Source organism: Malus sylvestris, chromosome 3, assembly GCF_916048215.2.
Source record: "Malus sylvestris chromosome 3, drMalSylv7.2, whole genome shotgun sequence".
Lineage (NCBI taxonomy): Eukaryota > Viridiplantae > Streptophyta > Magnoliopsida > Rosales > Rosaceae > Malus > Malus sylvestris.
Window position 1 is genome coordinate 23558246 of NC_062262.1, and position 60948 is coordinate 23619193.

Here is a 60948-nt window from a genome sequence, read left to right on the forward strand (position 1 = left end):
CCAAATTTGTTGGGAGCAGTGTTCTAAAAATCGGTCTAAGCACTAGACAGTAGCCGACTGTTGCGTGAATTGGAAAATTATATGTTGCAAACGAGGCGCGCAAGGAAGAACATGGACCGAGATTGTCCCACCATCTTCTGTTTCATTTTAAGGTACTGTTTGGTATGTGGGATGACGGAATGCAGTGGGACGGAACGCCCTCGTCCCACGTTTGGTGTGCCAAAGATAATGAGACGCGCTAATGAGTTTTGGCTGAATTTTCGTTTCACCTCTCCCTTAGGACGACTCGTTTGAACCCTGGGGAACACAAAATTATAAAATTATAAAGTTTCATGGACATGGATTATGGATAATAAGCGGAAGACAATTGTGCTATGAGAAGACTTTGGTATCAATGCAAATTTAAAAACTTATACTATATCTACAGGTAAAATAAAATCGAAATCGGGGGCCTTTCCGAATTGAGGGCCCTGTGCGGTGGCACCACTTGCACACCCTCAGGGCCGGCTCTGGTTATATGCTGACTTTATCATAATCAAACTGAATTAGACTCCACAAAGCCTTGTGAAACAGAAAAAACAATTGACAACAACTAAGAATGTTCATAAAAAAAAAGTCTCGTCCCGTCCCATCTATAAACATTGTACCAACCAACAGACGGAACATGGATAAATTAGTCATTTAATTTTTTGGTTCTGTTACGTAATGCGCTTACCAAACGCAGAACAGACCAACCGTCTCGTTCTACCTTGCGCGTACAAAACATAACCAAGAACCTTCGTTCCGTTTCGTCCTGTCTCGTTCCGTTCCATCTCGTCCCGTCCCGTCTGTGTACCAAACGATACCAAGGTACAGTTTCTTACGTGGGATAGGACAGAACACAGTGAGACGAAATGCGCTCGTCCCACATTTGGTGCGCCAAAGACAATGGGATACGTTGTCCCACGGAACGACCTCATCTCCTGGAACGACTCGTTCCATCTAGTGGAACACGCAATTATAAAATTTTAAGACAAAAATGCCCTTATCTTTTTTAATATTTACACCATCTAAATCATAAAACAAACCGATCTTCTTTCCATCTTCTCTGCCGCTGCCTTCTTTCTCCCAATTCTATCGCAACCTTCCTCCTCATCTTCTCCCATAGCCTCTGTTTTCTCTTCCCCACGGAGTGGAACTCAAAGCTCTGAATCTCCAGGTTCCAGGTTTGATCTTGCTCTCTGTAGATCTTTGATTTTGCTTTTTTGTTTGGGTTTTACTTTTTTGCTTTCTTGATTTTTCCACGGAAGATTTCAAATTTCTGGGAAAATAGGATGATTATGAGAAAATAAGTTAGTTTTCTTGGTTTCACTAGTTTAACTTGTGCTTGGGAATTGTATTTGAAAAGTGGTGTGTTTGTGGTTTGCTTTCCTGAACCTGGCTCAAAATGTGGTTTGTCTAATCTGGCCATATATAAGTAAGTTGCAATCTTTCTGAAAAATCTTGAATTTCTTGTAATGTGGATTGATTTGAGCTGAAAAAATGAATTGGGCGATAATATTGTCATGTGGTTTTCTTTGAGTAGTGTTGAAGCTTTGGTCTAGCAGTAATGCTGGAGGCGCACCTATGCCGGGATTACTAATACGATTGGACCCGCTATGGGGATCGAAGCGTTGAAGTATATCAGTTATCCGGCTCAGGTTTGCTCTCCAATTTAGGGTTTGCAATCGTAGCCAGTAGACTAAATGAGCAGCAATAGAGAGCATATCGTAATGGTCATAGGAAGAAGTGATGGTTTTGTGTCCTAGGTCTAGTTTATTTGATTTGAGTTTCTTAAGGATCTAATTGGCGAGGAAGCAAACGATTGTCATATATGTTATGGGGTTGTTCATTTCCTCTGGATAAAAATCATTTTGGATAAGTCGTTAGTTGAGTTGAGTGTCAGTTGGATGGTTATATGGTAACTAATTCTCAGCATTGCTGGATCGGGTGTAGAGTGCAAGGACCTTCGGAAACTTGTTTTAGTATGTTAATTCTAGGTTCTATATTTTTGAAAGATTTTGCAGAATTGTATTTTAGTATGATTTCTTGACATTTTCGTATCCATATTCCATGTTAATTGTGACACCCTGGGCATTTGTGTGCTTCTTTGCATATTTGGAAATTCATGGTACAAATCTTTTGGTAATAAATCTCTATCCACCTTTTCATGGAGCGTTGTTTTTTAATATAATTATGGGGGACTAAGGAGGGCTTTGAAGAATTTTTGTTTCTAGTTTTAATTTCTGCCGGTGCTCTTAGACCAACTCCAATGGGGGGCTAAAAGTCAAATTACCCCGCCCCCAAACAATATCCAATCCATGCTAAAATTTTGGGCTAAATGCCAAATGTTATTTTTGGGCCAAATACCCCCCAGGTCTCACCCCCCCCCCCCCCCGGCGCGACTGGACTTGCTGGCCTTTGGGCCAATCTCGGCCCATTCATGCTCCAACGCGCCCCACGCGGAGCGCCTGTTTTGTTCCCGACAGGGGTGGGCCCCGCTGTCAGCGGTTTGTCGGCCACCCACTGAATTCCAACGGCTACATTTTGAATCGAATGACTAGTTTTCAAGGACCGTTGGTTGATCCAACGGTCCAGATTCAAATTTGATTTTTTTTAAATATGTTATTTTAAAATACATTGAATCCAACGGTTGAGATCGAATATAATTAAATCTAACGGTAAAAAAAAAAAATCTAACGGCCCAAATTTAAATCCAACAGCTAAAATAATTGACATCGAAATTTGGGTAAATAAATGTTGACCGATAAATCAAAGTTTCAGCGCTCATGTATTACATAAATTTTACACGTAGCGTGTGTCTAAACAAAAAATCGAGAATCATCGGAAAAGTCATCAAACAGGACACGTGTCAACACCTGGCAGAAACGACTTATTTCATCTGGAATATTATATTCAAAATTAGGCCTTGGAAAATTCTATAAATAGAAGCCAATTTCATTCATTTGGGAACCGAATTCATATTACACCTTGAAGCTCTGAAGCTCTGAAACTCCGAAGCTCTCAAGCATCCAGGTTCCCGAAGAATCAAGAAAGTGTTCTTCGTTCTTCGTTCATCGTTCTTCCAAGATCAAACCCCGACGGCCCTTGGATTAACAATCACCAATTCAAGATCAAGCCCCGATGGCCCTTGAAGAAAGTGTTCTTCGTTCTTCGTTCATCGTTCTTCCAAGATCAAGCCCCGACGGCCCTTGGATCAACAATCACCAACTCAAGATCAAGCCCCGACGACCCTCGAAGAAAGTGTTCTTCGTTCTTCATTCATCGTTCTTCCAAGATCAAGCCCCAATGGCCCTTTGGATCAACAGTCATCCACCAATTCAAGATCAAGCCCTGACGACCCTTGAAGAAAGCACCATCGTTCATCATCCGTTCATCCAAGATCAAGCCCCAACGACCATTTGGATCAACAACGTCGACAAATCCACACATCCAATCGTTCTTCAAGATCAAGCCCAAAAGCCCTTAAAGATCTGTTCATCACCGTTCTTCAAGATCAAGCCCAAAAGCCCTTGAAGATCCGTTCATCACCGTTATTCAAGATCAAGCCTTAACGGCCCTTGAAGAAACACTCATCCTTAAGATTAAGCCCCAACGGCTCCTTGAAGATCCGCTCAAATCCACCTTCAAAGATCAAGCCCACGGCCCCTTGAAGAAACTTCCAACAGTTCATTCAAGATAAAGCCTCGACGGCCCTTGGATCAACGAAACATCCACAAATCAATACCTTACGGAGATCGAATCAGATGATCAAAATAGAGAGAGATTGTAACCCAAAATCATCAAATACAAATATTATTTTGTGCACGTTGTTCTTGTCTCTTTCCTTTCAGGAAATTTTCGTGTTCACAAATTGGCACGCCCAGTGGGACAATCTCTACCTCTCATCTCTTTCTCCGTTCAAGAAATTCAAGCACACTTCCAAAATCAATGGCATCAAGCAAAGGACAAGCCGTTCTCACAAAGGGAAGAAGCCTGAGCATTTCCACCATGAACGGAGCATCCATTGGCGCCACAACCGCTCCTCAACATGCCACTTCAAAGTTGGTGCCGCTAAAGGAGCAAGGGGAGCATTAAAGACGCGAGTCCTTCATCAACCTGACCTCGCTGGGGGCACCGAAGCATGATGCTGAGGCACACAAGATAATGTCCCAAAGCAGCCAACGACGTTCTTCGTCAGCATCCTGGATGTCTAAAGGAAAGTCACGTCTATTGGTTGCACAAGTCATGACTATCGGCGTTACCTCCATCGAAGAACAACTGGCTCAAATGAATGAAGCGATTACAAGGCTAACACAGATTGGGGAAGAAAAAGACTTGCAAATTGCTGCACTCGTCAGCCGACTGGAGCCACAGGACAGCAAGAACCCTAACCCAGAAGATGAGCCTACGGTGGAGAGAATCGATGCGAAGCCGGAGCCAGACCAAGCAGCGGCACTCATGGGATCTCTTTCTATCCAGCAGCTGCAAGAGATGATCACCAACACCATCAAGGCACAGTACAAAGGGAGCTCAAATACCTCCGGGTTGTACTCGAAGCCGTATTCAAAGAAGATCGACTCCTTAAGGATGCCAAGGGGTTATCAACCACCAAAGATCATGCAGTTTGATGGAAAAGGAAACCCGAAACAACATGTTGCCCACTTTGTTGAAACTTGCAACAACGCAGGAACCGAAAGGGACTACCTTGCCAAGCAGCTTGTGCGCTCGCTGAAAGGAAACGCCTTTGAGTGGTACATGGACCTAGAGCCTAAGTCCATCAACAGCTGGGAGCAATTGGAGCGGGAATTCCTCAACCGCTTCTACAGCACCCGCCGCACTGTGAGCATGCTAGAGCTAACAAGCATAAAGCAGTGGAAGGACGAGCCAGTTATTGACTACATCAATAGATGGCGCACTCTAAGCCTCGACTGTAAAGACAGGCTCTCGGAAACGTCTTCAATCGAGATGTGCATCCAAGGCATGCAATGGGGTTTGCAATACATCCTTCAAGGCATTAAACCACGGACATTCGAGGAATTGGCCACTCGCGCCCATGACATGGAGTTGAGCATCGCTCATCATGGGAAGAAAGAACTGATCACTGACTACAAGAACGACAAAGTTCTTAGGCCAAAGTTGGAGAAGACTACGTGGAAACCCACCAAGGAAGCAATGACGGTCAACACAGCTCCCGTCAAAATCCCTACACGAGGCAAGGCGATTCAAACCGAAGCTTTTCGTGATCAAGAGACGCGTAGACGCACTTTGAAGGAGCTTGAAGAGAAAACTTATCTATTCCCCGACTCTGATGTGGTTGCCATGTTAGAAGACTTGCTGGAAAAGAAGGTGATCGGCTTGCCTGAGTGCAGACGGCCAGAAGAGATGAATCGCACCGACAGTCCAAGGTACTGTAAATTCTACCGCTTTATCAGTCATCCGACAGAAAAGTGCCTCGTGCTGAAAAATCTCATCGTGAAACTGGCTCAAAAAGGAATCATCGAGCTAGATCTTGACGATGTGGTGAAGTCAAACTATACCACTATCACTTCTGGCTGTTCCGACTCAAGGTTTTTACCTCAACCGCTGGGGGCATCCTCCAAGACAAGCAAATTTGAAGGATGGACTCAAGTCACTCCTAAGAAATTGCACAAGAAGCGTATGTCTCCTCCACAAGTCCGCCAATCGGAAAGGGTGCAAAGCAGCTCTAGTCAACCTTCAAAGCAACGTGAACGGGTTGAAGATGATGAAATTTCGACACATAGATCGTCCATCCCCATCACGATGCGCGATTTCTTTCCTGAAGACTTCTTCAATCACTCGGTCAAGACTTCTTGCTATGAAAATTGCAAGGAAAGCCTCTCCAGGATCGTTTGACAAATTCACAAAGCTCCTTGTCCACAAGAGCCTAAACTGCAGGACACCCAAGCTCCTGGTTTGCACGAGCATAAGAGGCAACATCAACGCTCCTGGTCTGCACGAGCATAAAAGGCAACATCAACGCTCCTGGTCTGCACGAGCATAAAAGGCGACACCAATGCTCCTTGTTCGCACGAGCCTAAACTGAACCAATGCTCCTTGTCCGCAAGAGTCTAAACTGCATGGCACAAAGCTCCTGGTCTGCACGAGCATAAAAGGCAACATCAACGCTCCTTGCCTGCATGAGCTGAAACTGCAAACGGCACAAAAAAAGAAAATACCAAAAAAAATATGTATGTATTTGAACTACGTTACGACTTGATCTCTTCTTTAGAGGGGTACGTAGGCAGCTCGAATGTTCAAATTTTTCGAGTTCAGTCACATCAAAATAAAAAGAATAAATGTTTTATTAAAGAAGGTCAATTTTATTACGAATTTATTTTGTTAAGAAAATTTGCAATTTTCTTTGTACAAAATTAAATTACAGTTTCTTCGAAAAAAAAAAATGAATACATATGTTATTATGTATTTAGAAAAAAAAAGGAAAAAACAAAATTAAATCAGAAGATGGAAGCTTTTCTCCATACTCGGCCTACTGGGCCTTTCTCTGCTTGGCCTGCGATGCCAGGATCCATGCCAGCAAAACCCTAATCACCATAACCACGTGGCGGTGGAAAAGCAAAACAACATCAAACACAAGAAATACAAGCAGCCGAGCTCTCCAGGTGGGAGGCGGAGGTGCTCAAGCACGCAACAGCCAAGTCTTTAGCCGAATCCGGAAAATGGCATGTAATTATGGCCTGTAGGGATTTCCTCAAGACTGAAAGAGCTGCCAAGGTAGCTGGCATGCCCAAGGAAAACTACACCATTATGCATCTAGACCTCGCTTCCCTCGACAGCGTGCGCCAATTCGTTGATAACTTCAGGCGTTCTGATAGGCCTCTTGATGTGCTCGTGTGTAATGCTGCTGTTTATCAGCCAACCGCTAAAGAACCTTCATTCACTGCTGAGGGATTCGAACTCAGTGTTGGGACCAACCATCTTGGACACTTCCTTTTTTCGCGGTTGCTGCTGGAAGATTTGAACAAATCCGACTACCCATCAAAGAGACTCATTATTGTTGGCTCAATTACAGGGAACACGAACACCTTAGTTGGAAATGTACCTCCAAAAGCCAACCTTGAGGACTTGAGGGGACTTGCAGGAGGCTTAAACGGTCTAAACAGCTCAGCCATGATCGACGGTGGAGACTTTGACGGTGTCAAGGCCTACAAGGACAGCAAAGTCTGCAACATGCTCACAATGTAAGAGTTCCACATGCGCTACCATGAGGAAACCGGGATAACATTTGCTTCCCTTTACCCAGGCTGCATTGCCACAACCGGTTTGTTCAGGGAGCACATTCCCTTGTTCAGGCTTCTGTTCCCTCCATTCCAAAAGTACATCACCAAGGGCTATGTCTCAGAAGATGAAGCCGGAAAGAGACTTGCTCAGGTTGTGAGCGACCCAAGCTTGACAAAGTCGGGAGTCTACTGGAGCTGGAACAAGAATTCGGCTTCCTTCGAGAACCAACTATCCCAAGAAGCTAGTGATGTGGAGAAGGCTCGGAAGGTGTGGGAAGTCAGTGAGAAGCTTGTGGGTTTGGCCTAAGTATAGAAGCTTGATGTTCCCGTTGACCAGCATTTTGCCTCGGAGGAGGAGGATGTCACCCAAATCCAGGTCCGGCGAGCTCACGGACCTCAAGCTAGAATCCAGGTCCGTCTCTCAGCTAACTCTCATTTCTCTCTCGGTCCGTACACCCATCAAGCCCACTCGTCTCCATAGCTCCACCGTCAACTATTACATTTCCCTCAAAGCCGCTGTCGCCAATATTCAAGTCCCCTTATACTCAAAATCTCCTTGAACCTCATACATTGCGATCTCAAATCCAAGATTTAAGCCGCCAGTGATGTCAAAAACTGGGTCCAAAAGTCTTCCACTTCGTCCTCGTCTTCCAAGACTCACTTGAAGCTAGGCACGGCGAGCGTGATTCTGCCACTGGTGTTGATGCTCTCTCTCAATTCCTCATCGGAAAACCTGCAGGATCTCTCGCCAGAATCAAGTCGGTTCGGCCGGGTCGCTCCGTTTTTTGACTTTGCGGCCACGGTAGACTTTGGCGAAATTAAGATTACAGAGAAGTTGAAGTTGGCGACGACGTGGCAGCAGCAGCTAGTGATCCCTTCCTCCACGACGACACGCAGTGCAACAGTTGTGCTCAGTGGCGGTGCTATGTGGCGGTGCTCCGAAGCTCGGCTTCATCCCTGCAAATTCCCCATCCCATCATCAAAATTTATACAAAAAATATATATTAAAAAATGGGATGGTGGAGCAAAGTGGTGCCTGACCACGTGAAAGAAAGAAAGGAAAGAAATATATAAAATATAAAAAAAATAAAATAAAATGAATGGTGGATCAGCACCACAGAAAAAAAGAAGTACAATAATAATGTAAAATGGATGGTGCTTCAGGCACCATGTGCAAAGAAAAAAAAAATATATATATAAAAATAAATAATATAATAATATACATATATAAATGGATGGTGTATCGCACCATGTGCCAGCAAAAAGAAAAAAACAATTGAGTGATAGTGGTAGTGCCAGCAAAAAGAAGAAAAAAATAATAATAATAAATAAATAAATTTAAAATAAAAAAAAAAAAGAGAAGGGAGTGGTAGTGGTAGTGCCAGTCAAAAGAACAAAAAAAAAGTATATATATAATAAATAAAAAAGTGGAGAATGGAATGGTGGTGTCGGCATGGGCATCATGAAAAAAAAATATATATATATATATATATATAATGGATTGTAGGTCTTCACCATTGAAAAAATAAAATAAAATAAAATAAAATCTTTATGCTTTTGGCACTAAATATATATATATATATATATATTTAAAAAAAATTAAAAAAAAAATTAAAAATAAAAAATGTTTTATCTCTGGTGCGTCTGGCACCATGATTAAAGAAAAAAAAAATTTGATGTTTGGTGTGAGCACCACAGAAAAAAAAAAAAAAAGCATTGAGAGAAATAGAAGTCCATTTTATTTATTTTTCTGGAAATTTTACATAAATTTGCATTATACATACTTTAAAAAAAAATCAAATCAAATCAAATTTACAAGAGGGGATCTTCAAGGACGATCAGGTGGCGCCTCACCACTCGGCAGAGCTCCAGAAATGAGAGGCGCCGGAGGTTGACTGTTTGAAGCCACACCACTCGGCGGAACCCCAGGAGGAGAAGGCACCGAAGGTTGATCATTTGAGGCTTCATTACGCGGTACAGCCCCAGAAGACGAAGGCAAATGCTGCTGGAACAAACCCACAAACCTCTGATGATCAAGTAAAATCTGATCATCAGATTCCTGCATCTGGTCAATCTTCCTCTTCATGTTTGTCGCATAGCTATGTGCGAGCTTATGCAATTGTTTATTCTCCTGCTTGAGCCATCTAATCTCCTGTTTGAGACTCGTCACTTCAGCCGCCAATGATTCAACTTGACGGGTTCGAGCAAATAGGCGTTTGGCCATATTAGACACAGAACCTGCACACTGCACACTGAGAGCCAGAGAATCCTTAACAGCCAACTCATCAGACCGTTTGGAAAGTAGTCTATTATCTTTGGGAGTGACAAGGTTTCGGGCCACCACCGCAGCGGTCAGAAATCGGAGAGGCATTTTGCTTTTCCAGACGCGTCAGCACCCGTCACACGCAAACTCAGCTTTGCGGAAATCACGGGTAATTTGTCGAAGCGCCGATCCCAGATATCGAAGAGGCGCTAGTCTTTTTCAGCCTCGTCAACACCTGTCATATGCACACTCAACTTTGCGCAAATCACGGGCAATTTGTCGAAGATTTTCGGTGAAGGAGAAAGCACGTGAAGTTTACTGTTCAATCATCCAACGGTTGCCGACAAGAGTGAAAGAATAGTACCGGTTATTAATCCATATAAATGTCCACCTTCACCCTTCATAGCAAAGCAGACATATAGAACATTTCTTCATCTCCGAGAATGCCTTCCCAACGAAGCCTCTCGAGTTACTCAGTGTTCCTTATTCCTTGGGGTACCTCTGCAAGCAAATGATTCCAAAGCAAAAGTATCTCATATCACCAAGGTAGAAAGCAAGAGTATCTCATATCATGCTTTTTCCCTGTCATTTCCTTTGTCCTTGTTCTTACCTACAAAGACAAGGATAAAGAAAACAATATGCCGAAACCTCCACTCAAACTCGGGTAAGGAACCGACTGCTTGGAACCATTCCTTGATTGCTTACTTAACACTGCTCTCGAGTACTTGTCTCCCACTGCTGCTGTACTTCCAAAGAAGCTACCACATCTGCTTGAAGAACAGATAAGGCAAGTGAAAATGATACCTTGCAGCATGTGGAGACAACGTGCAGAAGAAACAAGCAGAGAAGAATGCAGTCTTCACAGTTAGCTCAGCAGAAGGAGTTCGAGCTGAGGAACTCAAGAAGCTGCCACATCTGACTGCCTGAAGAAACAAGCAGAGAAGAATGCAGCCTGCACAGTCAGCTCAGCAGAAGGAGTCTGAGCTGAAGAACTCGAGAAGATGCTACATTCTGCCAGAAGAATAGATAAGACAAGGGAAAATGATACATTGAAGCATGTGGAGACAAGCACAACAAAGCACATGCCGATTCATCTGCTACTTCTTCAAAATCAAAAGTATCTCATATCATCAGGTTTGCAATCACTCTGGGTGGAGGACTCGTTTTGACCCTCAAATTCTTGGGTCGACTTGCTAGGCGTTGTGGGCTGCACGTGCCGATTCATCACCCTTGAATCAAATCCTTAAAGATCAAGTCACCAACTGGAAGAAGAGCCCATTAATCTTGAAGATCATACCGTTGACCAAACTGCTCAGGTGTGAATTAGAAAGATTGAACAAAGCAACAAGTTGTCACATTCACCTCGTGCCTGCTTGCCATGTGTTCGAGTCAACCTTCAAGAATCAAGCCTCGACGGCCTTTGAAGAAGCTTCCGGCCAAATTCAAGATCAAGCCTCGATGGCCCTTGAAGAAATCACAAGTCCGATTCAAGATCAAGTGTCTACCACTCTTGAATCAAAACCTAGTTCAAGAATAAGCTGTGGAAAATCAACAATTGGAGGAATCTAGAAAATCCTCCAACCCAGTTCAAAATCAAAGATGTGGAAAGTCAACAAAGCGCAAAAAAACAAATACGTGCCATTTCACCACCCTTGAATCAAATCCTTAAAGATCAAGTCACCAACTGGAAGAAGAGCCCATCAATCTTGAAGATCATACCGTTGACCAAACTGCTCAGGTGTGAATTAGAAAGATTGAACAAAGCAACAAGTCGTCACCTTCACCTCGTGTCTGCTTGCCATGTGTTCGAGTCAACCTTCAAGAATCAAGCCTCAACGGCCCTTGAAGAAGTTTCCGGCCAAATTCAAGATCAAGCCTCGATGGCCCTTGAAGAAATCACAAGTCTGATTCAAGATCAATTGTCTACCACTCTTGAATCAAAACCTAGTTCAAGAATAAGCTGTGGAAAATCAACAATTGGAGGAATCCAGAAAATCCTCCAACCTAGTTCAAGATCAAAGCTGTGGAAAGTCAACAAAGCGTAAAAAACAAATATGTGCCGATTCATCCACTACCCAAGCCAAAGATCATCTACCACATGAAGCTCCTTGTGGTCCAATTTCAACCTTCAAGATCAAGCCTCGACGGCCCTTGAAGAAATTCCAAACAAATTCAAGATCAAGCCTTGATGGCCCTTGAAGAAACTTCCAGCCCAATTCAAGTTCAAGCCTCGACGGCCCTTGGATCGACATCTACAATAAGGGACTTCAAAACACATCTCCTACACATGACAAGCATATGTATACGACGCGCCTTGAAGTGGGGGCATTTGTAGACATCGAAATTTCGGTAAATAAATGTTGACTGATAAATCAAAGTTTCAGCGCTCATGTATTACATAAATTTTACACGTAGCGTGAACAAAAAATCGAGAATCATCGGAAAAGTCATCAAACAGGACACGTGTCAACACCTGACAGAAACGACTTATTTCATCTGGAATATTATATTCAAAATTAGGCCTTGGAAAATTCTATAAATAGAAGCCAATTTCATTCATTTGGGAACCGAATTCATATTACACCTTGAAGCTCTGAAGCTCTGAAACTCCGAAGCTCTCAAGCATCCAGGTTCCCGAAGAATCAAGAAAGTGTTCTTCATTCTTCGTTCATCGTTCTTCCAAGATCAAGCCCCGACGGCCCTTGGATTAACAATCACCAATTCAAGATCAAGCCCCGACGGCCCTTGAAGAAAGTGTTCTTCGTTCTTCGTTCATCGTTCTTCCAAGATCAAGCACCGACGGCCCTTGGATCAACAATCACCAACTCAAGATCAAGCCCCGACGGTCCTTGAAGAAAGTGTTCTTCGTTCTTCGTTCATCGTTCTTCCAAGATCAAGCCCCAACGGCCCTTTGGATCAACAGTCATCCACCAATTCAAGATCAAGCCCCGACGGCCCTTGAAGAAAGCACCATCGTTCATCATCCGTTCATCCAAGATCAAGCCCCAACGGCCCTTTGGATCAACAACGTCGACAAATCCACACATCCAACCGTTCTTCAAGATCAAGCCCAAAAGCCCTTGAAGATCCGTTCATCACCGTTCTTCAAGATCAAGCCCAAAAGCCCTTGAAGATCCGTTCATCACCGTTATTCAAGATCAAGCCTTAACGGCCCTTGAAGAAACACTCATCCTCAAGATTAAGCCCCAACGATTCCTTGAAGATCCGCTCAAATCCACCTTCAAAGATCAAGCCCACGGCCCCTTGAAGAAACTTCCAACAGTTCATCCAAGATCAAGCCTCGACGGCCCTTGGATCAACGAAACATCCACAAATCAATACCTTACGGAGATCGAATCAGATGATCAAAATAGAGAGAGATTGTAACCCAAAATCATCAAATACAAATATTATTTTGTGCACGTTGTTCTTGTCTCTTTCCTTTCAGGAAATTTTCGTGTTCACAAAATTATTTAACTCAAAATTCATCCAAAAACTCTATAAATACTTATGTATTTGTTCAAACATCCACACAAAACTCAATTTTCTCTTACAATTCTTCCAATTTATCTTTCTACCATTTCTTTCCATTTCCAAATTGTTCAACATGGCAAGAGAGCATATTAGAGGTCGTAATTAGACCTATGAGGAAAATGTTGCTTTATGCTTGGCATGGGTTTCTGTTAGCGAAGATGGTGCAGTTGACACAAATCAAAATAAGAAGGTTTTGTGGGAGAAAATCATTGCAAAGTTTCAAGAAAACTGCAATGGCGCCGGGGGGGGGGGGGGGATGGTGGTGGTGTTTATGGTCAATTGAACGGTTGGTGAATTGAAAGTTAGCCCATGATTGAAAAATTGATAAAAGTTGAAGGCTTGCTTTGTGGAAAATTTTGTGATTTTTCAATATTTATCATAATTTAAATTTTTTTAGATTAAAATGTTCATAAAATTAATTTACGATAGTCTACATATTTATTTATTTTTTAAATTTAATTTAAGAAAAAAAATAACCTAACCATTGGAGATGGTCTTAAGAGGTATATTTAACATTTGGAATAAGATGTTTTAGATAATACGTTAATTAGGTTTGATCCTCTCATTATGAATATTAAAATGTTATTTTTTTTCAAAAAGTACTTCATGTATCTTTTTTTTGTTGGAATTAAGTCTTTAAAATAAATTATTAAGCCTTTAAAATGCAAAAAAAACATATTACAGTCTATTGCTCTTTTTATTTACATGTAAGTGAGAGGTTTTATGATCAAATATTGGAAACAATAATTTTACAACCAAATTATTTCTCTTCCCCTTAGCATATAAAAATCGTTGTATAAATTAAAAAAAAATTACACCCTCTCTCAGCGGGTTCGTATTTTTGCCCCACTCAATGGTTCAGATCTGGGCTTTGGCCCATCATCTATTCTAATCTGAATGCCACGTGGCCCATATGTATTTTGCATACGATTTATTGTTGTTACACCCTAATACACGTGATCATAACCTAGTCCCGTCCAACCTACCGCTCAAACCTATTTTCCTTGTTCTTCTCTCTGCTTCCCACTCCGCGCTGCCGCGCACTCCATCGACTCACCTCAAAAGGCTTCTCCTTATTTCCGCCGTATTCTTCCTGTAGGTAAGCTCGATGGCTTATTTTCTTTTAATCTTCGTGTTAATTGATTCTTGTTGGGTTTTGTTTGCTTTTGCTTCTGTTTCTTGGTTTACTATATAGGATTAATTCATTAACTTGGTTTTTGAAATTATTCTTCTGCCTACGTTTCTGTCATCTGTGAGTAATGGCTTGCTGTTTGAATTTCTGATTTCTGTTTGAGCATTTGAATTGCTTTTATTTGTGTTTCTGATTTGTTCTGCAACTGGGTTTGTTTCCATTTGCATTTTGGGGCAGTCCCTGACGGTTTTCGGGGTTAGTTATGGTTGTTGTAAAGTTTCACTTCACTGCCGATGTTATTGCTAAATAGTACTTAAGCCATTGGTTCAATCTCTTTCGGTTTTTTGCTTCATATACATTGTTGGTCAGACAACTTGGGCTTCTTGGGTTTTAGTGGATGTTCGTCTAACAAGGTATCAGAGCCTTTGGATTTCAGTGCTCAACACTTATTGTATAGATTTTCCTAGAACTTGGACTTAGAATTTAGTTATGTTTTCTTTGCTCTATCGCCATTACAACTAACTCATAGTTTTGTGGTCTGACGTTTCTTTTCTGAGAATAAAAGTTCAACTTGTTAAAACATTAGACAGCGGAAAATTGGCAACCTTTGTTTCGAAACTCCCCTATTTCCCCTTTCTTGAATTAACACAAGTATTTTTTTTTTTATTGAATACCTCTGTATTTAGAAACTTATCAAATATTTTTTGCAAATGGTTTCGTCGCAGCTTCAGATGGTTATGTTGCCTTATGAAACTAAGTTCGTATGGACTTTACTATGGCATTTTGTGGTTTGTTTTGTGTTTAGATGGTGGTTCTAGAGCTGTTCATGTTTTTGTGCCTTTTGAATTGTTTTACTTATGTAACTCAACTGTTTGTATAATTTTTGTCGAAGAATATATCAAGCATACAATTCATGAGTAATTATGTTTCTGCCAAATAAATATGAAGATGATTGCCTGAAATATTCTGTGATCGTTTTGGGAAGCCATGCTCCAGTGGTTGTGTGCCTCTTGAAAAGTGTTTAAATATTAATGAATGGTGCTGTGTTTAGGAATTATCTACAGTACAGAACCTTAGAAGACTTAACACGGACAAAGATGAGACCTTTAGACGAGACTGAGACCACGACAGTGTTTGAAAAGCTGTTCAAGTTTACAGGCAACAACCTCAAGAACATTGTCGAGAATCCTTCTCATGAAGGCCCAGACCCGGGTCCAGGTCGTTACTGCTTTCGCCTCCACAAGAACAAAGTTTACTATGTTAGCGAATCACTAGTAAAGCGTGCTACAAATATAGCTCGGACCCAGTTAGTCTCTCTTGGCACCTGTATTGGTAGGTTCACTCATGGTGGTAAGTTCCATTTAACCGTTCAGTGTCTGAGCTTATTGGCATCAAATGCTAAACACAAGGTCTGGCTCAAACCTACCTCCGAGATGTCGTTCTTGTATGGAAACCATGTTTTGAAAGGTGGTTTGGGGAGGATTACAGAGAATATTGTGCCGGGTGATGGGGTGGTTGTATTTTCAATGTCAGATGTGCCTTTGGGTTTTGGGATTGCTGCCAAGTCTACTCAAGATTGTAGGAAGTTGGACCCCAATGGAATTGTGGTGCTTCACCAGACTGATATTGGAGAGTACTTGAGGATGGAGGATGAGCTTTGAATAATTAGACGGGTTTTGAGTGGTTATGACAGATGTGTTGGTGTCTAATCGAAGATTTGTGCGGGTCATGTAAGTTGATCTATCAGCTTTTGATCAATTCGAGTTGAAGTCTTGTCGGATGTGGATGATTGTTGAACATTACTTTCATTAGTGTAAGACCAAATTTCACTACACCAAATTGTTGTTTGTGAATGCACATAGACCAGCTAACTGTTAACCTCACTATAACCTACTGATATAGCCGAATTATTTATTGCAAGTCCATGGTAGCCAAAGGAGTCTCTTACAACTTCATCTAGCTCGACATCAATTGGAGATGGACTTACATTGGCACGGGTACGCTGCATTGTTGCATCATTGGCACGGGAGGCCATTGCGATGATGTACTCGTTCAGCATCATTGGCACGGGAGGCCATTGCGATGGTGTACTCGTTCCATGAAAGTTGTGGTGTTTGCATCAAACAACGGTTGGGATTTGAGTCCATTTTAACTGATAATAGCTTGTCTCATCCGGCCCATCAAACGGGCAGTGTCCAGAACTAAACCATATTTACGAAGTATTTTGAAGAAAAAATTTATGGCATTACTTATCAGGAACGGAAACACTTATTTATGACGTTTCATTCGTTTACTAACACAAAAGGAAAATAAAAGGTGAGAAATCTTATATTTGAATTTTGTGAATGACGAGTTCGATGCGAATTTATTTCTCCCATCCATTAGTATAGATATATCGTTGTATCAGAATAATTAAAATAAATAAGTGAGCCTCATACTGAAAATATGTGTTCCACTTCCACTTCAACAAGGTATCCTTTTCACTTTTTAATTTAGATCCCACAAGCACTTAGATGGAAACTACTCATGACTCGAGAGCCTCAAATGCTGGTGAGATCTAAGGTGGAAGCGTCATCGATTTGTCGGAATGACAAGGAATCAAGACAGACAAACACCAAGAGGATAAAGATCTCACCGTGACGCAAGAGATGGCAGGGGTTCAACCTTGAAAGGCTGCCGAATGGAGGAGATATGCCTAGGCCCCCTCCACCAGTGATGCTCTGTTCTCAGGAAATGATGTTGCTGAATCAGTTGGCAAGCGAAGAAAAGAGTAAACTTATCAACACTTGTAAGACAAAAATACTCAGCAGTCTAACGTAATTCTTTCATAATTCAAGCTACATCGTCGCAGAGAACATGATTCATAAGAACAATGTTCATATTATGAATCGTGTGCCATCATTTTCGCATAAATATTGCTGTGATCCTAGTGAGCTATCGTGTGAAGATCCATATTGGAGGGGTCTTTAATGTGTGCCATAGTTTTGAAAGAAACATCATTCTTTCGCTGCTCGTAGTAAGCCATTGTGCGTGGCTCCATGTTGGTGGTGTCTATACTCATAGTTCGGTCATCATGCTCTCTTTGCTTCCTTTCATTCGCTTCCTCCATCACCTTTACCTTTCTTTCTGCAATTTTCGCCTTTCTGTTATCTGTTTCGGCCAATTGTTTGGTAAGCTTCTCCATCACGTCACATAGACGAGAATCCAAAGTTCCTACTACCTTGCTTCTTTTGCATGCTTCTTTTTCAGCTCTTCTTCTGGATCGTTTCCTTTTAAGAAATTCAACTGTATAATATGGACCTTTGTCAGTGTCATGTGAGACAAGAGTGTCAGACTCCGATTGGGAAGAGAATGAGGAAACATTGTTCGGGTTTGTAGCCATAGGATGAGGATCAGACCTTTTCGGTGAGGAATTGGTGTTCAAGTTTGCGGCAATAGTAGGAGGATCGGACCTCTTGGCTGAGGAATCAACATCTGGGTCTGTATCCATGGTTCGGGTACCAGACCTCGTCGGTGAGGAAGTGATGTTCAGGTTTGCAGCCACAATAGGAGGATCAGACCCCTTCGGTGAGAAATCCACATTTAAATCTGTAACCATAGCATCAATATCTGACCTCTTTGACGGTGGCAAACTCTTCCATTTGATGTTATGTTGCAAAATTTCCCAGCAATGGTTGAATGCAAAACGTTTCTTTTCAAGCTTCAAGAACAATATATTTGCTTGAAGAACCTAGACGTGATTTTAGGAAGTTGGCTATTTAGGGAAAATTATTACTAAGAAAAGGCGAAGGAAAGTACAGATTCTCACCTTGTTAGATTCCGTCAATCCACTTTGTTTCTCTTCTATTTTGGTAAGACATTCATGAAACTGATTGCAACTTCCAAGAATTATTTTCCACCTAGACTGGACGGAACATCGTGATCGCTCATTTTGATCACCGGTTATCTCAACATATTTTTGGTATATTCAATCCCAGGAAATACATTTTGGTTGCGAAACAACATTGAGCAGATCCTGAGAGACACTTAACCGAGCATTGCAAACAGCCACATCTTGATCCAATGTGAACGATTTTCCCCTTGTCATTGGTTGTCGAGTGTCTTCCAGTTTCAACAAGACTGGATTAATCAAAAATAAAACATAACAGCAAAATGAGCATAAATTGGCAGGCTGATTTCGACAAAACAGTAAAACACAACAGAAAATCACAAGACGGTCAGTAGCCTCCAAATTTACAAAACTTTACAAGAACAAAACACAAACGAAAAACTAGTGCATGATCTTGTTTACAAGTTTCAGAAAATGTGCATTCTCTTCCAACCACTTAACAACTTTTTGAGTTTTGAAACGCTTTAAAATTTGGTAGCCTTATGAGAAGGATACTGCATATCTCATTGAATAATCATGCAATTGTCACGCATATCTACCCTAAGTTCCAATTAAGCTTACAAATCACAAGAAGTTAAGCGTAACGCCTTGCTAACACATGCGCATTTCAGTCCCTCAACTTCCTCTTCATATGATTGAATATCATTTGCAGTCTTGCAGACTCATTCACAGTTTTACGCACTCTAATCATTTCCCATCTAAACGATTTGATCTGCAATATGGCGGATCAAACTTAAGACAGAGCACACTAGAAAACGTCTAAAAAACCTTCTTCCTCTATTATACACACTTCTTCACTAGACCCTGCAATGATGACGTTACTAGCATTACTAGTTATATCTTCTGTTTTTCGCCTTTTCTCCCGGACTACAAGTTAACTAATTCAAGCTATATCCCGGCTAGTCGACAGAAAACAAAAATTTCTCAAGTAAAATTTGTAGTCCATCAGTCCAAGTTTCCATCTTTAGCACACTTTAGAGGCTTCATCCTCCCACCCCTTGACAATCCACACACCCCCACCCCAAAACCCTCCACAAACAAATTACCAGCTCCATTTACTAGAACACTGTATAGTAACCATGCTTACATGCATAGTCGTTAGGTATGCTTCTAAATTCTAATCACCCCCATTGCAGATGGAGGAAGTGAAATCGATGTGGTTCCACTTGGACAAATATCAGAGTTTCCACAGGATTATGATCCAAAATTGAACTCTCACACATTGTAATCAAAAGTGGAAGAGAGTAAAACTTACTAGTAGCCAGAAACTGCAAGTAAACCTCCCTAGTTCAAGAGCCTTATACTAACTCCACCGGCAAGTCTGCAACCATAAAATTTCAATGAACAACACAATTAATTTAACAGTTCAAAACAAAACTTGATTAAAAAAAATTACAATTAACAACATATGAAATAAAGTAAAAGTGTAAACCAAAAATAGTGATCGGAACATTAAAGATGAAACAGAAAATGTAATTAATAGAGGCATACGAAATCAAAAACACAATTAACAGAAGCTTACATCAACAGCAGCATAGAAGCACACAACATGAAATGTACAAGGGCAACACAATTCAGTCAGTGGAAACACACGAAAGAAACAATCCAAACTTATAGAATTCTTAAAATTAACATAAGCACTGAAAATTAAAAAATGAAAAAGAAATAGGTAGCAGCACATGAAATTAAGAGCAGCATCAACTTAGCCGAGCCTAGAAGAGTGGGCTTGTAGCCAAGCAGGGCATTAAAATGATTGATTGGTGATGGAGCCTAAGCTAAGAGGATATTGGTGTTTGAACTCTGTTCACCACCATTGGTGTGTGAGGTCACATTAAGCACGCCTTAGCTACTCAGGTTAGTAGGGCACCCCACACACTTTGAGTGGGTAGCAAACAACAAAACTGAGAATCGACTTGGAAGAACATAACCAACTTAAACAAAACACAAGAAATAAAAGATATTAATGAAAAACAAAATTTACATCACCCTTAATTTTCCGAACGATATTTTAACAAATTGAAATATATATCCAGAACTATTCCAACCGATTTGACAAATCGACGTGCAAGACAGAAAGAAAGTGAGTAACCTAAAGTAATTTGGGGGGGAAATGTCACACTCAAAACAATGGCAAAACCCCAGCAAGGAAATCTCAAAGGGTAATCAGCTCGAACAGGCATAACACATTACGAAATCCAAATTGTGAAAGTTCAAGTCAGTTCGTTTCCAGCTTCCCAAACACTAGTTAAGCTAACAAACACGCCACAAAAATGCATCGAGGTTAAGCTACAAGAGACCAAACGGGCAATGTGGTATAGAGAGAGAGAGAGAGTTACCATCAGTCAAAAAGAGTAGCAGGTGTCGCTGGGCGGTAGAGGAGAGGGTTAAGGTAGAGAGGGTTCCCTGTGTGAGACAAGAGAAGATGAAAAATCATATGCAAAACAAGGGTTTTTGTGTTTTGCGAGTGATTCTGTGTAGGAAGGACCACAATAAGCCCTTGATTTTTATTTTTTTATTTTTTTTATTTTTTAAGTGACTCAAATGGTTCCAAACCTAACCTCCTTCCCCTTGTTTTCTTTTCATTTTTTAATTTTAGATCTTCTATAGGAGAAATTTTTCCGTGTGATTGGAACACACACCTCAGCATGATAGGTGGTGTTCATCACCAATAATCTATGAATACTTGTATTCTTATAGCATAACAATTTATTACATTTCAATTTTTATTAAAAAAATTAAAATAAACAAGACATGCACTGTTCCCAAAACTTGCTTTCTAGTCCCAGTCTCCCAAAACACCCCCATCTCCTCCCGACTCTTATCCTCTCCTCATTGTTACTGGAAAAATCTTAAACGGAGGTTGGTGACGGCAAAATCTTAAACCACCCACCTCCATAGTCGCCTGTGATTTCACCAAGACGCCATTTTTCACAAAGGTTTCCGATTCCATGCCTAATGCCTTGGCTTTTTCCGGTAACAATGGGGGGAGGAGAAGAGTCGGGAGGAGATGGGAGCGTTTTGGGAGACTGAGACTAGAAAGCAAGTCTTGGGAACAGTGCAAGTCTTGTTTATTTTGATTTTTTTAAGAAAACTTAAATGTATTAAATTATTATGCTATAAGAATACAGGTGTCCATAGGTTATTGGTGAACAACACCATTTGTCATGCTGAGATGTGTATTCCAATCACATGGAAAAATTTATTCTTCTATAGGGGGAGACCAAATATAGGAATTGTAAACAGAATTTTCTTTTGTTATTATTAAATCGCTTGCAAAAATCGGTAGAATGGTAAACGAGGAGTGGAAATAATAGTGCCTTTTGTAAATTGTAATATGCAGTTGATGTATCATATAGTGGAAGATGTGGAAACCAAATCAAAGTATGAGAACTACTAAGGGTTAATTATAGGGAACTTTAACGAAAAACACCCGGTACTGTTCACTTTAACGAAAAACCACATTTTTACACTAAAAGTCAATCTTAGTACTATTCACTTTATCCTTTATTTTGTCCTTATCATTAAAACTTAAAGTTTTCAAGCCCTTTTCATTAGTTTTCCTTTAATTTAATTATACTAATACTCTCTGAGATTTATTGAATTTTCACAAAACTCCATTACATTTAAGACATTACACTAAAACTCCTTCAAATTTTAATTCACTTTCACACAACCCTTTTAATCAAAATCTGGATCGCACCATACCTTAACAGTAAACTATTTGTAAGCCACAAAACTACTTTTCGTTTGATGGTGGCAGGTGGCAAGTGGCAAGTGGCAAGTGGCAACTAGCAAAGCCTCCATTATATTCAATTTTTTAATTTTGTAGTTTTCGAAGAATATTTTAATGTCTACCTTTGCTATATTTCATGACTTATTTTTATTTTTATATAATAAAGTGATATTTATAGTTGGACATGACGGTAAATACTGTAGGAACCATACGATGATACGATACCATTAAATCATGTGTGCACTTTTTTAGCTTACCATGTTTCCACGTTTTGCAATGGACGGGTTCACGTTTCACAATTGCCTTTGTAAATTAATGTATTGTCTTTGATTGAATTTATCAGGTAAACTCAGGCATTTCATTTCTTCTCGGTGCAACCTTCAACAATCTTATAAGATTTGCAGTGTCTGGCATGATATTAGAAAAGAGCTTCTTCTGCGGTAATCATAATCGTATGCTTTTCCAATGTCCAAGAAGCACCATGTTTGTCATTAAACTTTGAATCATCGAGTTCTAAGGGAAATCGAAAACCGAGATGGCTGCTACCCTTTTTATATATGTATTCGTACTGTCTGTTGAGCTTGGCCGAAATCAAATGTATGGCCGATTCTTCTCAATGTTTTAGTTTGCAAAGAATTCTTATTACAATATTTTCTATGTTTTCTGCATTTTAAAGTAAGAATCTAAGGACCTGTTTGGTATCCTACTTAAAAACTTTGGTTGTTCCTAAAAATAATTTTCAAATAACATCACTTAATAAAAACAGTATTCTTTTAAGTCTCAAAATCTTAAAAATTTGTTTGTTTGAATTTTAAAAAATAATTTTTTTAGTTTTTTTTTTTTTGAAGAATAATTTTTTTAGTTTGAATTCAAACTTCCTTGAACAAAAATTGGAGGAGAGAAAGAATTGGAAAAGAGAAAGGAGAGAGGAAATAGTTGGTGAGGAGAGAGAAAGACAGGGAGAGGACGAGGAGGATAGGGAGAGCAAAAAATTACGGTGAGAAGGTGAGGAGTGATATTAGAAAGAGAGTGCAATGAGAGAGACAAGACAAAGACTGAAGAGAGAGAGAAGACAAGGTATGATGTGGGGTGAGAAGAAAGAGAGGGTTGAGAGAGAAAAAATAGAGGGTTATGAAGGAGTAAAAGAAGATGTTGAGGAGAAAACTCACTTTTAGTGTTTTTAAGAAATAACATATATTTTTAAGTTAGTTTTGAATCCAATTTTAAAAATAGTTCTACCAAACAAGAATTCAAAGTCTAAAACTCAAAAAGTATTTTTTGAGTTTAAAAAGTTGAACTCAAGTAAGATACCAAACAAGCTCTAAGTAACTTCGGTGTAGAAGCTGCGTGGTGCAGGGGATCATATTTAATGCAAACCTTTATTTTAAAAACCCGACAAGAACAAATTGATACAACTAAACAGGGGAGAGAGATGGGAAACAAGCACATTTAATTTCAGAAGCACAACACTAGCGGCAAGCTAGGAATGCTCTCCTAAGGTCCTTTTTTTAGGGACATGTGAGGACCTCTTTTATTAGAGTCATAGGATTAATCTAACGGTACAAAAATTAATGAGTTTATATAATCCTTTTACACCTAAACAAAATCAAAACACGTCAAAATTAAAAATAGGTTTCACACTCAAGAACTAACGACTGCTGCAGTTTGAAGAGTTTGAGATCTTCGCCTTGGATCACCTCCAAGGTAATTTTCCTTTCCATTTCACTGCTCAATTTTTTTCTCTCCAAACTTCTGTGGTATCTTTTAACTTTGGTTTTCGTTTGGTTTGTAAGAAAATTTTGAAAAGAGAAATAGGGTTCACGCTCATCCTCCCTCTCTATCACTTAGCTCATGCCCTTTCACTGTTTAGTGCGTTAGAAAATTGATTATATTGCATTTGCCTTTGTGGTAGTGGTTCAACCTTTAGCCCCATTTTTTTTCTTCACTTTTAATTTTAATTGCAGATTGCTTTATGATGGAAGAACAATCTTCCCATGAACCTCACCTTAAACAAGTTGCAGGTGAACGTAATCCCATAGTTGGCCAAGAATTTGGATCAATAACAGAAGCATATAATTTTTTCAATCAATATGCTCGAGAAGTTGGATTTAGTGTCAAAATGGGTGCAAGTAAGAAGAAAAAAGGAACAAATTAAATCACCTGGAAACAATTTGTTTGCTCAAAGGAAGGTGAACCGGATGAGACTTATCAGAAAACAAAGAAGAATACATCAACCAAGGAAGAAAGGAATCTTGGATCAACACGTGTGGATTGTAAGGCAAAGTTAAGCATTTCTCATGACAAGTCAAAAAAGAAGTGGTTTATTTGTAACTTTGAAGAGTGTCATAATCATGTATTTTCAACACCTACAAAGGTACACCTACTACCTTCACACCGAAAAGTTTCGAAAGCAAAGAAGCTTTACATGGAAACACTAAGTAGTGCAAATGTACCTACAAGTCAACAATTCAGAATAGTGGAAAATGAGGCAGGTGGAATTGCAAATGTTGGATGTATTGACATAGATTTGAGAAACGTTGAAAGAGATTTGCAGAAAGAAATCAAGGGACATGATGCTGACATGTTTCATGAATATTTTCATTCAGAAAAGGAAAAAGCCCATCTTTTTATTTTGAAGTTGATAGAGATGAGGAAAATAGGTTGAGCCATTGTTTTTGGGTCGATTCCACAGCAAGAAAAGCGTACTTCTTTTTTGGTGATGTAGTTACTTTTGATATGACTTACAACACAAATAAGTATAGTATGATCTTTGCTCCATTCGTAGGGGTGAACCATCACAATCACACAATTGTATTTGGATGTAGGTTTTAAAGTGATGAGAAAACTGAGTCATTTATTTGGTCATTTGAGTAATGGCTGAAAGCTATGCCTAGCGGTCCACCTCAATTGATAATTACAGATCAAGATCAAGCAATATCAAAGGCCATTGCTCAAGTTTTTCCTCTTGCATTCCACCGATATTGTATTTGGCATATAATGGATAAGTTTCCACAAAAGCTTGGCCTAATGCTTTCAGTTTATATGCCACAATTTAGCGCTAGTGTATATGGTTCCAAAACTATAGAAGAATATGAAGAAAGTTGGAAGCACGCATTAATGCAACATAGCGCATTGGAGAATCATGAATGGCTGCCACCAATGCACAAACTCCGTAAGCAATGGGTCCCTACATTTTGCATGCATATATTTTCTGCAGGAATGTCAAGTAGTCAAAGAGTTGAAATTGGACACTCTTTCTTCAAGAAATATGTTTCAAACACAACTCTTTGAGGGATTTTGTTACACGATTTGACAGGGCACTTGGACACCAAAGACATAAAGAGTTGGTTTCTAATCAAGTGGATGTTAATGAAGTACCAAAGTTGAAGACATTATCTCCAATTGAAAAGCAGATGCGCGGTTTATATACAAAAACAATATTTTTAAAGTTTCAGGATGAAGTGATTCAAAGTACTGCTTATTTGAAGTGTGATGCTATAAGGGAGGACGAAAATGAATGTGTTTATGTTGTTATACATGTTAATGCAGAAAGCTCAACATTGCGACATATTATTCACGATAAAGTTTCTAGTTTTGCAAAGTGCAGCTGTCGAAAATTTGAGTTCGAAGGAATTCCATGCAGACATATTGTATTTGAGATTGGAATCAAACCAATTTTTTTCATACTTACATAAATATTGCTTACATTCAATAAAATGCTAGACAAGCTTTTTAGATTCATTGCTAGATGATTACATTCACAATACATTACTCCAAATTAGTGCCTATATGTTGCCTAATGTAACTTCATTTGTACTAGCTTTTGACAATAATGCAGTAGCAACATTTTGGTGTTTGTTCATGTTGTGCCTTTGCAACTTGTACTACTGCATTTGCAATTACATTCTCTCTTGGTTGAATGGGCGCATTTCCGTACAATATGTCCCATCTAACACTCTTACGGTATGAAATAAACAGATCACACCAATACCATAACCAGCTGTTGCAAGACTGCATTTACAAAACATATCACAATCAAACTTACGAAAAATTCATTCTATAAATCTAAAACCACCTTTGTTTGTTCAATGTAAATAATGAAACCACCTTTCTCAAATAAATAATTTGTTAATAACAAGTAAACCAATTTATTTTCAAGTTTCAACAAAATAAAGCAAACCCACATAACAATCAACCCAGATTCGCAATTCCTCAACATGATCCTATTATTATCCCAACTGCCAAACCGTCACCACTCAAGCATGAAAATAATCAATTTTTTCAATTTTTTCTACTTTAACAATAAATTTACAAGCTAATCTAAGAAGTACAAGAACCAAATTTGTTAGGTCTTTAATTTCACACACTGAACGGTGAAAGGGCGGGAGCAGAGTGGTAGAGAGGGAGGATGAGTGTGAACCCTGTTTCTCTTTTCAAAATTTTCTCACAAACCAAACGAAAACCAAAATTAAAAGATACCACAGAAGTTTGGAGACAAAAATTGAGCAGTGAAACGGAAAGGAAAATTACCTCAGAGGCGATCCAAGGCGAAGATCTCGAACTCTTCAAATGCAGCAGTCGTTGGTTCTTGAGCGTGAAACCTATTTTTAATTTTGGCGTGTTTTGATTTTGTTCAAGTGTAAAAGGATTATATAAATGTTGTGCGGAAGCGTCAAATATGAAACCAATAAACTACAACGGCAAAATATGATAAGACAAATAATCCAAAACACAAGGATTTATACTGGTTCGGCGTAAGCCTACGTCCAGTTCCGAGACGGCGAGGAAATTCCACTAATATCAAAAGGAGATTACAAATAGAGTTCAACACTCAAACCCAAATCCCACATACACCCAATAGCTCTCACTCATACAAAGAACAAATGGAGAAGAAGAAACACATACCAATTTTTCTCTCCCAAAAGCCACAAATGTAGCACAATATCTTTGAATGAATGATTACACAAATAAAGGACAGAAAAAAATAGCAGCACTTAACTTTCTTCTCTGTCGGCTGCTCTGTTTTTCTACTCTCTGCTGCCGCTGCGTTTCTGCTCTCACTTCTGACCAAATGGCATGAATTGCCTTATATAAGGCTGGTGCCTTTTAATTAAACCCTAGCTGCCATGTGGCTTTCAAATGGGTAACAAAAGGCCAAACCTATTTGGGCTTGAGACAAAAAACTAAAGGCCCAAGAAATATTGAGCCACAAAATCCAACAATCTCCACCTTGGCGAAATTCCCGAAAGCAACACAGAGTTGACTCAACAATCATCATAAGCACCCAAAATACGAACTAGAGACAATGGAAGCTAAATCAAATTCCCCAAACTTTCCGGTACTCATAACAATTTCCACCTCGACTCAAACTGTACCAAAGCCAACCAAAGTAAACATTTCTCTACCGTCTTCTCCAAATTTGCAAACCATAAGTGCCTTGATCAAAACAAAAGGTGATTCAAACGAAGAACTGAAATTCTTCAATATCACCAACAAAAGATCAAGCACACCATACCAAAGTTGGACACACAACGAACTCCACCTGCTCACAAACACCATGGTCTTAAACTGCACCAATAGACTCATTCACATAGCATGCACATTTTCCAAGTCAAAACTGATTACAAATTTGGCAACAAGGTCTCACATACCACATACAAAAAATATGCCCTTCACTCAAGTTTACCATCATCACATGAGCACCAACAGGACAACCAAAATTTCAAATTCAAATAATCAGTAGGAGATCCAAAACCATACCTCAACTGGAGTCTTCAAAAAAAGCTAATTGCAGATGATGGAGACCAACAAACCAAATAGCAGTGGCAAACAAATCCAACCAAATGTCCATAGACCAAACAAAGTTAGAAAGCATATAACTTGCCTTCTACAAGAGGGTTCCACACAAATGTTCTGCAATGCATGTGGTGTCTCCAAAATAGTGTGGTGTCTCACTATCCAAACTTGCAAAACTTAACAAATTGGCCCTCACTGAATTCAACTTTACCAAAAAAAGCAAATCCATACCAATATCCAAAACAATAAAAACACCGATGAAGAGCAACTGACATAACACAAACATACATAGAGGCTACTAAGCAACTTTCTCAAATCATAACACATAATCCTTACAAACTCTTAAATCTCCATATGTAGCAGAAAGATTTAAGAGTACCCACAACACGAGATTCCTTTTTTTTTTCTTTTTTTCTTTTTTTTTTTTTTTTCAAATCTGGTGTAGCCAACTGTCATCATAGAACAAAGTCGAAGTCGTCATCGACGACATTCGCACTCGCACCAGCATTATCTTTCAGTTTTGGGCAATCAACTTTCCAATGCCCTTCCTTGCGACAATAGTTGCATGTGTTGTTTCTGGTCTTAGACTTCGATCTCAAATTTCCTTTATTACTACCTGAACCATATTCCCTATCTCTGACTCTTGCTATCAAAGCCTCAGAATGAGAATCATTCAAATTTCCAAATACTTTGTTCTTTAACTCTCTTGAATTCAAAGCGGCTTTTACATTCTCCATACCAATAGAATCTCTCCCATATAACAAAGTTTCAACAAAATTCGCATAAGAAGGAGGTAAAGAACACAACAAAATCAAAGATTGATCCTCATCATCAATTTTATTATCCATACTTTTCAAATCCATAATAACCTTATTAAACTCATCAAGATGGTTTTGAATAGGTGTACCTTCAGTCATACGGAGAGTGTACAAACGTTGCTTCAAATACAAACGATTGGTGAGGGATTTGGTCATGTATATACTCTCCACTTAAGCCACAAACCAGCTGCAGTAGTTTCATTTTCCATCTCACGAAGAACTTCATCAGATAGTGATAACATAATTGCAATATGTGCTCGATTCAAAGCGTCTTCTTTTTCTTCAGCAGACCAATCTTGTGGCAAGGCTTCCACACCCTGTAGCGCCTTAAGCAACCCTTGTTGAACTAGCACAGCTCGCATCTTAACCCGCCACAGGCTAAAATCATTCCTCCCATTGAATTTTTCAATATCATATTTCACCGACATATTCGAAGGTTTCATAGACATATTAGTACAAAGCCCCAAGTCGAAACCTGGCTCTGATACCACTTGTTGTGCGAAAGCGTCAAATATGAAACCAATAAACTACAACGGTAAAATATGATAAGACAAATAATCCAAAACACAAGGATTTATACTGGTTCGGCGTAAGCCTACGTCCAGTTCCGAGACAGCGAGGAAATTCCACTAATATCAAAAGGAGATTACAAATAGAGTTCAACACTCAAACCCAAATCCCACATACACCCAATAGCTCTCACTCATACAAAGAACAAATGGAGAAGAAGAAACACATACCAATTTTTCTCTCCCAAAAGCCACAAATGTAGCACAATATCTTTGAATGAATGATTACACAAATAAAGGACAGAAAAAAATAGCAGCACTTAACTTTCTTCTCTTTCGGCTGCTCTGTTTTTCTACTTTCTGCTGCCGCTGCGTTTCTGCTCTCACTTCTGACCAAATGGCATGAATTGCCTTATATAAGGCTGGTGCCTTTTAATTAAACCCTAGCTGCCATGTGGCTTTCAAATGGGTAACAAAAGGCCAAACCTATTTGGGCTTGAGACAAAAAACTAAAGGCCCAAGAAATATTGAGCCACAAAATCCAACAATCTCCACCTTGGCGAAATTCCCGAAAGCAACACAGAGTTGACTCAACAATCATCATAAACACCCAAAATACGAACTAGAGACAATGGAAGCTAAATCAAATTCCCCAAACTTTCCGGTACTCATAACAATTTCCACCTCGACTCAAACTGTACCAAAGCCAACCAAAGTAAACATTTCTCTACCGTCTTCTCCAAATTTGCAAACCATAAGTGCCTTGATCAAAACAAAAGGTGATTCAAACGAAGAACTGAAATTCTTCAATATCACCAACAAAAGATCAAGCACACCATACCAAAGTTGGACACACAACGAACTCCACCTGCTCACAAACACCATGGTCTTAAACTGCACCAATAGACTCATTCACATAGCATGCACATTTTCCAAGTCAAAACTGATTACAAATTTGGCAACAAGGTCTCACATACCACATACAAAAAATATGCCCTTCACTCAAGTTTACCATCATCACATGAGCACCAACAGGACAACCAAAATTTCAAATTCAAATAATCAGTAGGAGATCCAAAACCATACCTCAACTGGAGTCTTCAAAAAAAGCTAATTGCAGATGATGGAGACCAACAAACCAAATAGCAGTGGCAAACAAATCCAACCAAATGTCCATAGACCAAACAAAGTTAGAAAGCATATAACTTGCCTTCTACAAGAGGGTTCCACACAAATGTTCTGCAATGCATGTGGTGTCTCCAAAATAGTGTGGTGTCTCACTATCCAAACTTGCAAAACTTAACAAATTGGCCCTCACTGAATTCAACTTTACCAAAAAAAGCAAATCCATACCAATATCCAAAACAATAAAAACACCGATGAAGAGCAACTGACATAACACAAACATACATAGAGGCTACTAAGCAACTTTCTCAAATCATAACACATAATCCTTACAAACTCTTAAATCTCCATATGTAGCAGAAAGATTTAAGAGTACCCACAACACGAGATTCCTTTTTTTTTTCTTTTTTTCTTTTTTTTTTTTTTTTCAAATCTGGTGTAGCCAACTGTCATCATAGAACAAAGTCGAAGTCGTCATCGACGACATTCGCACTCGCACCAGCATTATCTTTCAGTTTTGGGCAATCAACTTTCCAATGCCCTTCCTTGCGACAATAGTTGCATGTGTTGTTTCTGGTCTTAGACTTCGATCTCAAATTTCCTTTATTACTACCTGAACCATATTCCCTATCTCTGACTCTTGCTATCAAAGCCTCAGAATGAGAATCATTCAAATTTCCAAATACTTTGTTCTTTAACTCTCTTGAATTCAAAGCGGCTTTTACATTCTCCATACCAATAGAATCTCTCCCATATAACAAAGTTTCAACAAAATTCGCATAAGAAGGAGGTAAAGAACACAACAAAATCAAAGATTGATCCTCATCATCAATTTTATTATCCATACTTTTCAAATCCATAATAACCTTATTAAACTCATCAAGATGGTTTTGAATAGGTGTACCTTCAGTCATACGGAGAGTGTACAAACGTTGCTTCAAATACAAACGATTGGTGAGGGATTTGGTCATGTATATACTCTCCACTTAAGCCACAAACCAGCTGCAGTAGTTTCATTTTCCATCTCACGAAGAACTTCATCAGATAGTGATAACATAATTGCAATATGTGCTCGATTCAAAGCGTCTTCTTTTTCTTCAGCAGACCAATCTTGTGGCAAGGCTTCCACACCCTGTAGCGCCTTAAGCAACCCTTGTTGAACTAGCACAGCTCGCATCTTAACCCGCCACAGGCTAAAATCATTCCTCCCATTGAATTTTTCAATATCATATTTCACCGACATATTCGAAGGTTTCATAGACATATTAGTACAAAGCCCCAAGTCGAAACCTGGCTCTGATACCACTTGTTGTGCGAAAGCGTCAAATATGAAACCAATAAACTACAACGGTAAAATATGATAAGACAAATAATCCAAAACACAAGGATTTATACTGGTTCGGCGTAAGCCTACGTCCAGTTCCGAGACAGCGAGGAAATTCCACTAATATCAAAAGGAGATTACAAATAGAGTTCAACACTCAAACCCAAATCCCACATACACCCAATAGCTCTCACTCATACAAAGAACAAATGGAGAAGAAGAAACACATACCAATTTTTCTCTCCCAAAAGCCACAAATGTAGCACAATATCTTTGAATGAATGATTACACAAATAAAGGACAGAAAAAAATAGCAGCACTTAACTTTCTTCTCTTTCGGCTGCTCTGTTTTTCTACTTTCTGCTGCCGCTGCGTTTCTGCTCTCACTTCTGACCAAATGGCATGAATTGCCTTATATAAGGCTGGTGCCTTTTAATTAAACCCTAGCTGCCATGTGGCTTTCAAATGGGTAACAAAAGGCCAAACCTATTTGGGCTTGAGACAAAAAACTAAAGGCCCAAGAAATATTGAGCCACAAAATCCAACAATCTCCACCTTGGCGAAATTCCCGAAAGCAACACAGAGTTGACTCAACAATCATCATAAACACCCAAAATACGAACTAGAGACAATGGAAGCTAAATCAAATTCCCCAAACTTTCCGGTACTCATAACAATTTCCACCTCGACTCAAACTGTACCAAAGCCAACCAAAGTAAACATTTCTCTACCGTCTTCTCCAAATTTGCAAACCATAAGTGCCTTGATCAAAACAAAAGGTGATTCAAACGAAGAACTGAAATTCTTCAATATCACCAACAAAAGATCAAGCACACCATACCAAAGTTGGACACACAACGAACTCCACCTGCTCACAAACACCATGGTCTTAAACTGCACCAATAGACTCATTCACATAGCATGCACATTTTCCAAGTCAAAACTGATTACAAATTTGGCAACAAGGTCTCACATACCACATACAAAAAATATGCCCTTCACTCAAGTTTACCATCATCACATGAGCACCAACAGGACAACCAAAATTTCAAATTCAAATAATCAGTAGGAGATCCAAAACCATACCTCAACTGGAGTCTTCAAAAAAAGCTAATTGCAGATGATGGAGACCAACAAACCAAATAGCAGTGGCAAACAAATCCAACCAAATGTCCATAGACCAAACAAAGTTAGAAAGCATATAACTTGCCTTCTACAAGAGGGTTCCACACAAATGTTCTGCAATGCATGTGGTGTCTCCAAAATAGTGTGGTGTCTCACTATCCAAACTTGCAAAACTTAACAAATTGGCCCTCACTGAATTCAACTTTACCAAAAAAAGCAAATCCATACCAATATCCAAAACAATAAAAACACCGATGAAGAGCAACTGACATAACACAAACATACATAGAGGCTACTAAGCAACTTTCTCAAATCATAACACATAATCCTTACAAACTCTTAAATCTCCATATGTAGCAGAAAGATTTAAGAGTACCCACAACACGAGATTCCTTTTTTTTTTCTTTTTTTCTTTTTTTTTTTTTTTTTCAAATCTGGTGTAGCCAACTGTCATCATAGAACAAAGTCGAAGTCGTCATCGACGACATTCGCACTCGCACCAGCATTATCTTTCAGTTTTGGGCAATCAACTTTCCAATGCCCTTCCTTGCGACAATAGTTGCATGTGTTGTTTCTGGTCTTAGACTTCGATCTCAAATTTCCTTTATTACTACCTGAACCATATTCCCTATCTCTGACTCTTGCTATCAAAGCCTCAGAATGAGAATCATTCAAATTTCCAAATACTTTGTTCTTTAACTCTCTTGAATTCAAAGCGGCTTTTACATTCTCCATACCAATAGAATCTCTCCCATATAACAAAGTTTCAACAAAATTCGCATAAGAAGGAGGTAAAGAACACAACAAAATCAAAGATTGATCCTCATCATCAATTTTATTATCCATACTTTTCAAATCCATAATAACCTTATTAAACTCATCAAGATGGTTTTGAATAGGTGTACCTTCAGTCATACGGAGAGTGTACAAACGTTGCTTCAAATACAAACGATTGGTGAGGGATTTGGTCATGTATATACTCTCCAACTTAAGCCACAAACCAGCTGCAGTAGTTTCATTTTCCATCTCACGAAGAACTTCATCAGATAGTGATAACATAATTGCAATATGTGCTCGATTCAAAGCGTCTTCTTTTTCTTCAGCAGACCAATCTTGTGGCAAGGCTTCCACACCCTGTAGCGCCTTAAGCAACCCTTGTTGAACTAGCACAGCTCGCATCTTAACCCGCCACAGGCTAAAATCATTCCTCCCATTGAATTTTTCAATATCATATTTCACCGACATATTCGAAGGTTTCATAGACATATTAGTACAAAGCCCCAAGTCGAAACCTGGCTCTGATACCACTTGTTGTGCGAAAGCGTCAAATATGAAACCAATAAACTACAACGGTAAAATATGATAAGACAAATAATCCAAAACACAAGGATTTATACTGGTTCGGCGTAAGCCTACGTCCAGTTCCGAGACAGCGAGGAAATTCCACTAATATCAAAAGGAGATTACAAATAGAGTTCAACACTCAAACCCAAATCCCACATACACCCAATAGCTCTCACTCATACAAAGAACAAATGGAGAAGAAGAAACACATACCAATTTTTCTCTCCCAAAAGCCACAAATGTAGCACAATATCTTTGAATGAATGATTACACAAATAAAGGACAGAAAAAAATAGCAGCACTTAACTTTCTTCTCTGTCGGCTGCTCTGTTTTTCTACTCTCTGCTGCCGCTGCATTTCTGCTCTCACTTCTGACCAAATGGCATGAATTGCCTTATATAAGGCTGGTGCCTTTTAATTAAACCCTAGCTGCCATGTGGCTTTCAAATGGGTAACAAAAGGCCAAACCTATTTGGGCTTGAGACAAAAAACTAAAGGCCCAAGAAATATTGAGCCACAAAATCCAACAATAAACTCATTAATTTTTGTACCGTTAGATTAATCCTATGACTCTAATAAAAGAGGTCCTCACAGGTCCTTAAAAAGAGGACCTTAGGAGAGCATTCCTGAGCGGCAAGCATAGCAAAATCAACAGCAAAAACCTAATACTGTTCACAAACAGTTTTTGAAATCAAACGGGAAAAACCCACAAACCATAATCTTCAACAAACCCCACCCTAAAAAACAAAATTAAAAAGAAAAAGAAAAAAGAAATTGACCTTTGTAACAGATGCATGCCATGCCAATAAAGAGTGAGACCCAAGAACAAAATGAAAAAGAAGGGTTCCCAGCCTTCAATTTGGTGCGCTTAAGAAATGATAATTTGGTTTCAGCTTGAGAGAAAAGTTAGATTGAGAGAGAAGTTAAATCCTAATTAACTACACTCGGATTTCAAAGTCTATTAAAATCTTATCAAATCCTTATTTAACTACACCCTTAAGTTTTCTTCCAATTCAATTACAAACCTACAACAACCAAAATTAATTTAACTACATATTAAACAAAAAATATTTTTTAAAAAAAACCTTAAATTAATTGAGAGAGGTAGTGTGAGAGATGGGTGATGAGGTGGGTGTGAGATGGATGTGAGTGAGTGAGAGATGGATGTGAGTGAGTGAGAGAGAGAGAGCAGAAATATAGAGTAGAAAAGTGATCTGGGAAAGAAAGAGAAATGAGAAGGATAAAGAAAAGGAGAAGGCATGACCTATTTTAAAGAATTGGGGTTAGTCTAATGTACAATTTTTTCGGACAAAGTGTATGTGTCGTTGAGCAAAAAAGTGCAAGTAGGGTTCATGACAGATCATCGTGGATCTTTGCCTAATGACTCATATACTTAGCCTGCCAATATTTCATTGGGAAAAAAAACCTCCATCAATGTAGTTGTCTTTTCGTCGGACAAAAAGTGGCATATACGTGCTAGTTTTTTTCTTGGAGCGGAAACTTTGCCCATCAAAACATTTCGTAGCCTAAAGTATCTGGAAAAAAAAAAAAAAAAAAAAAAAACCTAGTGTTGACCACTTTTGCTGGACCAAATTTTTTATTCTATTGGGTAAAGTTACTTTGTTGACGAAATTTGGTTTGTCGGTCAAAATTTCACATAGTAATTAAAAATGAAAAAGCCAGACCCAGTACAGTATGGTATCCCACAAAATCTAGGAGAATGGGTGTTTTTGGGCGGGATCTAAAAGCACTCCAACGTGTTGAAAGAGCAGAAGAAGAATACAATTCTTTCCATGCCTTGTCCCAATACCACGTCCTTTTGCTACGACTTTCTTTTTTCAGACAAATAGTAATTTCTAGTAGTGTGGATGGAAGGGCCAACTTGAAAAGTTTTTTTTAGACCATTGTTTTGTACAATTGTAACTACAAATTGCGTATCTTCTACTCTTCATTTGTGGTTACCCTAATATAATCTAGAGGCATATTGAAAGAGATTGAGGATAGAAAGGGCATGAGGGAGTTGCGTTGAATACTGGCTTGATGGGCGTGTTGATTGCACTGTGTGCATAGGATACAGATAGCCTTGACGGCTGATGAGATGGGGTGAGGGGGAGAGAGAGAAAGAGGGGGAGGGAGGGGGATGTTTAATGGGCGGCTTAGTTTAAGATGGTTCCACAATTTGTATGTATTATACTTTTTAAAAAAAAACATATTATTTAATGAATTTATATATTAAATTTATTAAATCTGTCTAGATCGCCTAAACACCTAGGCGCTAGACTCCAGCCAGCTGTCCGACTAGCGCGTCTTTTAAAACCTTGAGAGACCTATTTAGGTAGGATTCAAATTTATTAGTCAATTTATATGCCAGGTTAGGAGCCCTAACGGGCCAGAACAAATTTTCTTTGGAGCTTTTGGTTTAGGAGCTTTTGACGATTTGTTTCAAGGGTGTACTGTGGATCTGCCCTTGCTACTGAGGTCTTTGCTTTTGGTTTATTTAATGCCATTCAAATTCTCTTCAAACGTATATATTGGGGTTTGGATAATTCGAAGCTAAAATGACAAAATAACAACAATAATATCCATGCAAAAATAAAAATAAATCATGCATACCTACGGACCTTTGGTTGTTCCCACATACATACATACATATATATATATATACATACACACACACACACACACACACATATATATATATATATATATATATATATGTGCAGACTTGTTACTGTAAGCAATATCCAAGTTAAAAATGGCTCATGGCTTCCTTATCATTTTATTATTCTCTTGCATTATATCTACAAATATTCATGCTTGCAACCAAACTGAACGCATCTCACTCCTGGCCACTACAAAAAAAATGGACACTGCACACAATAAATTATATATGCCCCTTGAGGCTAAAGAACACCAATAATTGTGCCCATAGAGCAATAGTAACGATGCAACAACTAAATTTGTATATGTGTCCTCTATGGGTGTCACCATTGATTAGAGAGCACAATATGGCTATTGGTGCTCAAAGGGTTGAGCACAAATAAGGGTATTTTTGTGCCCCTGTTCCGACACATGTGTCAGGTGACATTTCAAATTCATGTTAGCACAATTTTTGCAATTGTGCCCTATCAGTTAAATATTAAAAAAAATTAAAAATAACATCGTAACACATTACAACCTGAAACAAACATTTGAAAACACTACATCGAAATAGAGGAAAATATTGCTCATAGTTTCTCTTCTTGACAGATCAGACTGAACCAAGTAATCAACATTATAAATTAAAGAAAAAAAACAAGGTAATGATTTATTCCTTTCAGCCACTTATCCTTCAGTGAAGGCGTCTGTGCACTACGCGTCATCCCCAACAGTACCACGCACAGCTCCACGCGCCATCCCCTGTAACTACACCAGGGGTTTTAGAATTCTTTCCCAAAACAAAATCATTTTCAGTGATTCAAAAGCCCAAAAAAATTACGAAGGTAAGGATTCAAAATATACCTTCCTCACGGCCATTCGGCGGCTGGTGATAGCCTAAAATCAGCCTGAAACTCGCGGGCCTCACCGGAAATCTGGGGAATTTCTCCCTAGTTGAAACTGCATCCAACCTTAAACAAATCAGGCATTCAATGCACGAAACGTTTCTAAACAACCTAGAGAACCTAACTAAGGTGTTTTCGAGACTCACCTATACTAGATTCGACGGAAAATCTCGCCGGGGAAGTTAGGCCACGACGGAGCTCGTCATTTCACCGCATCGATTTTGGTTTCCAGAAAGCAAAAAGTAATGGGAGTCTGTGGTGACGAGAGGAATAAAGCTGGTGGTTGCCTCGCCAGAGAACGGCAGTTCCCCCACCGTCATTCCTTATGTGCTTATGTCTGTCAAGGAAGAAGCCGAGAGGGGGAAAGAGGAGAAAGAGAGAGAGTGCCAGTGTGGTGTTTGGGTGGTGGCAAGGTTCACTGGAGTGGCGAATGAGGTGGAGATGGTGCTGCGATTTTCTATGCAGTGAGCACAGAGATGGTGAGGGATATTACAGAGAATAGAGTGGAGAAGTAGAGAGAGTTCGTGAGAGAAGGGTTGTGTGAAGGAGAGACGGAAGAGTGTTGTAGTGAAGAAGATAGTGATGCACGGGAAGGCGTGAAGACCCACGTGGGGTGTCAAAAATTAATTTTAAATAATTTAATGAGTGTAAAGGAACCATATTAGGTTGATCTGGTTTAAAGGGCACAAAAACATATTTGTTTATTTAAATATATTCAATTAGAGGGCACAAAAGCCCATATGGTGTGTTGTAAATTAATAAAAAAAATTCAAATGAGGGATGCGAGTTTGAGTGTGGGGGATGGGGATGGCAGAAAGAGAGTGGAAAATGAGGGGGTTTGTACGGGGAAGAGGGACTCACAGGTGGGTGGGTCCCATGGCACACCACTCAAACATAAATAATACTAAAATAATTAAAGTGTACAAATCCATAATTGTGCCAACGTGTTTTTTTTTTTTTTTTTTTTTGTATGGGAAGTGGAATGATTTATTATTTTTTACTATTTACTGGACAGGCTAGCATCTACCTTGAATCCAAGGTGAACGTGTGGTGCGGGAGGTGAACGATCACGTGAAGGCTAGGCCCTATCCTCGGGTGAGAGCACTAACACTGGGGTGCAAAGTTATGAGCTCTAAATGCATCTAATATGGCATGTACGATAATGTCGAAGTTGCTTAAAACATAATTATAGTCATGTCATCACTCAATCGTTCCAAATAAAATATAATCATAACCATGCATCCCACATTTCACAACATATACTCACCTCAACTTATCTGTGCATCCTGCATGCACCTTTGTACTTTAAAGCATTCACAATAATTATACACAATAATATACTTATAGACATGCCCTGATGCAATCCAAAACTTAACCATATCGTAGTGCTTCCATATATATATATATATCAATAATGTGGCTTAAAACGCACATTCTATAATGCTCTACTCCCGAACTATTAATTGTCGGGAATAATTATCGATGACAAGCTCAACTAAACACTAATTTGACTAACTATCAATACTTACGATTCTTTACTTCAATTTCTCGATCCTTCACACAATGATTTATGACCAACATCCAATCACTAAGTCATAAGGTTAAATCTCATATTTTCCACCAATGTCCCTCACATTGCACAATTTCCTAAACAAGGCTATTGTCTCAATTATTTAGTCTCATTTATGGTATGACTGCATCTCACGTCTCGTTAGACTGCCTACGTACCCTAAACAGGGATCAAACCATTCGTAGTTCGCATTAATCCTTCAAAGCATTCACAGTAATTATATGCAATAATCAATTTATAATCGTTTGTGGAATTATCAATTATATTTATATATATATATATATATATAGAAAGGAAAAGACCCACTCACCTGAGATCTGCCCTACGACTCCCTAGCATGCATATCGAGACATCACGAACCATCGTCGCCTAGAACAATTATCAAATCACATCTTAGAGTTCTTACTGATAGAATACATAATTTACATAAAATGCATCCCTACGTAATTCAATTTGGAAGATCTGCATCACAGATTTTCGATCCGTTGCTTCCAAAGATCCACATTATACTTCTAGAACAACATCCTAAAGTTCCATTACGATCCAACGGTTGGATCTTCGCCAATTGCCAAAACCAAGTGGCAGTTAACCTTTTATTTTATGAACTTACAAATCCAATTCGGGAAGATCCGTATATTGGATTCCCAATCTGTAAGTTCCTATGGTCCTCAAATATTATCTAATATAACATATTAAAGTTTGGTGACGATCCAACGATTGGATCATCAATTCATATCTTTACCAAGTAACGGATCCTAATGAGTTTAGATCCAAACAATCAACCTATGATATACAATTGCCAAAACTGAACTCAAGACATCTAATTTATCCTAAGGATAGCATCGATGGTCCCCTGGCTACTCGTTGCTGCGGGTGGCAGTCGGCCGCCCAGACTCGTCGGAAAATCCAACTATTTCCAAAAATTACCAAAATTTACAGGAATGAAGATCTCAATGAGTAGAGTAACTTTCATACCTATGACCAAGGCCAAATAGGCTGGGAAGAGCCTCAATTTCATTAAAACCCGTCGGAAACCCTATACTTAGGTGTGCTCGATTCGACCTCCAAACTTGTTCCGACGCCTCCACCACTGCCTGGGCTTTGTTCCTGGGTTCTAGGGAAGTGCTCTAGTGGTGGTAATTGGCTGAGTTAGCTTCATGTTTTGTGGATTGCTGCTGTACACCTACACCCACCATCGGTGCATTTTTCCTAAAATTACCCCCAAATTCCTTCTAATTTTGGATGGAAATGGAAGAGGGAAGGCTAGGAAGTTGTTTCTAGGTGATGGTTTGCTTTGATTTGCTGGAAAATGACCAAATTTGGCCGTGGTGCTTGTCAGGTCGAGCGGGTCAAGGGGAAACCCGGTTTTCCCCTTCATTTTCTTCTCCCTCCTTTCCCTCCTTTCCCCCTTCTCTGGTTGGTCACATTCTCTTCTTTCCTCTCCCCATTCATCCACCCTCTCTCATTCTTCTTTCTGATTGGGTAGCAGCCCTCTTTCTTCTCTTCTCCCCGTTCCCCCACTTCTTCTTTCTCTTCTTCTTTATCTTTAAAAATAACTAAATGTTAAATAAATATAAACATTATAAAAATATATAAATAGTGACTAAAACAAAAGTACTTCTCGAGTTTACAGTTCCGTAAAACTTTAACCGTAACCTCAAATCCTCATATGCTTGCACCTACGAGTCCGTAATGTTGAGTACTTCAAGAAAAACGCTAAAGGATTAATTCATACACCTCACTATACGCTGATCAACGAAAGTCAGTACCCTCGCCTCTAAGGGCATTTTCATAAAATCACGCCTTTAAAATTAATACAAAATGAAAATTTTGGGACAGGTTGTCACAACTAACATGTTTATACTAATTTACATGCCATTTGCTAATCATTTTATTTTCAGTTTTCATTTATAAAAATTGAAAATTGTAAACTTCTTTGGTAACTACTTTCTTGAGTTTTCAAAAATTTAGCCTTTAGTTTTCAGTTTTCATTTTTTTGGAAACTGAAAGTAGTTAGAAAACAAGTTTTCAGTTTTCAAAAAAAAAAAATGAAAGCTGAAAGAAAAAGCTAAAAACGAAATGGTTATCAAACGGCTCCTTAATTACCAAGAAAATAAGAAATTTTAATAAACTTTTTAAGTGCATTGCAGAGATCACAATTCTATGTTGTTTGTTTTGATCGAGTGTGAACTGAAGACTACAATTCCACATTTGGGCATCTCCAGCTGTGCAGCACAAATTACCAATATTGTTAAATTTCAATGATGATGTTTGGTCTTCGTTTGAAGTCTAAGTCTCCTCACTTCGAAGTAGAAGCCAGGCAATGCAAGTCTCGACGTAGAAGCCGGGCAAGCCTAAGTCGTGCACAAGGCTTGGTAACACCATCTTGTTTCCCTATTTATGTGAATGTAATGAGTTCAAGTTTTCCATCGAATTAAAACCGAAAGACGAAAACTATTACAATTAAATAGAGTGTATATATACTGTGTATGGAGAGAAGTCGTTTCCTACTGTCGAGAATGTTGTCAATGATATACTGCTTGTGTTATATCTATCTGATGATTATGGCTAATTACTTAACTGCAGATGCAATAGTAATAGCTCATACCAATTTCAGCACAGATCAGTCTGCGCTTCTTGCTCTCAAAGCTCTCATCACTAGTGACCCTCAAAACATCTTGACCGCCAACTGGTCCTCTGCCGCCAATTCCGACATTTGCAACTGGGTTGGTGTTACCTGCGGTGCTCGCCACCATAGAGTCACGGCCTTAAATCTCTCGTCCATGGGTCTTGCCGGGGTTATTCCTCCGCATCTAGGCAACCTCTCATTTCTCGTTGAGTTGCACCTTAAGAATAATTTTTTAATGGTTCCTTACCCCAAGAATTGTCTCGTTTGCGCCGGTTGAAGGTGATTGACTTTCAATACAACAACTTTACGGGTACCATTCCTTCGTGGTTTGGGTCCTTCCCTAAACTTCAAACCTTCATATTGTGGGGTAATGGCTTCTCTGGTTTCATACCCGCTGCTATCTTCAACTTATCTGCACTCAAAAAAATTGATCTGAGCGGTAACCAACTATCAGGTACGTACGTACTAGGCATATAAATTAGTGTTGCTTGCTTCATTACATTTAACATCTTTGTTACATTTTAACATCTATATTATAAAATGTATAACAATCATCCCGTTTGTTTTTTTTTCCCTTCTTTTTTGTTGGCACGCATGCACATATTTAACAGGTAGCATACCCAGAGAAATCGGCAACCTAACAATGGTGAAGGTCATATACCTTGACGACAACAAGTTCGAAGGTATACTGTATGACTTAGGTTTTGTTATACACACACACACACACACAAGCCCCTTCTTAGCTGGGATCTTGTTCAACTTCAGCAAAAAATGAGATGAGAGGACTATCGTAGGATCGTATATTTACCGTGTAAGATCCTCGTATTCTAGAGCAAAAAAGAGGTCCTATATAGTGAGTACATGGTCCTTAGAATGTATCCCACTTTTGCTACGGTATAACAGGATTCCCACTAAGAAGCTGCTCCTATATATGCATACATGATTTTAACAATATACACGGATTGATTTTATAGAACTTCTAAACGAGATAGGCAGTTTAGGTCAGCTGGAGGTGTTGTTTGTACAGGACAATGCCCTAAAAGGCTATGCTTTTGTGCCTGTCCTCAACATATCTTCTTTGACTGCTTTAACTCTATACGGAAACAACATGAGTGGTAGTCTTCCGGACAATATGTGTGAGCATCTTTCGAGTATTCGACAATTATATTTGGGTCAAAACCAGCTTGACGGTATGATTCCCTCCAAGTTGTGGCAATGCAAAGAGCTTCGTGAAATCTCATTAGCGTCTAACAATTTCCGTGGAAGCATACCCAAAAGTCTTGGCAATTTGACCTACTTAAGCAACATTGTTCTTTCCGACAATAATTTAGAAGGTAATAAATTTGGGAGCATTTTACAATCATTTCGTTTTTAGTTTTTAGTTAAACTGAAGTTACAAAGTTAATGCAAACGTGCTGAAATTGTGACAGGTACAATACCGGATGAGATTGGTGATCTTCCACAATTCTCTTATTAACACTAAAAAAGGTCGTACCCAGTGCACAAGGCTCCCGCTTTACGCAGGGTCTGGGAGAGGTGAATGTCGGCTAGCCTTACCCCCATTTATGGAGAGGCTGCTTCCAAGTCTCGAACCCGAGACCTACCGCTCAAGGGCAAAGGCACTTGCCATCGTACCAAGTGCGACCTCTTAATTCTCTTATTGACACTGCATGCTAATAATCTCAGTGGCGTCATCCCATCCAAACTCTTCAATAACTCCATGGTAAGAGAAATAGGGCTTTCTATTAATCAGCTCTCAGGTGGCCTCCCAGCAAACATAGGTCTTAGCGTTCCAAACCTAGAATTCCTAGGTGTGGCCCAAAATAACCTCGTGGCCGGACTACTCCCTAACCTCTCCAATGCTTCCAAGCTCAAGGAGCTAGACATGAGCACAAACTCGTTTACCGGGTTTCTTCCTATCACACTCTGTTCCTTGAAAAACCTCAAGTCTCTTATCTTGCATTCGAACAATTTGACGATTGATGCTTCTGCTCCACAAGTAGGAAGCACTCTCTCTTGCTTGTTTAATCTTAGAAATCTGACAAGACTATACTTGTCGGATAATCCACTAAACACCAATATTCCAGTTCCTCACGGGAATCTATCTACGTCACTCCAATATGTTGATTTAAGATTTTCCAACATCAGGGGTAACATTCCAGTTGATATTGGCAACTTGAGCAGCATGATAGAGTTAAACCTGGGAGACAATCAGTTGAGTGGAGCAATTCCAAGTTCAATACAAAGGCTAAAAAATCTCCAAAGTTTGTATTTGAATGATAATGAACTGCAAGGACATATCCCGTATGAACTCTGTCAACTAAACAACCTAGCCGATTTACGTTTCGGTGCTAATCGGCTCTCTGGTTCAATTCCTTCCTGCTTAGGTACTTTGGCAGTATCTCTAAGACGTTTATCGTTAGGGTCCAATTTGTTAACTTCTCAAATACCATCTTCCTTGTGGGAACTCAACCATATATTGCACCTAAACTTGGCGTCCAATTCTCTAGTTGGACCACTCTCAGAAGATATCGGAAAGTTGAGAGATGTGGTGGAAATGGATTTATCAAATAACTATTTCTCCGGAAACATTCCCGGTAGCATTGGTGGTCTTCAAAATATGATTAGTTTGTCCTTGGCAAACAATTATTAACAAGGCCCTATTCCCACTTCATTTAAAACCTTGCTAAGCCTAGAATTCTTGGATTTGTCCAACAACAATCTATCCGGAGAGATCCCAAAGTCATTGGAAGCACTCTTGTATCTCAAGCATCTGAATTTGTCTTTCAACAAACTCCAAGGAGAAATTCCAACCGGCGGACCTTTCGGAAACTTCTCTGCTGATACATTTCATAAAGAGTTTCCTACAATTCGCCAAGATTAGTGTGACGTTTATAAGATTTAGCGCATTGATAGAAATTATGAAGTTATGCTACATCCTACGGGATGTACTGGTATGCGTTTTATTATTGATGCCTTAATTATATTTATGGTCATGAATAATGTTATGGTGACGTGAATTATCGATTTACCATTGTATAATTTTATTTACGTTATCTGCTCATCGTGTGCTGCACTTGTGTTAGTACTCATCTGAACCAGGGCCAGTCTTTCACGTGTATGTTCACATTGCACCATACATTCACTTTGGATCCATTGTAGGTGCCAGTCATGTCCTAGATTTCTATAGGCAATTAGGACTCGTATGTGATGCGCATAGCGCCTATCTTCACGTGATTGCAGTACTAGAGTGTAAATCATGTCTTGTGCATGTCAGAATATCTCTGCATGAACTCGTGTGTCGATGAGCACTAGTTATAATATGTTAGTTTATGCGAGGTTACATGATATTAACCGTTAGGCATTTATTTACAAAATATTGTGACTTATTTACATGTATATTTTGGAAACTATACTTGTTTTACGGCGAGAGGTTATTATGTTTTCGAAAAGGTTTTTACAAAGCTTTTTTTTTTTTAGGCCCACTTTTGTTTTTCTCCCCTCTAGGTTTTAGTAGCTGAACTTTCGTGTCGACGAGGATTCTTGGCAAACTTTGGAATAGTGATTACCTTCGACGGTATAATTCTTATCCTACCTTTATTGTACTTTACTTATGCTCTGACATCACATGTGGAATGAGATTATTCCCGCTCACAAGTGCACTCATACATTTAGGAACTTTTAATTTTAAATTTATTCACATTTTTCACATCAGTATACTCTCTAACTTCGTCACCTTCCTGGTGTTGGCTAGCACAGTTCAATTCGAAGTCCAAATGGACATTCCGAGTCGAGGTGTGTCAAGTGTGCACAGAAAACTACAATTCCACATTTGCGCATCTCCAAGTATGTGCACAAAATGGATAGAACTCGTCGACTAGCAGCACATATTATTAAGAAAGTATCAGTTTTGGGTTTCTTGTAATGTAATCATTTGCCTACATTAGTGGAGCAATTAGTGCTGATAGGTGGTGGAGCAATGAGTGCTGATAGTAGAGCAAGCAATTAGTGGAGTTGGTAGTAATAGCAGAATCATGAATTATTTGTTGGTTGGGCTACTAAAATTATTACTTTTAATTAAACTACCAATTTTTAGACCTAATTTACTACTTAAACTACCCTCACAAACCCAATTCAATATATGTTTTATGGGGTTTTTGAACATTAGTCCTTGCAAAAGATTAAAATTTAAAAAAAAAAACCTAGGTGCTAGATTACATATTCAATTTAATCCCTTGAAGTGTACTTTTATCAAAATTTGTATTCATTTTTGTTATTTAATGTGTATTTTTATTTAATCTCTCCACATTAAATTTTAATTTTATTAATATGCACATATTTAGTTCTTTAATTATAAATGAACATAAATGAGAAAATATTAAAAGAAATTTGTGATACAAAAATATATAAATACATAAGTGTACAGAAATGACTGCCGAAATATATAAAATTGATTTTTTTTGCACCAAAATATTTGTACCTATATGATTATACCGAAATATATTATATTGAACCTAAATGTATGCACCAAAATGTATTATATTGAATTAATATACCTAAAATATATTATGATGAATGAAATAAAAATTAAATTTAAATGTGATTAATACATTAAAAGATAAATAAAAAGATAAATAAAACATCAAAATATAACTAATAAATGAGATGATTAAATGTAGTAGGGACTAAAATTGGATTTTAATCTTACACAAGGTTATAGTCTAACACTAATCTTTTTTAAGGATTAAAATGAAGTTTTCTATAAATTTATCTTTACATCTATTTAGAAAATAAAAACTCAAAATTAATATTCTGCCACTCCTAAGCGGTACACATCACTCAATCTTTTGTGAAAGATTAGCATCAAACGAAACTGCCAGCCACAACATTCACTTGAAGTGTTCATTGAATTTTTCCTCATCACAGTTGAAGGAGACGAAGATTATCTCATACTCTGTGTTCCACTCTAAAGCATTTCATAAAGTCTCACCAGCTGAGGGGTAATAGCCTTCCAATGCCTACACCAATTTGCAGCGAAGTAAAGGCACACATTACATGACTATAACGGTACCTAATAATCTCATAATCAAAACAAGATTATGTTTTGATAATCAAGAGAAAAAAAATTCACCTCTAAAAATGAAGGCATATTTTCTATGCCTGCTTGAACCTCACGTTCCTATATTTTCATGAAATTAAAATATTTTCAACATCCAACAACCGGATTAAATTATGAAAAAATAATAATGATTGAAACAAGAGGAAGAAGGGGAAACTTTTGGAGACTATACATTTGTTTCACCAGATAGAAGGAACTCAACACCTTCAAATTCAAGACAGTCACTATATTGCTGCTATGCACTGCCATCAAAACTACAAGCAAAGTATGGCCTCCACCCTTCACTAATGAAACGAAAAGAAAGCGAGACATTCACACAAATAGCTAGACTTTAAAATTTAAAATCCCATATATGTTTCTACTGGTAATTATACTTTGGAAAAGGCGCTGATTTTGTCCTAAATCCTAAAAAAATTGAAATCAAACTTGGATAAATCGATTCATACTTTAGTTTGATTATTGTTCCAAAAGAGCTTGGTTTTCTCTATGTTAGGGTTTGATTATTGGTTGTGGGTTTATTAATAAATTTTAGTTTTATTAATTTCATCTTGTACTTAATGGTAATTAAGTAATAGGGTATAAAAGATAATTCACATTTAAAGTTTAAATTGGGTGTAGAGAGGGATTATATGGGATCAAATAAAGTTTAAGTTGGTAGAGCAATTAGTGCACACCAGACAGTGGAACTTCAGTGGAATAAGTTAGGTCTAAGTCCTCCTTACTTCAACGTCGAAGCTGGGCAAGTCTAAGTCATGCATTAAGTCTTTGTAACACCAACTTGTTTCCGTATATTATGTGAATGTAATGAGTTCAAGTTTTCTCTTGAATTAAAGCCGAAAGACGAAAACTACTACAATTAAGGAGAGCATAAACACAGTGTGTATATACGGAGGAAAAAAGTCATTTCCTTTTGTCGAAAATGTTATCGATGATACACTACTGCTTGTGTTATATCTTTATGATGATTATGGCTAATTACTTAACTGCAGGTGCATTAGCAATAGCTCATACCAATTTCAGCACAGATCAGTCTGCCCTTCTTGCTTTCAAAGCTCACATCACTAGTGACCCTCAAAACATCTTGACCGCCAACTGGTCCTTTGCCTCCAATTCCGACATTTGCAATTGGGTTGGCGTTACTTGCAGCGCTCGCCACCACAGAGTCACGGCCTTAAATCTCTCGTACATAGGTCTTGCCGGGGTTATTCCTCCTCATCTAGGCAACCTCTCATTTCTCGTTGAGTTGGGCCTTAAGAATAATAGTTTTCATGGTCCCCTACCCCAAGAACTGTCTCGTTTGCGCCGGTTGAAGACGATTAACTTTGGATACAACAACTTTATGGGAACCATTCCTTCGTGGTTTGGGTCCTTCCCTAAACTTCAAACCTTCAAATTGTTGGGTAATGGCTTCTCTGGTTTCATAGCCGCTGCTATCTTCAACTTATCTGCACTCGAAACAATTAACCTGAGCTGGAGCCAACTATCAGGTACGTACGTAGCACCATTACCAACCACCTCGGCATATAAGTTAGTGTTGCTTGCTTCATTACATTTAACATCTTTGTTACATTTTAACATCTATATTATAAAATGTATAACAATCATCTCGTTTGTTGTTTTCCCTTCTTTTTTGTTGGTATGCATGCACATATTTAACAGGTAGCATACCCAGAGAAATCGGCAACTTAACAATGGTGAAGGGCATATACCTTGACGACAACAAGTTCGAAGGTATACTGTATGACTTAGGTTTTGTTACACACACACACACACAAGCCCCTTCTTAGCTGGGATCTTGTTCAACTTCAGCAAAAAAATGAGATGAGAGGACTATCGTAGGATCGTATATTTACCGTGTAAGGCCCTCGTATTCTAGAGCAAAAAAGAGGTCCTACATAGTGAGTACATGGTCCTTAGAATGTATCCCACTTTTGCTACGGTACAACGGGATTCCCACTAAGAAGCTGCTCCTATATATGTATACATGATTTAACAATATACACGGATTGATTTTATAGAACTTCCGAACGAGATAGGCAGTTTAGGTCAGCTGGAGGAGTTGTTTGTGCAGCACAATGCCCTAAAAGGCTCTGCATTTGTGCCTGTCCTCAACATATCTTCTTTGACTACTTTGATTCTATTCGGGAACAACATGAGTGGCAGTCTTCCGAACAATATATGTGAGCATCTTTCGAGTGTTCGACGAATTAGTTTGGGTCAAAACCAGTTTGACGGTCGTATTCCCTCCAAACTGTGGCAATGCAAAGAGCTTCGTGAAATCATACTTGAGTATAACAATTTCTGTGGAAGCATACCCAAAAGTCTTGGCAATTTGACCTACTTAAGCAAGATTTTTCTTTACCACAATAATTTAGAAGGTAATAAATTTGGGGGCGTTTTACAATAATTTCGTTTTTAGTTTTTAGTTTTTATTTAAACTGAAGTTACAAAGTTTATGCAAACGTGCTGAAATTGTGACAGGTATAATACCGGATGAGATTGGTGATCTTCCACAGTTAGAGATTTTGGGATTGGAGATTAATAATCTCAATGGCGTCATCCCATCCAAACTCTTCAATCTCTCCACGATAAGAAAATTAGGGCTTTCTATTAATCAGCTCTCAGGTAGCCTCCCAGCAAACATAGGTCTTAACGTTCCAAACCTAGAATACCTTGGTGTAGCCAGAAATAACCTCGTGGCTGGATTACTCCCTAATCTCTCCAATGCTTCCAAGCTTAGGGCGTTGGACATGAGTGCAAACTCACTTACCGGGTTTCTTCCTACCACGCTATGTTCCTTGAAAAACCTCGAGTATCTTATCTTGCACTCGAATAATTTGACAATTGATGCTTCTGCTCCACAGGCAGCAAGCACTCTCTCTTGCTTGTTTAATCTTAGAAGTTTGACAACATTAGAGTTGGGAGATAATCCACTAAACACCACGATTCCAGCTTCTCATGGGAATTTCTCTACATCAATCCTATATGTTGATTTAAGCATTTCCAACATCAGGGGTAACATTCCAGTTGATATTTGCAACTTGAGCAGCTTGATATCACTACACCTGGAAAACAATCAGTTGAGTGGAGCAATTCAAAGTTCAATACAAAGGCTAAAAAATCTCCAAGGTTTGTATTTGAATGATAACGAACTGCAAGGACATATCCTGTATGAACTCTGTCAACTAAACAACCTAGCCGAGCTACATTTGGGTGGTAATCGGCTCTTTGGTTCTATTCCTTCCTGCTTGGGTACTTTGGCAGTATCTCTAAGAAGTCTATCGTTAGGGTCCAATTTGTTAACTTCTAAAATACCATCTTCCTTGTGTGAACTCAACCATATATTGCAACTAAACTTGTCATCCAATTCTCTGGATGGACCACTCTCAGAAGATATCGGAAAGTTGAGAGATGTGGTGGAAATGGATTTATCAAATAACCATTTCTCCGGAAACATTCCCAGTAGCATTGGTGGTCTTCAAAATATGATTAGTTTGTCCTTGGCAAACAATTATTTACAAGGCCCTATTCCCACTTCATTTAAAACCTTGCTAAGCCTAGAATTCTTGGATTTGTCCAACAACAATCTATCCGGAGAGATCCCAAAGTCATTGGAAGCACTCTTGTATCTCAAGCATCTGAATTTGTCTTTCAACAAACTCCAAGGAGAAATTCTAACCAGCGGACCTTTCGGAAACTTCTCTGCTGATTCATTTGCATCAAACGGTGCACTCTGCGGTGCTTCCCGACTCCATGTTCCACTATGCAAAAATAGAACAAAAGTTAAGCCAAACTAGAGGAAACCTAAATATATCATCTCAGGGGTCATATCGGTAATACTCCTAGCGGCCGCTGCATTGATTATGATACAATGCAAGAAAAGGAATGTCGAAGTTGTTAGAGAAACTGCCTCGCTACATCAAGTTCTTTGGAGAAGAGTTTCACGCCTAGAACTTGTAAGGGCAACAAATGGATTTCATGAGAGTAACTCACTAGGCACGGGGGGTTTTGGCTCAGTATACAGAGGAACACTTTCAGACGGGATAGATATCGCCGTCAAGGTTTTCAATTTACAGCTAGAAGGGGCATTCAAGAGTTTTGATAAGGAATGTGAAATGCTAAGCAATATCCGTCACCGGAATCTTATTAAAATCATAAGTTGCTGCGATGAACTTGATTTCAAAGCCCTGATACTTCAATTGATGCCTAATGGAAGCCTCGAAAAGTGGTTGTATTCTCCAAACCACTCCATGACTATCCTGCAGAGGTTAGACATAATGAAAGATGTTGCATTGGCACTAGAATATCTTCATCATGGTTACTCGATACCTATTGTTCATTGTGATGTGAAACCAAGCAATATATTAGTAGATGATGATATGGTTGCACATGTTGCTGATTTTGGCATTGCAAGACTCATTGGCGGTGGAGATTCGATGACAGAAACCATGACCCTAGCCACAGTTGGATATATGGCTCCAGGTGATGTATTTTCTCAATTTTGTATATGTTGGTCTTTTAAGGAGTTTAATTTTCATTTTATCATATATAACTAAATTCACATACAAATTTTGCAGAGTTTGGGATGGAAGGAAGAGTGTCGACAAGAGGGGATGTGTATAGTTTTGGTATTGTACTCATGGAGACATTCACAAAAAGGAAGCCAACAGACGAGATGTTTGTTGGGGAAATGGATTTAAAGCAATGGATTGTAGATTCATTATTTCCAGATGCTGCAATAGGTGAAGTTGTGGATGCCTATATACTTGGGGCGGAGGAAGATGGTGATTTTGTGAGCAGGAGGGATTGCTTATCATCCGTTATGAGATTAGATTTAGCTTGCTCTACAGCATTGCCGGGAGAGAGGATTAACATGAAAGATGCTGCAATCACACTCACCAAAATCAAGACTAAGTATTTGAAGGATTGTGGAGGAGTGAACTCTTAGTTCTTTTTGTTCTCTATATTTTCGGATCTGTTTTCTTATTGTTGTTTTCAATCTGCAAAGGCTACATTATTTTCTCATAGTGACAGATATGACAATATGATGATATTCCTAAAGTTGAAATGCTGTACCTGGATTTGTCAATGGAATGAGACCAGTAGTACCAAAATTGCAATTCCAATTATTCTTCCCATATTTGGTAGTAAAGCATTCAGTTTCTACAGCCAACCAAATCCGTTTCAAAAATTTACACTTCCAACTCAAGAACGCCTGTCATGGGAACACAAAGTTATTTCAGTCATCATATCAGGAAGTTACAAACTTCTACACATGCCCTTGACAAAAAATTATTGGGCAGTGAGGCTGCTCCTCTAGGTAGTTCAATAAACTTACTGGTCAGTTGGGTTTTTTGGCTGCTTGACATATTTGTTCTCATCTTTTTAACAAAAGGAACAAAGTTACTCCAATTTTCAGCCCTAAAGATCTTATCATTCATTCTGAAATACATAAATGATCTTACTGCTACGGCTTGGGAATGGTAACCGTTAGCATGTATTTGCCATAAACCAAACTGCAGGAGAAAAGCAAACGCATGAATACGCAGGACAGAATGGGCAAAAGAAAAAGTGGTTAACTATTAAACACTATCAGAAGCCATGTGTTTCTAGTTATATGACATTTGCAATATCCAATATATGTCTAACAGAAAAAATGGTACCTGAAATTTGCTTTTGTTATTGAGCAAAGGATGAATTTACCCTGTCAAATCGTTCATCGGTATTTCTCCCGATCAAATGTACCCTTTTCTTTGAAACACTCCATATCTGGTGCAATTTGAATCATGTTAGATTACATTGGAATTGTATAATATTTTAAATATACAATAAACAAAGCAGAAGGCCAGACATTTTATAGAAGAAAGCCATCAGCAAGCCACCACTACCACCACCCAGCGGTGTAAATGGACAGACCCTGCCAATCCAAAGTAGTAAGATACTAATATACGGTATAGTGATGCAATTCTATTTTTGTCTTCTAATAATATCAAAATTGTATTCCAAATTTCAATAAAACAGAAAATGATTATTGATGAACTTGTCATATGTTTCTTCTTTATTATCCGGGCAAGACAACCCAATTAAAACTAAAGATTTACCTCATAATGAATTATAAAATACTAAAAGAAACCTAAAAAATTGATTAATAATACCCAATATATGTAATACTAAAAAAGCTCATATTGACCCGTTCCAAGCCCATGTTGAACCCAGAGACCCTGCACGACCTGCCGTGTCAAGCACAGCTGCATGGGCTAGTCCTACCTAACTTAAAAGCTTGAATTATACAAAAAAAAATATCTAAAGTAAGTCCAAAATAAGTGCCAACAAAGCAACAACCTAAGGAAGCATTATTTACAACAGGCCTCGTACCTGTTGGACTACTCTTTCTGGGCTACAAAGACAGGATGCCGGGTTATCACCATCCATCATTTCTAAGCAGCTGCAATAAGATATTTAGTATGTGAACTTGGTAGAAAAGATACATTTGAAATCAAGCGGATGTCTAAGAAACCCTATTTATCAGGTTGGACAATGAACAAAATTCCAGTCAGAACCTTAAAACATAGAATCTTACGGAAAATGGAAAGCAGCTCCATGACGAGACAAAAGTGAAGCAACAGGATCATAACCATCTCTAACAGCAGTGTTGTATTATCCTGCTGTAAGTTCAACAGGGTGTGCTATCGACTGATACCACCAATATATTCCACCAATTTTAGCCGCCAATATAATTGAAGTTTGCTTGTTTTCTTGATATTTCTTCAGAATGTTAGCTGCCTTTGCAAGAATATCATCTGCATGATGGAGCAACCTACCACTGTACCATTCCTACAACGAGTCAAGCCACTGTCAGATCTCCTAAGCACCACAGTGTTTTCCAATAAGTTTAATCATGTTATGCCAAGTATTGCATGATAAAGAACCATAATATAATTTAATTTTCCACTTATACTCCATAATTGTCCTTAGTTTACTAACCAGTGCATCCTATGATGATTTTTTTTCTCTCTAGAAGACAAGCATCAATGCATTTTCATTCTTAAAAACCCGTTCCCTTGTCATGACTTCATATTAAATCATTAGAACATATCTACTTTTTAATCATGTTGCGTAAGAGCAGTTAAGACTTAAGTAGCAAATAGTCTGCAAGTACAACCCCTAGAAGCAAATAGAGTTAGTTATAAGAAAAGTTCCAGTGAAGATTGAAAATATATATTGCAGGCCCATGTTGTTTACATGCACCTACAGAGAAATGTTGCATGGCTAAAGAATCACAACTTCAATTCAGCGTTTGCATTTTAATCTAAGTGGTAGTTCGAGGATGAAATGTGCATGAACAGAACGATAAAAGCAATTATGTCATGCAAGTTACACTAGGCTTTAGCTATGCAGAAATTTTTCATGGGAAGTAATTAAGCAAGCTGCTTTCATCAGTTTCATATAAGAAAAAGACACCCATAATCAGAAAGAAAGCTTTCCTCTCCCTCTCCAAAGAAAGGAACTTCAGATGGGAGACTGTTGTAACAGCCAGCCTTTTGTGGTCCCTTCTCTTCCCACTGAATTTTTCCTTCCTTGAGTGCAGCCATCACCCATCCTAACAAGGTTGTAAATAGTAAAAATTCAATAGCAACCAAATTTCCGTCAGAGGAATGAAAGATTTTTAACATACATGTACTTGTCATAGCACTGGAATTCACCGATTCCAGGAAACTTCCATCTACCATCACCAAAAGGATGTGCAGGATATCTGTGTGAGCAATGTAACAATGTTGCATAAGAAATCATTGGACTAGCTTCATACTCGTAGTTCTAGTGTAAATGTAACATACTTAAGTTCACCAGAAGGACCAAGACCAACACTAATTTCTTCTATTCCAGTTCCGATTAAGAATTCAAATTTCTTAGCAAAACTTGACATGAAATCTTCAACACATTGGAGGCCAGTCCGTCCGCAAAAGAGAGGAACATGGTCAACTCCCAGTGTAAGATAATCATCATTGGAAAATCCATTTTGGTCCCAATAATATATATGCTTATTCTGATCACCAATTTGGGAGGAAAAAAAGAAGAGGTCAACTTCTTTATCTAGATTCAAGATTCAAGCTAATAGGTGAGTAATGAAGGCCAAATTATAGTTTTTCTTTCACATCCCTTTGCATTGATAAACTTTTTAAGCATATCAAAGCTAAAATCAAGTATGCTAATGGGGAACACAGTACCATAGCACGTTGCAGAGCATGAAACTGAAGAAACATTGATATTATCTCTAGTCATCCAACCACGTTTCTTAAAGTATGACTGGGTAAATTAAGCGTTCCAATACAGCCATGTGCATTGTACCAGACTAATAACTTCAAATGGGATTTCAAAATATCAAAGAAGACAAACCTCTATGATCCAAAGTGGAAGAGTTACACCCCCTTTTCTGCTAGAAGAAGAGTCTACGTTTGAGTGAAAAGACAAGGCAACATGCAACTTCAAACCTAACCTCAGTCAGAAATCAGTTTGAAAAGCTCTTCATACAGAGACCAATCATATGCAAGAGGAGAGAAACGCTCTACGATTCCCCACCAAACCTCAACTGCAATTCCGTGGACAACTGCCAACTTGAGTGCTTTTAGAGCTACAGTTAAGGCATTGATTCTGAAACAACAATAAATCGAGCAATATATAAGGAGATTCTGTCTCACTTGAAGGGAAACTAAATTAAAAATAAATAAATTTAGATAGTTAACTGCAACCTTATAGCTAATCATACTCCGTCGTTTAAAAAAGTATAACAACTAAATAAAGAATGAAAATGCAGCATAGCCTCATCAACAGAAAGTCATAATAAAACTTCCTAATCCTTGGACGCCCCGTACCATCAATGCAGAAGGCATCAACAGGCATCAACAGGCATCATCACATGTATGGGAATTCTCTTATCTCGGGAAGATGGCAATATCGAGGACCTCGAATTCTCTCGTGCATCCATACTGCAAGCAACAAATCATCTAATTATCACACAGACACATTTATAGGATCCCATTGAACATTCAAAAGCAATAAACTAGCTCAGAAACTTCTCGTCAGATCGATTAAAAGAATGTTCACCAAAAAAAAAATCGATTAAAAGAATTCGCTTCTAAATTTTATTGTTTGGAATTTATCAGCAACCCAACTGAACCTATTCAAGTATTCACTTCAGTAAACTCTACAGAAGCTCAAAAATTTTATAAATTTTCCTGCGTTTTCTCGGGAACCAAACAGACCGTGCAACTCAAAAGAAAACGGAAAAAAAAACCGTAATTGTGTGAGATAAACCTGAGAATACTGTTTCCGGCAAGGATGGGCTGCAGCGAGTGAAGAGGCCTTTTTTAAAGACGGGCAGGGTCGAAACGTTTAGTAGGAGGCTTCGGCGGTTGGGCTTGTCGTCGAAACTGACTTCTCTGAATTAGAAGAAGCTCCTCCTCGTTGTTGTGCATTTGCAGACGACTGCCATTGTCCGCCATTGCCATCGATCACAGAGAATCTCTCAGCGATAGAGAGAGCAAATCCCAGTGTTTGTAATTTTCATTTGCAACTGAAATTTACTGACTCTGTGTTTTGGTATTTTTGGGTATTTTAGTTTTGTGGCCCTCACATTTATTTCTTTTTCACACATATCACTTATTAATTTATGTTAACTTTTTCAATTGATCGACAATCAGGAAATAATAGAGATGTGTGAGGTAAATATAGATGTGTGGATATCATCACCCAAAAGTTATCTTTGTATGTATTTTTTATATCAAATTTGCAAATGCGTTGCCAATAAAAAAAATAAACATTTTGATTTGATTCCTGATTTTCAAGTATTGAGTTACGAATCAACTAGCCCTTCAAATTCCATGCTTGTTAGTAAACACGCAAAAAGTCAAGAACTGGGTGAAAGGTTGAGTTGGTTCTCTCCGATAATAAACCTAATACAAGGCTGCTCCCATTGCTTGGGAACCTCCATATTAGTTGGTACAGGCTTAATGTTGATGATTCAAGATTGGTGCGGGTGGAGTTCTCTGCCAATTTGGGACAAGGAGATTTTATTGATAGAGGTGTTTGTTGTCACTTTGTTCTAGCAAAATCTGGTTGATAGCTATTATCCTCTTGATACTTGATACAATTGTGAGCAGATGCAAAACATTGATGAGTCAATTGTTTATATGTGAGTTGAGCTGAGGCATGAAGCATGTTTTCAGGGAGCAGAATTTTTTTGCTCATCGGTTGCCAAATTGGAGTTTTAATATGGATCTCGCTGCTTTGTCTTCAATAACCACCCATGGGCTTGCCTAGATTGGATCAACTCTCGTAGATGATTTTATTGGCGTTGCTAAGCTGCTTTTTGCTTGTACGGATGTTTTACGTTAGGTTCTTCAAATGTCCTCATTTGAATGGAACTAAGATTAAAATGGAATGACACCAAAATACAATTGGAAAGTAGAGAGTTGGAAGATAAAACTAGAACAACTGATCGATTTTCTTCTTATAAGAACAAGCAAAGTGCAAAAATTTGAAATCTGATCCATTTCCTTCTCTCATTGCTTCTTACTCTTAGTAACCACGCAAAAAAAAAAAAAAAAAAACAAACAAACAAAAAAAAACCACTCCCTCATCGGACACAAAGACATAAGCTAAATTCTCAATGTGTATGTAGTCATCAACAACTCATTATGTAAACCTAACACCCTTGTATATGTAATCTCAATCTAAGACGTTTGACCCCTCCCCAACTTTCTTAGTAGCTAAACGAAACCTTTCAGATGTGTTTTTGCAGTTAAGCTTTTATACCAAAACCAGACCTTTTCTGGTATAACAAGTAATGTCACCTAACCATTCCCATCCAAATGAAATTCATAAAAGAGTGCAAAAGAAAATTAAGCATTTACTACCCCTAAAAGTGCCTTCATAGTAGCTGCTGGATTGTTCCCAGTACTCTTCTTGTACCCAAGAAATGCAAGGACAAAAAAGGAGGTATATGTAACCGCATCACACAGACCATAAGCGAGAACAGCTGCCAACCCAAGTTTTGCAAGTTTTGAACTCATTTCAGTGGAATTTGCCTAAAGAAAAATGTCAAATTATGAAGAGGAAAATCCAATTTGTACGACTAGGAGGTTCATATTCTTATACATACAAGAACTTAACGATTCACTTAAAAGGAGAAGCAATATCAGCAAAAGTGTTGGAAAATTTTATTTTCATGTGAAAGCAAAGAGAAACACTAGAAAAAGTAGGGCAGAAGCATTCTACGAACGAAATTTTGAAGATTAACATCCCAAGGGCTGCATAGAGCTCCCACACAACGACTTAGTTGAACGAACTCTTTGATATTCCAATCTGATTTCTTGGTACAACTTACACTATCTAGAAATGCGAATTCCTTCCGTAGGTACTTGATCAATCACCTGTTCCTAAACATTCAGTTTGATACGAAAATCGTCTCTATGCATACATGTATCATTACGTTCACTCATTAATCATACAATATATCACCAACATTCAACTCACACCTCCAATTAATTAATCTTGCATTCACCAATGTGTTAAGCTTTACGGAAATACAACATCTGAGACTATGAAAACTTGTAAATGCAGCTGAAGGAACACTTGAGTGAAACTGAGACTCAGTAGTGGGTTTTGGGGAGAAATTCAAATGCAAGAAGGTACAGGAGGAGAAGGATGAAGTTGCCAAATTCTCGGGGGAGGAATATGCTTTTGTGTCTGCTTTTTTCAGTTGTTTTTGTTTTGAAAATCCATATGGATGGACCATTTATTCACCATTTGTGCCTGAATACTGAACACTATTCCAAAGTTTTGTTCACCACATCAAGCCCTTCCTCAAATTCAATTACGCACGGTAGTCTGTTGGGTCACGTGAGTAATACTTTCTTCACATAAAATACGTGATTAACTTGAGATATCATTGCATCAGAGAAGCCGGACTAAATAGGTCAGAGCCCTAGTCATAGCAACTGTAAAGGCATCTGTATTCACCAAGAAAAGTAGGAAAATGTTTTCCACACCCTCAATTTCTTACTTTGTATTGATTTTCTTTAGATTTATTTATTCCATCCTATAGAATTTAAGCAAAACAAATAAAATATTGTTGATTCGTATGATTAATAGACCAATGGAACCGGATGCAATATTAGAAGGGGTGATGTTTGATATTGATTATTTACCTATGCATTTTGATTTTGTTAAGTTCGGGTTCATTCCACGGGAAAATTACTTTGCTGCTCACGTGGTGGCTTCGTTTGCTACCAAGCATGGTGGTGAGTTCCCTTGGCTTGGGATGAGATTGGCTGGATTTTTTATAATATTCGTACCGCTAATGCAAAACTTGTCATTCGGCTTTAATAAGTTTCCATCATTTCGACAAAAAAAGATAATAATAAAATCCACCTTTTCGACCAAAAAATAAAATACATATATATTAAATAAAAAAATTAAGGGGTAAATAAATACTGATAATAAACGAATATTTATCATTCAATAGAAAAAGATAGAAAGTACACCAATGACTAATTAGTACAGGACAAAATAAAAGAATTAAGTCCTAATTAATAAAATTATATATATCTTTTCTTGAGAATAGGAAATGAAGTGTATTAATAGATTTAGAGAGCCAAAGCAAACTAGATAGACAGCCCGCTCAAAACTACCCGAACCGCATTCAAACCCGAAGCAGACGATTCATCGCTTGATGGACCCTGGGCAGCACTATCCGGTGACAGACTTGCCGGCGACGGAATCGGTGGGCTACCGCTTGATGGGAACATTCCTGGGGATTCTGCCGGTGTTGCAGAACTCGAAGGAATACCGACTGGTAACGATGGGGTTGCTGCAATCTCAAAACCTTCTGCAACTAGCGGAGCCCCGGCTGGACTTTTCTTGGGAGCGCTCGCCGGATTTGTGGCCAGAGAGGCAACGGTTGGCGTGGTCATTGAGCCGGTGGAGACACACTCTTGGACGGGCTCTTCGTCGGAGAAACCCATGTGGGAGGGGATGCCGGAGAGACGGTGGGTGGGGTAGCCGCCGAAGGAGTTGGGGTCAGCAGGGAAGTTGGCTGAGAGGTCTTGGGAGAAGTCTTAGGCTATTATACTTGGACCTGATTGTATTACACTATTAACATTGATGATTACACTATGAACGTTTTATTATAGTACATAGTAATGTCATTCATACCATGTTTTTATACCATATTTCTATACAACCTTAGGTGACATCTTGTTAACCCTAGAAACTACTAAGCCTACGTGGCGCGCAGGCCGAATAATCTATAAGCTAACTACGTCCTTCGGTGAATGCGGGGCGTGCCAACTCGTCGGCCGAGCTCGGCCGAGGAGTAAATTTTGTTGATGTTGCGTTGGGCGCGCGGCTGACTTCTGCGTCTTACGATTGCGGCCGAGAAAGGAACACGTCTCGGCCTCTTGGGCTCTCGAACCTGAAGACAAGGTTACTATTCTTACGAAGTTCACAAGTCGTCGTCGTCGAATTCAGTCACAGTGATGTTATTCGTCAGAGTAAACTCACGCCGAATCGACACTAGAGTGTAAGGGCACAAATACTCAAAGCAAATATAAGTTTTAATGGTGAACGTGGTTCGGCCGTCCGAATGCCGAACTCTAAATCCCACTTGGGAATATCCAATCATAAAATAACTCGGCAAGCAAAGCGTCGAGCTCGATATACCGTAACACCTTACTTCGCCGAGAAGGCTAATGAGATGACCTCAACCAATAAGGATCCGGAAATCCTCCTTGACCGAGACTTGGATAGGTAGTCAACCGTTCTCGCCGCAGTGCTGTTGATGCCAACGGAAGATACTGCGAGATCGATTGATTCTACGGTGACAGAGCTATCTATGTCGACTTAAGATATCACCGGTTGCTTTCACAGTGCTGTTGATGCCAACGGAAGATGTGTCAGCGAAAAAGAAAGAAAAAATCTCAAGTTGTTGAGTTTGCGCAGGGTAGTTTTGTATTGATTTGCAGAGGGCCTTCTCTGACGCACAGCTTCCCCTATTTATAGCGCTGTATCTTGAATCCGAGTTAAAATCCTACTCGGACTAGGTCTTCCTCTTCGGATCAACACCACATCGACTAGTCCTATCTTCACTAGGATTGTGAACCTAGTCCTTAACTGAGCCGGATTCACTTTCTGGGTTACTGATCCCGCCGAGACTCCTT

The 60948-nt window shown here is 38.8% G+C and overlaps 3 protein-coding genes, 1 long non-coding RNA gene and 3 pseudogenes across 13 annotated transcripts; 4 read left to right on the plus strand and 3 right to left on the minus strand.

Annotated features, from left to right (window-relative positions):
* Nucleotides 1–1078: 1078 nt before the first annotated feature.
* LOC126614763 (uncharacterized) lies at nucleotides 1079–16048 on the plus strand. Of its 3 annotated transcripts, none has more exons than XM_050282422.1 (2): nucleotides 1079–1205; nucleotides 15261–16048. In XM_050282422.1, the coding sequence occupies exon 2, from the start codon at nucleotides 15307–15309 to the stop codon at nucleotides 15868–15870; it is 564 nt and encodes a 187-aa protein (XP_050138379.1). In that variant the 5' UTR covers nucleotides 1079–1205; nucleotides 15261–15306; the 3' UTR covers nucleotides 15871–16048. The 3 variants fall into 3 exon arrangements, with proteins under 3 accessions (XP_050138379.1, XP_050138378.1, XP_050138377.1); XM_050282421.1 differs by lacking the exon at nucleotides 1079–1205 and adding an exon at nucleotides 14042–14176; XM_050282420.1 differs by lacking the exon at nucleotides 1079–1205 and adding an exon at nucleotides 14043–14172.
* On the plus strand, nucleotides 6694–7655 carry LOC126614761 (protochlorophyllide reductase, chloroplastic-like; annotated as a pseudogene).
* A 473-nt stretch (nucleotides 16049–16521) lies between the features above and the next one.
* On the minus strand, nucleotides 16522–20571 carry LOC126614760 (uncharacterized). Of its 7 annotated transcripts, none has more exons than XR_007620512.1 (4): nucleotides 20435–20571; nucleotides 19354–19419; nucleotides 18018–18328; nucleotides 16522–16951 (listed from the first exon to the last, which is right to left on the minus strand). XR_007620512.1 is itself a non-coding variant. In XM_050282419.1 (4 exons), the coding sequence occupies exons 1-4, from the start codon at nucleotides 18294–18296 to the stop codon at nucleotides 17491–17493; spliced, it is 564 nt and encodes a 187-aa protein (XP_050138376.1). In that variant the 5' UTR covers nucleotides 18297–18310; the 3' UTR covers nucleotides 17010–17490. The 7 variants fall into 7 exon arrangements, 5 of the variants coding, with proteins under 5 accessions (XP_050138376.1, XP_050138375.1, XP_050138374.1 ...); XR_007620511.1 differs by lacking the exon at nucleotides 16522–16951 and adding an exon at nucleotides 17010–17797 and having other exon boundaries at nucleotides 20435–20570; XM_050282419.1 differs by lacking the exons at nucleotides 16522–16951; nucleotides 19354–19419; nucleotides 20435–20571 and adding exons at nucleotides 17010–17494; nucleotides 17608–17939 and having other exon boundaries at nucleotides 18018–18170; nucleotides 18222–18310.
* A 16480-nt stretch (nucleotides 20572–37051) lies between these two features.
* On the minus strand, nucleotides 37052–38037 carry LOC126616164 (uncharacterized). Of its 2 annotated transcripts, none has more exons than XR_007621040.1 (3): nucleotides 37561–38037; nucleotides 37374–37469; nucleotides 37052–37271 (listed from the first exon to the last, which is right to left on the minus strand). It is a non-coding gene; the product is annotated as an uncharacterized LOC126616164 (long non-coding RNA). The 2 variants fall into 2 exon arrangements; XR_007621039.1 differs by having other exon boundaries at nucleotides 37052–37277.
* Nucleotides 38038–41263: 3226 nt separating this feature from the next.
* Nucleotides 41264–43090, plus strand: LOC126617081 (LRR receptor-like serine/threonine-protein kinase GSO2; annotated as a pseudogene).
* Nucleotides 43091–44165: 1075 nt separating this feature from the next.
* LOC126615914 (inactive beta-amylase 4, chloroplastic-like) lies at nucleotides 44166–56349 on the minus strand (annotated as a pseudogene).
* On the plus strand, nucleotides 47656–51858 carry LOC126615913 (probable LRR receptor-like serine/threonine-protein kinase At3g47570). The gene is made up of 5 exons (XM_050283837.1): nucleotides 47656–48289; nucleotides 48390–48463; nucleotides 48751–49110; nucleotides 50759–51214; nucleotides 51310–51858. Exons 1-5 carry the CDS (start codon nucleotides 47661–47663, stop codon nucleotides 51678–51680), a joined length of 1890 nt encoding a protein of 629 aa, XP_050139794.1. The 5' UTR covers nucleotides 47656–47660; the 3' UTR covers nucleotides 51681–51858.
* Nucleotides 56350–60948: the final 4599 nt, after the last annotated feature.

What these genes read in the sequence shown, in the direction of transcription:
- LOC126614763 (XM_050282422.1), top strand. Translation starts at nt 15,307, where the DNA reads ATGAGACCTTTAGACGAGACTGAGACCACGACAGTGTTTGAAAAGCTG.
- LOC126614760 (XM_050282415.1), bottom strand. Translation starts at nt 18,296, where the DNA reads ATGACAAGGGGAAAATCGTTCACATTGGATCAAGATGTGGCTGTTTGC. An exon ending in GGTTAAGTGTCTCTCAGGAT is followed by an intron (nt 18,171 to 18,221) that starts CTGCTCAATGTT and finishes GATTGAATATAC; the next exon opens with CAAAAATATGTTGAGATAAC. An exon ending in GATTGACGGAATCTAACAAG is followed by an intron (nt 17,940 to 18,017) that starts GTGAGAATCTGT and finishes AATCACGTCTAG; the next exon opens with GTTCTTCAAGCAAATATATT.
- LOC126615913 (XM_050283837.1), top strand. Translation starts at nt 47,661, where the DNA reads ATGATACACTACTGCTTGTGTTATATCTTTATGATGATTATGGCTAAT. An exon ending in CTTGCTTCATTACATTTAAC is followed by an intron (nt 48,290 to 48,389) that starts ATCTTTGTTACA and finishes CACATATTTAAC; the next exon opens with AGGTAGCATACCCAGAGAAA. An exon ending in AGTTGGATATATGGCTCCAG is followed by an intron (nt 51,215 to 51,309) that starts GTGATGTATTTT and finishes CAAATTTTGCAG; the next exon opens with AGTTTGGGATGGAAGGAAGA.